The 72,089-nt window shown below is 38.2% G+C and overlaps 1 protein-coding gene across 1 annotated transcript; it reads right to left on the bottom strand.

The window, feature by feature from the left end:
- Positions 1-15,900: 15,900 nt before the first annotated feature.
- HDAC2 (histone deacetylase 2) lies at positions 15,901-39,628 on the bottom strand. Its single transcript, XM_018078131.2, has 14 exons — positions 39,489-39,628; positions 32,208-32,320; positions 31,762-31,879; positions 30,759-30,833; positions 30,312-30,450; positions 28,278-28,419; positions 23,829-23,921; positions 23,621-23,729; positions 22,047-22,187; positions 20,152-20,260; positions 17,920-18,050; positions 17,404-17,559; positions 16,605-16,662; positions 15,901-16,404 (listed from the first exon to the last, which is right to left on the bottom strand). The coding sequence occupies exons 1-14, from the start codon at positions 39,538-39,540 to the stop codon at positions 16,374-16,376; spliced, it is 1,467 nt and encodes a 488-aa protein (XP_017933620.2). The 5' UTR covers positions 39,541-39,628; the 3' UTR covers positions 15,901-16,373.
- Positions 39,629-72,089: the final 32,461 nt, after the last annotated feature.

The following is a 72,089-nucleotide window of genomic DNA, read 5'->3' as shown; positions in this document are numbered from 1 at the left end:
AAACTGTTTTTCTAGATTTTAATCTGTATAAGAAGTGGATGGGGCTTATAAATTTTAGTACTGATTTATCTATCAGTAGCTCCCCATTCAGTGTCATATGTATACTCTTGGTTTATGCTTGAATATCTCTATAGATAATTTGATCACTGCCTTTATGATGTGTGAAAGACTCTTTTTAAATTCAACACATGTAGACATTAAATGACCAGCCTCGTTATTCCATGTGTCTAACATCAGAGTCCCTGTTTAGCAGATGAGACAGTCACATGTGGCCATATGTATAGGTGAACTTCAAGAGCTCAGTGAGGGCCTGGTGGTTTCTGAACTCACCAGAACAATTTAGATTTTAGTCTTATGCAAAAACCCCCCACTACTTGGTACTCTGTGTTTAGTAGACTAGCATCAAAAGGAGAAAATAAACATATTCCAGTTCTAATAAGAGAGTTGACATCAACATCCATCATGCCCAATTGAAAGCTTTGAAACGTATAAATATTGGCAGGACACATGCATGATGCCACTCATTTCTCACTCCTTTATGTGGGAACAGCTTTACTGTGAGCACCCCTAGACTGGAGGACAGATAGGATAATGGCTTTTCTAAAGCATAGGTTTATGGTTATCATTAAGCTACTTAGCAGTGCTGAATGCTGACAATTTTGCCTCAGCAGAAATGGGGCGGCTAGGATTTTTTTTTTTAATAAATTTAAGAATTCAGAGACTTAAACTAATTGTTTTTAAACAAAGAAGCAACCTTTTGCAAATGCTCACCTCAGCCTCCTCTCTTGCAGAAATACGTGCAGCAGTAATAATATATGTGTACTCGGACCTGTTCTCTGCTCAGCCTTAAAAATAAGGCTACTCATGTCTAAGTAATTAGCTGTATTCCTACAGAACATACTGTCATGTGTTCAGAGTCACTGTGCCAGACTCTGTCCTGGAGGAAGGAGACAAAATGTAATGGGAGGGAACTAGAAAAGACCATGCTGCTAAACTTTTAATCTTTTTTTTTATGTCTCATTTTAGAATATTCACCCCGTTATAGGTGTCTGAATTGACCAGGCTGCAACTGTACACATTCAGGGGTTAAATTCTCAGAAAACATTGCTAAAGCATGTTTTCCATTTGGCCTTAGTTATGCAGGAAGGCCACTGTAATCATAGTTATTATTTACACATCTCTTGGCATGTGCTCAAATCCATCTTTCTTGCTACTTCCTCAAAGCAGTTAAAGTATTTTCATTTCTTAGTCTAGTAGTGCTCTGTTGGTAGTTTCAATAAGAGTGGATATTCAGATTGCTGCCTGTACTATTTTGATATTTCTATTAATGAAGCATCCTTTACTCTAAATATCCTTTACCCTCTCATCCCAAAAAGTTAGGATATTTCCAGAAGTACCATTCTACTATTACACTCGTATGAAAAGCAGGACAACGAACAAAATACCTCTTTGGTAGTTGCTGTTTTCCAGCCATATTTTAATGTTCAAGAGGAGGATGAGATTAACATTCAGGTTCTTTCCCTTTCTTTGGCTAGAAAAATGGTATGATCTGTTTCAGCATTACAAAACCTGAAGTCCCATTGCACTTAAAAATATTAAATCCATCCAACAAATTATCATTAGGATAAATGAACATATTTTAGGCAGATCTCAGAAGACTATCCAGCATTCTCCCAGAGACCTAATTTCAAAAGAGTTTTGCCCTTCCACTGAGATTCATATCTATTTCTTCAAGGTAGATAATTCCAAATGTCACTAAAAGTATGTACCTATCCATAAAAACATTCCTTTCCATCTTCAAGGAAAGATATTATTACATATTCTGGCACAGATTTTCAGCTCTCAAATCAAGAGGTTACATAACATCTAGAAATCTTATCATATTTATTCATATGTCTGCCTTCCACTCAAGAGGCAGGCCAGTTCAACATCTGGAGGGCTGGTGTATTTGTATGCAGTTAATAAAGACAGCAACCTGGAAATGCGATGCAGCTGCACAGATATTCCCATACAGTGTCTACCCATATACTCACATCTTGCATATAACATTGCTTTCAATTTACCCTTGTATAGATCCTCATATGCCTAGTGTGTCCAAATTTTGACTAAGAGAACAAAATAAGGAGTGACCCCTGCTCTGTGGGGAAGGGTGAGACAATTGTGCAGTTTCCAGCATCAGAAGTGGCGGCAAAGCTGTGCTGAAGATTGCTGAGTTTGCTTTTTCACTCACTAATCAAAGTGAATATTAGCTGGGGTGAGTTTTGTTTGGCTTTTCACTTTTTCTGGACAATAGAAAGTTATAAAGCTAGTACTCACCACTAATTCAAGTTCACTTCTAGATTCAACATTTACTTAGAGGTAGTTATTTGTTAAAAAGAAGACTAAAAAAAAAAAGAAAATATTTTTTAAGTTAAATATTTTACTATTCTGCACAGTTCTAGCTTTTGTAAGTTCTCAAAATGGTTTCAGTCAATACTAAGTGACATATTTTGGGAATAAGATCTGAAAAACTTAATCTTTTTCTAACTCTGAATGACCTATTTTACAGCTGGAACCAGGATTAAAAAAATAAAAATAAAAATCTGGAAACAGTTGACAAATCTAAGAGCTTAAGTGAGGACTGTGAGAGTGGATAAGTCCAGCATGTTGTGGTATCTGCAATGAGAAAGGGAGAGCAGCTTCCCCGTGTACAGAGGACTGAAATCTGTAACTTGTTGCATGTCTAACCAGTCCACTTGAAATAGCAAGAAGAAGATTTGCTGAGATTGCAGAAAGCCTGAAAAGAATTGGCAGGAAGGGACTGTAAAATATTTTTGATTTTACAAAGAAAAATGAAAGAGAACAGAAAACTTTTCATAACATAGAATTCTGGGCTCAGTTCCTTAAGTGAAGATTATCAACACAGATATTGGAAACCTGCATTTGCTGTGTGTGGTGTGCTCTGCAAATAATCAAATATCAAGCAGAAAACATCACATGAAGAGCACATGCAGGTCACAGGTTTTGATATGTCAAACAGTTTTTCAGCAGTAATGCCTTTCCTCTCAAAAACAAACACTGTAACATCAAAAAGAAGCAAAATTGTGGAGACACTTGGCCCAAAAAGTAAAGTTATCATTTTATTTCATAGAGAGAAACATGCTCCTGCTAATACAGATTAACTGGTAGAGAACTGTGTAGGCTTCTCCACTAACTCCCTTATTCCAAGCTCACTAAATTAACTTGCTCAAGGACGTACTGTTTCAGTAATAGCACAGCATCACTATCAGAACAAACATATATGTGTGTGTATGTACAACCATATGAAGTTCCAGAAAACTTTATGCCTTCCAAAAATGTACAAATCTTCATTTCCCATGCAAGGCTGCAGAAGGTAATATATACCATCTGCTAAGTCATCAGTCTGTAAAAAAAGGATATTGTGGGGTTTTGGCAGAGAATGACAGAGAGCCTTAGATAGATTGGTAAAGCACCAAATGCCAAAGGTTTAAAAAATTACAACAGCCAACAAAAGAAAAGAAAAAAAAAAAGAAGGGAAGTGATGTTTTTCAGGATTGCGCCAGGACCTTAGTATTTACTAAAGTAAACTGTTTTTGAAGAGGGAGAAACATGTTTTCTGAATTGAGACAAAGGCTAGAAGCAGGACTTTGGCATTTGAAAAGCCTTAAGTTATTTGCAAAACTCCTGGAATAAGAAGGGAACCCACCAGCAGCACCAGTGATGGAAAGAATTGTGTTGTCCACAGATACAATGATTTCTATGTGAAGCACTAGTATAAAATCAAACATAGATCATTCTTCCTTAAAACAGAGTATGCTCATTCTCTAGATTGAGGATTATTTCTTCAGTGCCTACCTAGATCAAGCTTGTGTGTAAAACAGAACAAGACAAGTGCGAGGTACTCTTCACAATCAACACGTTAGCACCCTTACAGCCTTGCTTTGGTACAACAAGAAAATGTTATCTGTACATACAAGCTGTTGCAGGTACTGAGTGTTTCTTGGAGAAAACATCAATCCCATGACAGCATCTCAAAAGACATTTGCATCCAAATGCAGTCTTCTATTAAGAAAAATCTTTTTTTCCCCTCAAAACAGTAATGGTCCATATGGTCTTACAAAGGGAAGAAAAAAAAAAAAGACGTCTCAGTGATTCCAGAAAAATAGGCAAGTTATTGTACATTCTGCTAAAACAGACCACTGAGAGTGGATGCTTAAAGCTTTTACCCAGGCCTTTAAAATCCTGACCTACAGTAGCCTTTTAAAGAAACAGTAAGCCCAAACATTCACACTGAATTCAAGATCAAGTGGTCTCAGACACCCACACAATTCTCACATGGAAGAAAAAGTCTTAATAAAATAATACTGAGCTAATACACAGAGACCAGAACTGACACCTAGAATTAAATGCATCTGCTGACTGATGGAGCAGAATTAGTGTATAATGCATGGGTGGAAAAAAACCCCAAAACATTCGACTCACCTTTGAAACACATATGTGGCAGAGTATTCTCTGCACTATTCTGAACAATGCAGCTTCACTGTCTTCTATGGAAAACCATGCACCCACACTCTGCTATCAAAGTAGCAAACACCTGTGTATTTGAAGGTAGTAAACAACCACTTAGCGAGCAAATGTGTTAATACATTTCTTTGTTTTGTGAAGATAACAAGGATTCAACAGGCCTACTAGTGTCAGTATGACTGGACTTATAGACACCAGCTGAGAATTTTCCACAAAGCACTTTTACCACCCTTTCCCAAATGAGGCACTTCCTCATAGTCTGTTTGACCTTTTAAAGGATGTTTTTCTGTAGCTTCTGTATTGCACAGACACTTAATTTTGAATTATTTGTCCCTTTTTATGGATAGTTACTTGGAAACTGTGATCAGTTAATGCAGAACATCCTGTATGCTAAAATAATACAGGGTGAATTCAACCTGAGACTCAGATTGGTGCAGAAAATTCAATTAACTGGTTGCTCTGTCCTGATCCTACATGAGGTTTAGAATTTTTAAATTTTTTTTAAAGGTGTTTTTCTTCAGTGTGGCCATTCCTGGGATGAGAAAAGGGAATTATTGATTTTATCACCAGAACTAATACAATGATTTTCATAAACTGATTTTTAAAAGTGTCTGTTTAAGCCTGTTAAGACCTATTTTTCTGATTTGAAACAGGAACTGAAAGATCCTATCAGCTGTACAGTGGAATGCCAACTGAGATGCACATCTCAGTGCAGCACTGCACAGAGACTGTTTTATCAGCTAAATACAGGTCAACCATGCCCATGTGGTTCTGCACCAAACCAGTTCTGTCCTTCAGCAGAACTTAATTGAGGGGAGCATAAACAAATAGGATTATATTGCATCTAGCTCTAAAGACAAATCAGGAATGTCCCCATCCTCACTCTGGGATGAGATGCTGACATACTCTAAACTTTTTTCTTGAACTAGAAACCCTTCAAGAATTTCCATGTGCTGTCGCTTCTCCATGTCTAGGCAGATTTATTTTCTAAAATGCAGTCATGGCCAGAGTGTTCGCTTTATACACAATGCTGAAGATTAAAGTAAGTAAATTTTTTGCTTTTTTAAAATCTGAGATTAGTGTACCTACTTTCAGGAGGTCCAAAGTGAAGAAATTGGAGGGAAATGGAGCATCTCTCTGTGTCGCCTAAGGGGTGTTTGCGAGGTAGTTTACAAACATACATCAGCTTTTTTTAAGGCCTACTTTAAGAGTTATTTGTTCAGTAGGCTTCCAGCGGTATTGCCTCACTTGCATCATAGAAAATTGAGGTACAACATTTCAGAATCTGCATTCTTGTGGGCAGTCAAAATTTAGGTACAGTCATGCTAAAATTCACAACACTTAAATCCAGTTTACCCATGTAACCCTCAGCTACCCCATGCAGAGCAGACTTTCTTGGCTGCTGAGCAGAAAGGAAAAGTTTACCTGATAGAAATCTACATAATTAAAAAAAGGAAAATATTTCTAAAGATTTTTATAGAATTTTATAGGGAATCGTTTCACTAGAGCATTCTAAAGGATAGATCCAAACTACACAAATCAATCACCATTCTGCTTAAGGTTATTTGGCCTGCTATTTCAATATCAGTTTTCCAGAAAACTTTGGGGCTTGGGGAAAGGGGTTCAGACTGCCAAAACCAGGCCTTTTAAAATCTCCAAAATGCATTCCCACCTATGTGTATAATGTGTTTCCGTTTCAGGACAGTGAGAGTGAGCTACAACTGCCTTATTCATTTTGTGAGGGTAGGGTTAATAAGAATTGATTTATTTATCAATATTCTGCTTTCAAGGACCACAAGCATTTTAGCATTAAAGGGGAAAGGTCAGCATGAATGTTTGAGTTGCTAATATTTTACCCTGTGCTACACATGTTTTTTCAATATCTGGCATTCGTCACGTTTGCAGCTATTTTCACTGGATCTTTGTCTGTTGTCTGCTTCAGATTGTAAAAAGGAGACTCAGTGGTGGGATGAAAACTTAAGAGATGGGATGGAAGGAAAAAAAATCAATAAAAGAATGTCTTCAATTTGCACTGGGTTAATACTTGCTAACTGTTGCCTTCTTGCTCCCATCAATAAGAGGAAGCAATAGAAGTCAATTCATAAGGGCTCATAAGTACACAAAGTGCCAGATCACCCCAGCAAGTTTTATAAAGCAATGTAGGAAGGGACTTTAACAGTCATGGAGACTGTGCAGAATTATTTACTTACTAATATAAAGTGGGATTTTATGATGAATCAGAAAAAACTCAGCAGAAAAAGCGGGAACAGAAAAAAAAACCCCAAACATAAAAGCAGCTACAAGAAGCCTAAGGCAATAAATATTTGAAGGATGCATCCAGGTATTTTTGTCAATCACACACTGAACCCTCACCCCTACAGAACTCACCGAGAGAAACTCCAAAGAAATTTACAAACCCTTCATCCATAACAAAACTTCAGGCAGAAGTGAAACAACAAACAGAACTATGCATAGTAGTAGGACCACAACAGAGCTGTTTGTAACAGCTCTTCAGTGCTCCACCCATAACACGCACCAGCATTTCCCTGCCTTACTACCTGGAGCTGGAGAATGTGGACAGAAGGAAAGAGCTGAAATAGTGAAAAGATCAAACAAGACAATTTATTTTGTGGATAGTTCACTTTTGTTTTTTGATGAAGTTTGTAAGGTTTTTACCCTGATATACTAGTCAAGTTTTTATCACTGACTTAACAAGATGTCCTTGCTAGAGAAGTAGCCTAGGAACTCAATGGGATTTAAGCATCAAACACTCAAGGTTGCCTTAAATTGGAAATGATAAATTGGAAGGAGAAAATCCTTCTAAAAATCAGTTAATATTGTCTAGTTTTCTTGTTAAGCAAGGACTCATTTACTCACCACTTGAACATCAATACTGAAAAGACTGGTCACCTTCTATATAGAATACTTCAGTAATACTGCTTTTAAACTGATGCGATTAGTACTCTGAAAAGTGAGGTCTCTGTGTAACAAGGAGAAGGAACACCAAAGAAAAACTGATAAGTCTTTCTTTCAGTAGTGGTACCACATTAAATGACCTTTGCCTCTTCCCACCTATCTTCAACACTACAGTGGTGCCAGTCTGTAGGTAAATGAGTGGACAGAACCTTTTTGCTTGGTTATTCTGAGCCCCAGAACTATTCCCCAAAGCAGCTTGTTATGTCACCTTTGACTAGGTTACTGGCACAGGCTGAGGAAGTGTGAGGGCAAGTGAAAAAGGAGAAATAAAGAAAACAATGCTTGAACTGACACTATGGAGACGAAAGTTCATCCAGTGCTCTCAGTCTCTGGGATTGGGGTCTTATTGCAGCAGGGTGAGATGGGGATACTCTAAACACATTTTTGGCCTTAAGAATCACACTTCAAATTCCTTAAACAGGGCAACAGTGATTTTAATGACCGTTCAGGAGTTCAGGAAAAAGGCTGCAGGATTTCACTGGGTGTTTTCTGAACTTCTTTTCAAAGAAATCAGAAGCATGTTAGTTAAGTGCTTGGTAATGAGGGTTTTGGCTCTGTTGTTTTTCTGAACAGTTTCTCAAGGCCTTGCACATCTTTTATATTAGTTGTGTTTAGATTAACAAAGAACTATTACATGCAGGCAGCCCTTGTTTACAGCATTTCATTGCAAAGGACAGAGCTGACTGAGGTCATACCTCCTCTGTTTGTCCTGGAGAGCAGTGTCCCCACCAGGGTGACAGCCTAGCAAACTCCCATATAACTTCCTGCACAGGGAAGAGGGAAGAGGTGGAGCCCCTGACTCCTCTTTCGGTGGTTCCCACCCCCTCAGAGGCACAGATTTGTGCTTCCCAGAAATGATTCCAGGTTCTGGAGGGGCACAGAAAACTGGTTGTTCCCAGTTGGTTGCTCAAACAGCACAAGGAATGCATGCAAAACTAAGCTACGTGGTGCCCCATAAACAGAAGTGATCCAACAGAAGAAAGGAAACAGAGGAGTGTGCCCTCGCCAACCTGCAATGACTGAAACTCTGTAAATACCTACACCCAAAGGCCCCTCTCGCAGGGTTCAGTGCTCCTGGTAGCCAGGAAATACCATGGTTGGGCCTGCACAGGCAGGACCTACTTGTTTTTAGACAAGCACAGACGAGGCTGCTGTGGGGGAGACCGAGGCAGCTCTGGTAAAGCAAGGTCTCCAGGACTAAAAGTGAAACTCGCATTGTTGTACCTTCTGATATGACCAGCAACAGCAACAGATTTCCCTTCTATTTGTTTCCTTTTTATCGCATATCTTAGTTTCGGTCTTAACACTAGAGTTCAACACCCTGCTGCTGGAATGCATTCAGCCAGCACCTCAAAAGCATTGTTTCATTTATACACAAGCTCAGCCTACCTGAGACCTAATTTTAAATCAACCTGAGCTGAGCTCTCTCCTGGCAAGACTGTTACTGAAAACTGAGCAAAGTCATTTCAAGCCAGCATGTTAGAAGAGACGCGCCTTTATTTGTGGTCTGTCTCAACACTTTTCCCTGCAGGAGCTACCCCAACTATTCATCAAAGTTTCCATTACTCTGGGCTTCAAAGAGCCAAACCAGTCATGGTATCATGCACTGCTGCTCCTTTGTGGCATGCCTAGGCATGTTCACCACACACTTAACAATGAACCTGATAGGGACAAGCCAAGACCTGCATTACAGTTCTCCTTGCCTGCTTTCAGAAGGCAATTTAGCAATCTGAGAAAAGAAAACAAACAATGAACTCATACCAAAGTGGATTTGTAAAGTACTGGAAATATTTTTAATATTAAAAATAGAAATTTGTAAAGAAATTTTTCATGTCGTTGTGTAGAGGAACCATGAGAGGCATGTATGCAGTAAGTTATCACTGTTGCTGTCACATAAATGCTTAACTCATGTTCCAAAATTTCAGTTCATCAATTCAGAAACTACAAAATGTCAGGCTTTCCACAGTAACTTTCATTTGGAGGTGCTGACTTGCAGAACTGCTGCTTATCTTCCTCTCAACATCAATCCCAAATGGCTCTTTCAGATTAGGCACTCAAAATAGCTCATATCTTAAATTTAATTAATTGTTTTCAGACTTAAGGCATCATCCATCTGGGAACAGCAAATATCTATTAAGGTAAACAGAACAGAAAACACTTATGTCAGACCTTACAGATACCAGGGGTTGAATTTTTTTCTTCCTCCAAGCTTACTTCCCTCTGATACAACAGACATAGCTTTAAGCAGAGGCATGAAGAATGAAGATGGTTTCCAAACTAAATCAGTTTCAGAGCTTACATGAGCCTTAGAACTGTCCCGCAAATGGAGCTCAGGCTAAGCAACACCTGCCTGTAAAGGGTAAACAGGAAAAAGTTTAAATTAGGCTGAATAGAGACCCATATCAGACCCCTTGGACTGAGCTGAGCAAGCACTTTTAAAGGTATCACATACAGGAGAACTTCACTAGGGTTTGCAGAGTAGCACAGCTTTGCAGTGGTGCTTCTTTCTCACCTCGTAAGTCAAACGCATACTGCACAATTCCTTACTTCTGCAAAACAGAAAGCAGTGACTGTTTTTCTTGTGCTCTGTGTACACATGGTGTCATGGGCTCCTCCTGGCTGTGGGTAGAGAGATCAGGTATTTATGTATTATTCCCATGTTGTCAATGGTTTAGGCCATGGTCTGATGAGAATGTACCACCTTAACTGGTTTTAATGTTTCCCTCTAGGTAGAAGAAGAATGTAGGATTCTGCAGGGCAATTCTAGAAATACCCTGCTTTTTTCTTTAGGATAAAAAAAAAAAGAAAAAAAGGAAAGCATCTATGTTTTTGATGTTCAGGTGCATAGCACAATTCTTTAGACTTGTAACAAATGTGTCTGCTGTTACAGAAGCCCTGCCTATTCCCCTAAAGGAAGTGGATTCCTTTAGTGTTGCCACTCACTGACCATGGAATGAAAAAACACTGCCAAAAGTAGGGGAATAAAAAAAAAGGAGGGAAGGGAAACAACCAAAAAATCCTGCACAGTGATGTAAGTAGGGAGGCACGGCCCTTTCATTCACATAATGAAAAGGTTAACATGAAGACTGTTAGCACTGAAAAGGACTCCATTTTAAAATCCATGGTGTTTGAGTATTTTTCTTCCCATCTGAGCTGTCAGAAATCTCCCTCATACTTTCATTCTCCACAGAAAGGTACTAAATAGACACTTTAAAAGTATGTTGCTATTGTGTTTGAAAACCTTCCTGACCAAATGAGGTCTCAGTCAGCCACAAAACACCAGTTTTCTGACTCATAACCCTTCTCACTCACTCTGATCTTCCCTCCACTTTAATCCTAAATGTCGATTTGTCTGTCTTCAATTGCTCACCAGGCTGAAAAAAACTGCTTTTAAAATATTGAGTCCACTTTGTTCTAGGCTTGATACAGCAGCACGATACAATCTGCAATGATACAGACTTTTTTTCCTCCACCAGATAAGTCTCTGGGGCATTATATGGAATGAAGTATTTTTAAAAGAGCATCACATAAAGGAAGTTTTTAAAATAGATTTAAAAAACAAAGAGCAATTCAGCATATGCATTACCCATGTGGAGCTCGTTTGGCAAATGCAACATGGAATTACTTAAAGCTTGCCCACAGCTTTTTTCTTTCCTTTTTTTTTTTGATTCTACTTCTGGCAGCATGACCATGGAAAACATTAGGCTCAGACTGTTATTAATACAAGTTTGTAACCTAGGAAGTTATTCTTTATTTCTGCCTGCTGGTTTCCAGTTTCATTAGATGGTTTTGCATCTGTTTACAAGTAATGCCATTTCAAAGATATGGTATCCTCTAGTGTAAGTTGAAAAGAATTGAGCACTTCATTAAATTTAATGCTGAGTGTGGTATATAACCTTTTTTTAAAATAAACTCATATAATTCCCCATTTCAGTCGAGTGTACTCTTGCAGAGGTGATAAGACTAAACAAATTGACACAAGTGAGCCAGAAAAAGAGAGAAAGATTTTGAAGGACTTTTTTTTCTAGCAAAAAGTAGCAAACCCTTCACTTAAAAGACAATGTTTGCAAATGTCTGCAACCATTCCTAGTTTTAGTGAGCTAAAGACACATTTTCAAAACTGCAAAATTATCTCACTTAAAAAAGAAAATTACTAACAGAGAGGTGGTTAAATTGAGACACAGCCATAGAGGGGGAAGAGGCTGCAGCTACTCTCTTGTCATGGGATGGGGAACAAAGAACATATTTGGTGGTGCTGAGGAAACAAGGGTGATGGCTGTAGTCTACTAAATCTCCTCTCTCTGCAAATACATCATTCATGCCAGTGCTTCAACCGTACCCAAGAACAGATGTTTACACTTGCATTTACAACTACATTTATTGAAGTAAACTTTCAAATATTTGGAGTGAATTATAACATGACCAAAAAAGGTCGCACATTAGTTTCCATGTGTTATGTCTTCTCCTCACAAATAAATAATTATTAGTTGGGGTTTTTTTAAGAACCAAAAAACAAACAAAAAGAATAAAGCACAAATAACAAAAACACCTGTGGTTGGTAACTGTATTGATAATAGGTAATATTTCTGCTGCTGTGTTCTGAATATTATCTTACAGCCTGTAGGTTTGCAACACCTACTAACCATAAATAATAATCCCTTTTAATACGGTTCAATTTACAGATTTCTAAATCACACTGAAAACTTGGCTAAGAGCAGCCACATCATCCATCTTCAACCACTAACATATACATGTACAGAACTAGGCAATACTATGCTCTGGGTAAAAGAAACTCTGGACTCTCAATTCCCTTTTAGATTTTTTTCCTCCCCACACATAAACTCATGTTCCCAAAATTAAACTCATTGAAAGAATGGGAAGCTGTGAGTTCCTGAGATGCATTTTCAGTGGGGCTTGCAAACACATAAATGTAAACCATGTTATAAATTCAAACCATTTTGGCTACAATTCCAAGTTCATTTTGAAGAAGATTTGCTAGAAAGAAAGGGCTTCTCCTCTCTGGTTACTTCTGTACTCCCTGACAGACCAGCCAAACATTGCGCAGTCGCTGAGGGAAAAGAATGGAAGATGGAAACCAAATTAAAAGAAAAAATTCTTGACCCATCTCTCACTCCTCCCCAAGAAATACTCATGACTCAATCACAACTCAATGAGCTGTTGATACTCAATGACACTGCATTTTGGAAACACTCTTGAGTATCTTAAGCTCCTCCCAAAACAAATAATTCACAAACTCCTTATGAAGTGACAACATCAAATGTTTTACAAGATCCTTCATAAAATAATGGAGATGATAGTAGTAAATGAAATACAAGAAGCAATGAATAAAAAATCGTTCAGCATTGATAGCCAGCATAAACATTTTAAAAAAAATGTTATTTCTACCTTTTGGGTTTTTAAAACTTGGATAGTGACTGTCAGTGTTATGAATAAGAAAAAATCTTTTCTTGGATATGCAAAACTAAAAAGAAATTATACAGATCAGGTCTTTAAGAAAAAAAGAAAGAAGCTTCTCTCCAGTCATAAACCCTAAGCATAAAGTAACTTTACACATGGCACAAGAGATCATCGAATCTTGTGCAGTAAGTCTGCACAAGCTGTACAAGTGTGAGCAAGAGCGTTCTTTTAAGGGTGGGAGGTAAAATGTTTGTGTCCTGAGAATCTGCAGAGTTAAGGAAAGTTGTCTAAGTAGCAAGGCTATATAAGGTTATATATTTAAATATTACACCTCCCTTTAATAATAGAGGAAATATTCATCAATCCTCAGCAGGATATGAGTAGCATTGTAGTTTTCAATGGACGATTAATGGATGAAGCAGAAAGGTTTATCTTTATGCTTATCTTGAGTGCACTGAGGGTATCAGTTGCATACATTCTTGGATTTCATTCATATATTAGGGTCTCTACTCTCTCTGCTGCTTTGTGCTGAAGCAGGCCAAAGTCACAAGCTTGAATCTTTTCAACACTTTGATCTGGAAAATGCAGCTAATGAAAAGTATAGTTCTTGATCTACTTGTAATGGTGGCAGAGATTACAACTTACTTGAACAAGAACCTTGTAATAGACATGAAAAAGGTATATAACTTTAAAAAAATACTAACTTGTATGTACACTGCAAATACAGGCATATGTGTTGCCTTGAATTCTGTAAAGTGACAACTTCTTAGAGTGCCAAACTCCTTACAAGTAATAGTGCACTTATGGTGTCACTGACCTCTCCCCAGCCTCTTGGTGCAATCCTACAGCTTTTCTAACACTTCCCCAAATCCAGCCTTCATTCTCTTTGCGCTAGAGAGTAGGCAAATATTAGATTCACATAGGAGATTGCATGCCTGCTCCCAGATGTTGTCTCCAAATCCATGATTCAGTCACGAAAACACAGCAATTCCTCAAGACTGTTAAGGTCACAAAAAGCATCTCTGAAGTTCCAGGTACTGTAAGAGGGCATATATGATTCACTGAAAGATTAAATAAGTCAATTTTCAAAGCAACCTCCCATTCCCCTGACCAAACATTCTTCCCCAGTCTTCATAGAGGTCAGGTGCAGGTGACAACCCTTTAACAGCACACAAAGGTTGCAGAGGGAACATTCGAAACGTTAAGTGAAACAGTTTTGTTCTTGAGGTGGGTTGGGTTTTTTCTTCAAGGGTGGAGGTGGGGTTTTTGTTTGTTTGTTTGTTGGAGGGTTTTTTGTGTGTTTTGTTTGTTCTCTTTTTTCATTTGTGGTTTGCTTTTTTTCAAGGAAAAACTGAGCCGATCCACTACAGGGAGAGATAACATGAGACTAAGGCTAACAGACCATTTGTACTTTAACTGTCTCAGATAAAACAAAAAAGCAACACTTCACTATATGGGTACTATTGGAATGAGGAGGTTCTCAGTCTAAGCAGAAACATGTCAAAGAGTACACTGCCAGTAACAGTTCAATTCCTATAATCCCCTGCACTCTTTTGTCCCCTTAAATACTGTATTTCAGTCCACTAATTCTATTCCTATACTTAGAAATTAAAACTAACAGAACCAGCAATTAACCCATGAAATATTTAAAACTAACAGCATCTTAAACAAGAGAATCGCCATCCTCTTTTTAAACTCCAGTCAAAAAGGTAACTAACACTTGAAGCAGGCAATTAAGAGTTCATAGTACTCTTTGTAAAACTGAATTACTTGTAAGGCTTCTCTGTAGTCATATATAGGAATAAGTCAGCATAATACTTACATCACTGGGCAAATTTACTGCTAAAAGATTACTATGCAAATGCCAGGGAAGCACTTGTCAGCTAAACTAAACTGTGTTAAAAAATCAGACTTAAATTTCTTGCTGCAGAGTTAGACAAACCTTAATGGGAATCTTACAGGTACTTTCCTGTAAAAAAGAACATGGCACAAGTACATGGGTGTTGAAAAACCCCAGTATATCTCTCCCTACATGTTTAAAAATCTAAGCTTTATTAAGTTTATCCAAGAGTCCAAATGAAAATGTTCAGAAATATTAGAGATTAAAAAACCTTCCCAAAACCTATACTAAAAAGGCATTAAGAAACTGTTCCCCTCCTATAATATTCAAGTAGTCCTAGTTTTAGTGGAAGTTATTCTCATTGGAAAAAAAGTCTAATTGGTCAATACATGACATGCCTTCAGAAGTCTTCAGTGAATATTCCTTTTGGACAAAAGAAATGCAGAAATAATTAAAAGTTGTGCATTGGAATTTTAACATGAATGAATCAACTGGGACGTATACCACAGCCACAGAGATAGAATAGTTAAAAAAGTAGCAAGAATAATTTTTATTTGAAAAAGTAGAAAAAAGCTTGAGTAGCACTGCAATTCTGCTAACTTCTGTGCTCACTGCTCTAAACTCTTGATACCAAAGCTTATACATTTCATCAAATATCAAGCTGTAAGACAATTGTTGTAGATTGAGAAAGAAAAAAAGGGAATGGGTGCACTCAGGTCTCTGTTTGAGTTCGGGCACCAGAACTAACTAGTGAATCAATGAAGAGGACAGGCAATAAAATCCGTTCTTTTTAATGGGGACAAAGTTTTATGTTGCTCATAGTTGTAAAAAAATTGGAATGGGCTTCAAGTTAAATCCAAACTTTCAATTCTTATCTTGCAAGCTTTGGAATATGACCACATACTGATTTCACAAACAGCAAATGAATCAGTCTTTTAGATAGAAACTGATGGTGGGAAAGGTTCTTGGAAAGTACAAGGCATGTGACTGCAGTTCTAAATGTTCACAGTAAAACGTGAATTCATGCAACCATGTTATTCCAACATCCCTTCACCCATTTGTTCAGCCCATTCAAATCTCAAATGTGTTTACACCTCCTGCAGAAGACACCAAAATGTGTGGAGCCAATGAAAGCAACACAGTTCAACTTGCATGTTCACCAGCTGTCCATTTATATTCACTAGGTACTCATAGATAAGTACAAGTCTGCTTAATTAAGTAGAGTTTTTCCTTGTAGTTCAATGAGGGACAAAAGACAACCAAGTACAATTTTTTTTTTTTTAATAAAGATAAAATTACAAAAAAGGTAAAATCAGCTCAGGAAAGGCAAATTACTTTAATAGATCAGTTTAGACATTTAACATAATAACTCACATCCATTTTTAAATACTATTACATAAAGCATGGTGAAGAAAGGAATTTCTGCCTCATAATTAGAAAACTCACAATACAACTTGCCAAAAAACAGAACAAAGCCATTTGAAAATAAATACAGTCCATGCCAAATAGTACAAAATGAAATCAGCAGTCTCTCTTCATACAAAAAGTTTTCTCCTTTTAGGTGTTCTCCAACTCTGGTATTATGTTCTGCAACTGATGAGAGGCTATCTTTTGTTCAAGGGTTGCTGAGCTGTTCTGATTTTGCTCTGTACAAAGGCAAAAATAAACTGTTAAGTTGTTTTACTTTTTTAGAAATGCAATTTTGAATTAGTAGTCATGATTCTAAAATATTTAGTATTATGAGGAACTTAAAGTGATCTCTACAGAATTTAAAATATTATAAAGTATGGATTTAATTAATAAACACTCTTCAAAATGATTACATCATTCATTAATTAGTGTTTACCCTTTGGCGTCTGTCTTTTCACCACTGCTGTCCTTGGCTTTATCCTCCTCCTTAACATCTGAAAAATCACGAGATTTTAAATATACCAAAAGATGCAAGAAAGCCTTAAAATACTTAAGAAGTAAACAGCATGACCAAAGTTGGGTTTTTTTGTATATAATTCTAGCCAGAGGGAACTAGCTTTTAAAAGAACTCACTAGTTACATATTAACATACAGTGTTAAATACATCCCTCCAAAGGAGGGATCTGGGCACAATGCCAAGTGACTCAAAATGCCTCGAGGAAAGGTCTCTCTTGACTGGCCGTAATGACAGCATGCAGTAATAAGACCTGGAGTTCCCATGAGCTCTTTGTGGTAGTCTTGTAACTTTAAGATGTATCCTGTTCTTAGAAAAATCAAGAGTCCTTGGAATTAAACTCTCCCTAGAACTCTATCCAGCTTCTGTTTCAGAGAAAATTAGTTGGCTCACCCCACAAACGCAAACAGGAACAAGTACTTTGTCCAACACATTTAAAGTGAGAATCGTTCTTATCTCTATTTTCATTGAGCAGTACAGATCTCTGGTTCTAAGATTTCAAGCTTGTGGAGAAGGAGCAATATCCCTTGCCTGAAAACACTATTCTAGTGTGAATAGTTGTATCTTGAAACTGATTAATTTAAAATAGAGGCCTTAAATATGATGGAAAAAATATATCATCTCAACAGCTAACCAACCGCTAACAGATAAAATATCTGTCTCCTGGCAGGACTGACATCTGCAGTTCTAAATACAGGATGAAATCACATCAGAGTCCTACCTGCTTTTTTGTCCTCAGTCTCTTTTTTGTCTTCCTCTATCCTGGCTTTCTTTGCTCCTTTCTTATGATCTGCAACATTTCGTCGCCCGCCTTCTCCTTCATCTTCAGAATCCGAAAATTCTTCATCACAGGCTATGCGCTTATCAGATGCTCGAACTAGGATTCAGATTTATGATAATAATTAATCATAAAAGTCCAATCACAACAATTTTTTTCATTAAAATTCATTGAGATTTCTGAAGTATCTGTTATAGGTCTGAAACTGCCGGACTGTTTTATAAGATGTAAAAAAACATGCTCTTCCACTGCTTCGTTAGACACTTTAGCAGGTTCAGATTTGCAGACAGATACCACCTTAAAACCACCAAGACTAGCAGACTAGTGGCAAAATGTTTTATGTAGGAAACAAAACTGCCAGTCTTCCAATACTGCACATGGCTATGCCTAAGGTTCTGAACAATTAAATCTAAAATTACTATATTTTGACATGTTCTATCATGAAATGATATTTCTTACTAGAAATGCGTTTATCTGGATCCTCTCCATCCTCATCTCCACTATCTTCATGAACAGCATCTTCAGGAATGGCCTGCATCTGTACACCAGGTGCATGAGGTAACATACGCAAATTCTCAAATAAGCGTTGCCTGCAAGTAACAGACAAGAAAAGTTATTACTTCACAGAAGTAACATTTCCTTGAATTTTGTATTAAGTTCTGGAAACTCTGCATTCAAATTTAACCTGCTTCACTTTAGTCAGTTTCATTTTTCAATTTAAAAAAATGTCATGCCAAGTTCAGAAAGTTTTCCATCCCTATGAGATCATTAGTGTCCTCAGTGCACTTGAATATCATTGTCTTTGTACTTTTCAAATACTTATTTTAATTCAACCTTCAATTCCCCACAGGGTCAGCACAAGCACCACCACTTGTGCTGAACTGGCAACAGTATTTCTCTATAATCAGCTAGAGTATCAACTTGGATAATAAACTACCTTCTAGTTTCTTAGAAAGAAAGTCAGACACTTGAAGCATAATGACTTCCCAGTTGTGTGCAGCAATGACATCAGAATCAAAAGTAACCCATCCAGATAAGATTCCTTACTGTCTGTTTTAGGGAGAACAGAGAGAAGTTCTGTCCTGTCTAAGCAACCTGATGTGATGGACATCACATTCCAAGCACCATGTGCAGGAGCAGGAAAGACACTTAGTTTCTCTTGGGACTCAAAATTATCATTCCAAAGTGCAAGCAAAAAGCAAGGTTTGGCAAGCATCAAATATCAGCATTTGCAATAACTATGTCAGTATCCTTCTGCAGAATTTGAAGAGTTAAGAGGTAACTAGTGCTTTTTTGGAATCTTTACAGTCTTTGCCTCTGTTTAAATCACATGACCTGGCACAGTAGTTCCACCAATCCAGGGAGCTCTGTAAAGCCAGGTCTCTATGAAAGCACACAACAAACTGAAGGAGAGTCCTCTGAAATGAGGGGTCAGTGACCTTGTGGGTGCTAGTATAAGAATGTGAGATTGTGTGTTTTCTACTGACAGAGATACAGTCTGTACCCAGGGATGCAGCAGCAAGTTTTGCAGACTACTCGTACCACAAAAGCTCAACAATGTAAAACATACAGCAAAGAGCCTGGCAGATCACCAGCTGGAGTGCTACATTACCACAGAGAAATTCTGTACAATTATACTAGTGAAAAATAAGTGTGCTTTTTTCCCCTCGTGCACATTATTAAAAACCCTTTTATTTGATTGAGATTTATATATTTGTGCTATGAATACCCATCACAGTCTATTCACCAATCACTTAAAAAATTAGTAGTTTAACTGCTTTGGTGAATTTTGCAATATGAGAGTTTAAAAGTTAAAGTAGTACCGGCAAACTTATACAGGTAATTTCAAATCTTTATTCATCTATTTTTGGTAACCAAAAGAATTCCTGTGCACTGTTAACAGCCTGTTAAAACTTGAGGCAGGGATGGCAGTTTATTTTTTTAAACCCAGAGCAATGACAAACCATGGTAAGCAAAGAGTACTTTAGGTTAACCAATTATCTTCTGTCAGGTCAGTACAGAACCAATTGTACATATTCATTACTCCATCCCTGAAGTAAAATATTTGTTTCCAACCAAAACTTCAAGATGTGAGGAGTATCAAAAGTGGCACTGGTTAAAAACACATACCCGTCATAGCTTGGCAATGAGCACTGCTCAAACCTTGTGGATTTGTCAAACCACAGTCATTTAACTGCCTGCACACATATCATTGTCTTTCCACAGTTTTGGATGTTCAAGCTCACATATGACGTTTTATTTTTATAGCTGCCAGCTACAAAGAGTGACAGTCTCAGTTCACATTTAGATACAGGGCTGAGAATTAGAAATCCTGATCATCATGGCACACCAGCTTCCTTCCTGGCAGGATAAACTTTCTAAAAAATTAGAATGGAAACTCAAGTAAAATAGTCATCTTTTTAGTTGTTGGAAATAGTAAAAATTCAAGCTGGGTCATAAATTTTCATATTTATAGTCACAGGACTTCATAAGCATACATACTGTTGTAGGAAGAGAGTTCCAAAAAACCCCTCTTTTGACAGAAATGAAAAACATGTCAAATCTATTCAGTACTTATTTTTAGTGTGTAACAGAGAAAGGCATTCAGTTTTCGAAACTGCCTAACAATTAGGCTACTGGAGAAGCATGATCCACATGACCTACTTGATAGGTAAGATAATCATTACTTACTTGATCTTCTCCATATATTCTGGTGTATTCTGATTAGTCATATTTGAAGGACTAATATGAAGCTTGAAGTCTGGCCCAAAATATTCAAAGTAGTCGTTATATGGCAACTCTATAAACCAAAAAAACAAGACAATTTTGTGATCCAAAAAAGATTTTAAATACAACAGTAGATTTGACAGAGTTTTACTTAGAGAACTATCACACCTGAAGCATTCAGGTAAGCAATACTTGAGCATTACCTGAACTGTTCAGTGTTTTTCCTCTAAATTATTCAATAAATGAACTTAAATTTGGTGGCAAAACACAAAGTGAAAGATCTCCTGTAATCACACATTAGAACAACATAAGTAATAAATTTGATAAAATAATTAAAAATGCTACTTCTGCAGGAAAGAAGATCAACTGACGATTTCTTGTAGCTGCTTTCAAAATTAGTCCAGTTTGAAGGGTTTGAGTAAACAATTCAAAATATTCTTTCAGTAAAACTTTTAATACCCATTACTAGGTTGAAGATCACAGCTAATTCAATATCCTTGGTAAGGGCTGTACAGTGGTTGAGTGCTACCCATGTCTGTCGGTTTTCTCCCTTAACCCACTTTTCATATTTTCACAGATAATGGTCCCCTGACTGGAACACTGAATCACCAAAATGAAGGTGATGAAGACTTGATAGCCAGGACAAGAGTAGTATTTTATATTGAATATGACTGTATCTTTCCAGACAAATTAAGAGAAATCTAAAAAACCCCATAGAACCCTTAAGAAATATGACACTGAAATCCATTTTTAATTGACACCTTTATCTTTCTTCATCTATGATTATTACAGGATAAAAGATCTTGTTAGGTGGACAGAAAGCAGACAGGAAGATTAAGTTGCTATTGCAACATTTAGAAATGCACTGCTATTTCTCAGAACAGATTAAAGATAACAGGGACACAAAAAGTTGAGAGGAACGTTAAAAAAAAATCCAAAAAACTTCATATGCATATATATAATTCATTGAAAGGGGCATGCTAATGGAAAAATAATCCCAAGATAAGGAAATACTACTTTCTCTTCAAAAGCTTTGACTGACAAAGAATATATGTTGACAAGAAAGATGGAAAATATATATCTTGAAAGGCACAGTCCAAATAGTCTTTTCTCAATGACAGCAGTATTCCACTCAATGGACAGAAACACTGAATCTACCAAGTGATACATGAATAGCAGAAGTTTATCAGCAAAAGCTGAGATCCATCATGGAAAATGCCAGTGACTGATGTGCAACAAACCAGTCCAAATAGCAATTTTATATAAAAGGCATTCCAAAAACATGTCCAAGAGCATATCTGGCCAGAAGCAAAGCAAGCACAGGATCTTTGGGGATCTTCCTCAGAGAAATTACTGGTTTTAAATTTTTTTAGATAGCTTGTATAGCCAAAATTGAGTGAAATGGAAGAGTGAAAGCCCATATACTTTCACAGCTACTTTTAAGTCAGATACAATGAAGAAACAGTAGTTTTTTCCTATGTAAAGCAGACACTTGCATACTCGCTAATTTCTTATGAATACCACGTTCATGTTGCAGCAGTACATATTCTATCATACTGATAATATTTGTACTAGAAATACTTACAAGTAAGGTTTCGTAAGTTTTACATTTCGAATTTTCAAAAAATGATCCACTCACTTAAAGCTCTTGCTGAGGCATAAAAAAGCCCCAAATACTTATGTTTATTTAGTGCATAAGATACTGAAAATTTATTAGCTGAATCCTAACAATAACTTTCTACATAGTTTATTCTACACTGATGCATTAGAGCTGCCTAGAGACATATCTGCTATCTGTTCACTTAAAATCTCCCATGATTATTTCTTAATAAAATATTAATTTGAATATTAATATTTACCATTAGGAATTTCACAATCTAAGGCAACAGCAGTTTCATAAGTCCAGCATCGAGCGACATTACGAATTGTATAGCCTCCTCCTCCTAACATCAGCAGCGGCAAGTTAAAAGTCTTTACAACTTCCACACATTTAGCATGACCTGTCAAGCAAAAAGGGAGTTGACAATATATGCAAAATAGCTACTGAACAGAAAAATATATAATGAACTATTTAATCAGACATATGCAGTCACACTTAATAAGTAAGGACTGAATTGATTCAAACAGAACTGTCTCCCCCTAGAGCTAAGCACAACCTCACAAGAAGTCAAGACCTACAGATGAGAAATGTACAAAACACAACGAACATCATCCACCCCAGTCTTCAGAGATGCATGATGGTCTATTGTTGCTCTGAAACGATCTTAGAATGTTCAGTGTTTTGTCTTTTCATAACTCATGTCATACACAATGACAAATCTAGGGACAATTTCTCAATCAAATGCAATGGGGGAAAAAGGGAAAACAAAATCAGTACTTGGTCCTTTCTACTTCTAAATTTGAACCTGTATTAGAGGTTGCTAAGTCTTGCTTACAGAGTGAACTGGTGCCAAGACAGTACACACTCCAGGGAGATACAGCATACTGAAAGGCATCTGTAGGAGGCAGCAGCTCTCTTGGTTTCCAAGATATGTAAGATGGAAAAAAATCTGAGCTGTATGGGCAACTGAAGTAGCTTTGCCACCTGGTGCAAATCAAGAAAAGAACCCTGAAACACTGCAGACCCAACAGATACTATACTGCATTTTGTTGCCTACAAAACTCTAATTGTCTCATTAAAGAAACCCCATAAAAACAAGAAAATCCAGAAAATGAATGATTCCAATAGGCTGGATTCAAGGCTTAGCAAAAGTTCAACATACATTTAACATTTTGTCACTTAAATAAATAATAATAAAATGATAATAATAACAGTAACATTTATGCTATTTGCTAAATTAACATCTTATCCCAATTTTGAGAATCACAATTTTGGATAGAAATTTAAGTAATCCTAAAATACAGTAATTCTATGAAAATTAATAAAAATTAATGTAAACATTTCGCTCGGTATAACAAACACCACTATAAATTTAACAATGCAGACAGTCTTCTCATTTCAGTAATACTTATTTTACACCCAACATGGTGTTTGATGTTTAACATCTGTAGTCTAAGTGGACTACTAACTAGTTTTGTTATTTGCCCATCACTGTCTGCGTTGCAGATGACTGTTGTCCTGTCATTCCAGGATGCTGCTTTAAAGCTATAGAAAGCCTGTACATAGAAGAAAGGGAATCACTTGAGTGGCTAGGAAGCACATTGGAAAACCAAGCTTCTTAACTTTTTTAGATGGACAGAAAGAAAGAGGCAACTTCTGGGTTTCTTTTGGCCACCCCTGTATAGCAAAGAAAGAGGTGATTAATCACATTAATGAACAAAATCTTTGTGACTCCAGTCCTCATCATGCAAGTGTCTCGAAAAACAGTATGAGGGGTAGAGGTTTCTAGTAAGTAAAAAGTTACAGACGACAAACAGACACTTTTCTGTTTACCTTTAACAGTAAGATTAAAGCATCCCAGCCTGTCACCAGACAGCGAATCTGCTCCACACTGTAATACTACAGCACTGGGCTGGTACATCTCCATTACTTTGGATATAATCTACAATTGATATAAAATAGTAAGTCATTAACTGACATTATGAAAATAAAATCAAACTAGCATCTTTGCAGAGAGATTAAAACCAAAAAAAGTACTCACTGGTTTGAATATTTGCCCATATGATTCATCATCTATACCATCCCTCATTGGAAAGTTGACAGCATAGTATTTGCCTTTTCCGGCACCAATGTCCTATACGCAAAGATGACAATACTTTAATACAAACACAGAATGCTATCATGGAAAAAATCTACACAAATCTGCTGAGTTATCATTATACATATCTGTGAGGAGTAAGAGGCAAAGTTTACTTGGTTCATGTTTTCCCATAAAACCATTTTGGAGTGCAGGAATTATACACTAAGACTAAAATAGCAAAAACACACTCAATTTTTTAATTCAAAGATATAAGACAAAAAGACAAATCATAACTGTTTACTCTGGTAAAAACAGTTAAGCAAAAGCAAGTATGAAAACCAAGAAGAGTAACGTGATAAGTATGTTTTCAGTGTTGTATAGAAGATTTGGACTTAAAGAGGTTTTTAAAACCATATTATTTTGCCACAAACATAAGATGAGGAAGCGGCTGCAGCATAAGGGAGGGAAGAAAAATCAAACTGAGGCCACATACAGGTGCCCTTGAAGAAACTGAGACTTTTTAAACAAACAAACAAAAAAGAACTTGTAGATTATTCTCAGTTCCATCAGGTGTCAAGACAGGAACCTCAGTAGTTTATCCTACCAGCTTTCCTAGATAACATATGCATTAAGAGAAAAAGTTCTTTGCAAAAAAAATAATCAAGTGAATACACCCTGAATCCATCCACACAAAGATCTCTGCTTGACCCACATTTGCATTTCTTCCCTTTATTTCATCACCAAGACAGACAGAAGTCTGTTTTGGTGACAGAAAACTGCTCCAGTCTATAGAGCAGTTTTCTGCCACTAATAAAGGTGTAGTGGAGCAGACAGTGAGAACTGATCTGTTCAGTATGGCTGTAAACAAACAGCAGCTCTGCAGAAAGATCTGCATTTCAGGTCCAATATCCTTGAAAAGCTAAAAGTCATATGTAGGATAACCCAGCAATACTAATACTAAACTTCTCAACACTACCTACTGTAAGAGTCATGGACTTTTTCCCTCTTCCTGAACAACGCCTCCTTAGCAGTAAATGCATCAGTAAAGTGTCACTTCCAGTAAATATTTTTAACTGGAGTGGGTGAGGGGAAACAGATGGACATGGAGAGGGCAACAAATGGCCCAATGAAACATAAACACAGGGCTAACAGTTGACTTTCATTGCCACCAGAACACTATTCATATTTCATACAGTATTGCAAGACTAGTGACACTGAAGACCCCTGCTGAATGCAACTCTGGATGATTTGAAGCATAAATTATCCACAGTCTCCCAAAGTGAATAATCTAGGCTTTAAGATGCTGAATTTTCTGAGGTGATCACAGAATGGTCAGGGTCGGACAAAGGGACCTCTGGAACTCATCTAGTCCAAACCCTTGATAACTCAGGTTTCACAGGATCACACCCAGATGGGTTTTCAGTATATCCGGGAGACCCAACAACTTTCTTGGACTACTAGAGTGCTCTTGTCACCCTCAAAGTGTTTCTGTTTGTGCCCACTGCCTCTTATTCACTCACTGGGCACTACTGAAAAGAGGCAAGTCCCATCCTTTTGACACCTGCCCTTGAGATATTTGTAAGCATTGATGAGGTGATCTCTCAGTTGTCTTTTGTCCAGGATAAAGAGGGTCAACTCTGTTAACCTTTCCTCATAAGAGAGATCCTCCAGTCCCTCCATCATCTTTGTTGACCTCCACTGGACCCACTCCAGGAGTTCCATGTCTCTCTTGTACTGGAGAGCCCAGAACTGGACACAGCACTCCAGATGTGGTCTCAACAGGGCTCAGTAGAAGGGGAAGGATCACTGCCCTTGACCTGCTGGGTCACACTCTTCCTGATGCACTACAGGACACCATTGGCTTTCTTGGCCACAAGGGCACACTGCTGGATCACAGTTAACTTGTCCACCTGGACCCCAGGTCCACAGAGCTGCTTTCCAGCAGGTCAACCCCTAACCTGTTCATGGGGTTATTTCTCCTCTTGCCTTGCTTTACAGATTAAAAAAAAAAAAAGAAATCATTAAATTCATCTTATCCTAAAATACAGCAAAGTCAAATGTTCACACTATTTCCCACTAAACAGAGTAGTTGCTTGAGCTACTCAACAGATGTTTTCTGTAACTGATACTTGCACTGGATATAAAGACTAAAGAAACAATATAGCATTCTGGTAGCTTCCCATTCACCTACAGATCAAGCTGACTCATTCGACCTGGGCCTCTCTGCAAAGCAACTTATCTGTCCATGTATATAAATGACAAAATTAGTGTTATTATCTAAGATGTGTACAAGGTCAAATAACTTACTAAGGACACTGGAAGTTTAGACTGAACAATACCTTCAGTAGAAAATGGATGAATGCTGATGAACTAGAAAATCTCAGTGAGATTCAGCTACGCTGATGGAGCAGCAATTACAAAATCATTATGAGACACGACGTTCCTGAATCAAATAAGTGTAACCTGATCAGCAATCTAGATCAACTAAAGAATGACAGAAACAAGCTGGGAAACATGCTACTGACCAAAAGAAAGATAAGATTTGGCTGTTAAAGTTGATAAAAATAACCACCAATGGCAGATCAAGTTAGGCAGAAGCAAGCAGCACAATACTGGCCTCCAGAAGGAATACTGACTTTTCAGAGAATTAGTTCTCCCTTTAGTTCTATTAGCTTTTCAAGCTCTGGACATAGGGAAAAGCTATTTTTTTCCTATGGGGATGTAATTATTGCAATAAAGCCTGCTAAAGACCGTATGAAGAAAACAATCATTTCAAAATACTAGCTAGCAGTGCAGAATAAAAGTTACCATGCCTGAGGTAATGTTTGTCACTGACACTGTGCCAAAAAATAAAAAAAAACAATAACAGACAATATTCTTCTATTTATTTCAACTGTGTTATCTTTAAATTCTTTGTTCTGGGTGTGGTGAGGTGAAGAGTCCATAAACTTCTCTGTCAACGGGAAGTGCTGCTTCTAAAAAGCCAACATATCTAGCCCTTCAAAAAAAAAAAAAATCTAGCCAAATTCAGCAACAACAGCTTGTCATGATAAACATCCTGGTCTGAGCTGCTTTTTGTTTGAAGCACCACTACCACCTTGTGGCCAGTCAAGTTAAACCACACAGATAAAAACTCTAACCTGATTTCTACTGAAATCAATTTAGAACACAGTTTAACAGAATCTAACAGCCATAATAACATTCAGCTCCAACAACCACATTGAAATGAATGCTTAGCATCCCACTGGGTTAAAGCTCAACTTTCACGTACTCCTGTGTCCTCTGGGTACGATCAGCACACTGGAAAGCACACATTTCAGGAGTGTTAGCCAAAACACAAACATTTGTATCTCATGAATCAATTTAAAGATAGTAGAAAAACAGTGAATTGTTTCCAGTACACCATTTTTGTAGGCCAACTTTTTAAAACTGCTTACAATTTTTAAAAAAAAGTTTCTAACTCTATGTATAAACTGATGTGCAAAGTTCCTAACACCAGAGGTGCAACTTATCCTGAGAATACCTCTGATAAAACAGGTTTAATTTATGAGTTTGAAGTTAGGAATATATTAATCCTAATACTTGAAATACTCTTTCAAGTTGTGAAGTAAAACAATTTACTCTTCTAATAGATAAAAGTCTACCATGAGGAATGACTAAAAATTAATATGAAAGGCCAGGAAAATTGGGTTTCCATTCTCAGCTTTGCCAGAGATTCTACAACAGCTCAAATGATAATTCTTCACAGGCAAACGCTCCCTCCCTCAGGTTGCTACAATGCTCACTACATAACTGCTTGTGGGGCATGCTAAAGTTCTTAGGTAGTGAGCATCATGAGAATTCAAAACAAACTTCATGACGTAAGAAATATTCCAAAAATGAGCAAACTCATATTACTAGGTAAATAGAACACAGTAAATTTAAATTGCAACTGAAGCTTTGTGACTATTAAAGGTGTGAAATGTGTTATTCTAAAATCTGAAATAAGTTTTGAAGGCATGTGATCTCCAAACAGCTACTAAGTTTTGAAGGCATGTGATCTCCAAACAGCTACTTTTCACTGTAGATGCAGAACTGAAATGTACAGATAATTATAAGTATACCAGCCTGTCTTCTTAGAAACATCTCCAAAATCTGAGTGCATTAAACTAATGATATTTGAACAAAAAATTTCAGCCAATTTATCCAGAAATTAAGGTGCTGATTTCACTTAGAAGTCCCCACTATCCTGTATTATTTTTCCTAGGATTCCTTAACAAATCTATCACTCTAGACCGACATATTTTCTGAAAACTTACTGCTGTATACCATTATTCGACATAGTTATTGTAGCCTAGTGCTAAAACAGTATCTACAAGGAAGAGAGTAAGAGAGAATTTATCACCAATGAAATTTCATGTTTAACCTTACCCTAAGGTCTCCTGTGCCTGGAAAATATTCTCCATACTTATGGAATGATACTGTCATGACACGATCTGTGGTATAAAATGCTTCTTCAACACCATCACCATGATGGATATCAATATCAATATACAACACTCTTTGGTGATACCTAGGAAGAAAATAACATGAGAAATCATCATTATCTCTTATATTTATAGTAGACTGATACCGAACAAGAAAAAAACTAGTGAAAAAACCCACAACCAGACATTAAAATCCAAGATTACAATCATGTTGATGATTTTGGTTGAGGCAACCATATGCTCTCAGAATTCTCAGTCCAGTTTGAATAGCAACATTATTAAGTTTATCTTAATCAAAATAAGTAACGTATCTAGTATTTACCCCAACTCATCTCACTCTGTAGAAGCTATACCTTCTGCTTCTGCTCACAGCATTTGTTGTTCACATCTGCTGAATTCACCCCTTTCACATGACACTTCTTTCTGCCTTGTCAATAATTATCAACAGTCTGTGTTCCATAAGCCCCCCAAAAATAAATTAAATACTTGTTTTTCATTGACTTTTCTTCTTCACCTCTCCAGCTTGTAAATATATGGACATTCTTACTTTCGAGTGTATCACACTTTCTATTTGCAAAAATTTATTACACTACTGTTTAGTATTTCCTTAAATACTGCAAATTTCAGGTCATTTGAGATGGATAAACTAACCAGTGGTTCGAAGCCTTAGAGTACTGAAAACAGTATTGGCCCTTAAACTCTATGTTTTCTAATAAAGAACAAAGTCTGTCAACATCAGAAGATGCATTTTCATCATGCTTTGTGCAGTACTATAGAATATGAGTCTGAGCAGCCACAATTTTGGGGACAGTCTCCTACGGTTACATAACATAACTATTTGCAAGATTCCTTCCTTCACATTCACATTAAGCTCAAAAATTGAGGACTGGACCACAGAAAATCATATCACTTTTCATAGACTGCACAGATAGCTCCTGAATATATGCTGCACATTAAAAAGTATGTCTAATTATTTAGTCTCTTTAGAAACCTTTTCCATCTCTAAACTTCCAGATTACAGCTGCTTCCCCCATTCCTCACCAGCAAACTCAGCTGTTCCATTCACAAGAATCAAATACCTAGAATATTTCTTCTAATAAATGATATTTATGTGTTATTAAAAGGGATACAGTCTTCTGAAGTGGTAAAAGCAACATTCAGGATTTGGAATTTTAGTGAAACATTACTGCTTGAAGTTAATTATACGATCACTTTTTCATTACTCCTCATTTTTTATTTTGCAGTCACAGAAGCACAGCTGTTATTTCACTATTTATTCATAACAGCCACATTAATTCATGTAATAATCCAGGAAAGCTCAGTGCATGATCTACCCTGAACATTCCTGTTTGGTTAGAAACAACTCAAGTGATAGGAAACAGGCAGGCATATTGTGAAACCACATGGATGTAAGATTATGAGCACAATGACTGCCCTAAGGGGTCAGGGTAGTGATCGATCTAGCCCACTATTCTGTCCCCCTGAGAAGATTAATATTTCCAGAAAGCAAGTAAGCCTATCCATTTTCTGAATTCTGCTACTCTAGTACTTCCCCACCACCTAGACTTACAGCACATGGTGTTTTACATGGTGCACTGTTGCTTGGATCTTTAACATCCATTTGCAGATCTCTTGTCCATGATTACGTTTAATCCCTTTTGAACCTTGTCGCTGTCTGCTTCCTTAAGCCTCCTGTGGCAACAAGTTCCAGAAGTTCACTATCCTCTGCATAAAGAATTATTTCTAAGTATCTCTTTTTAACCTATCTCCTACTAGTTAACTTTTCAGCTTGCCTGTATTTAAGTTTGAACATCCTGATGAAGCCAAACCAGGCAGAGATTGGAGCCTTCTTAATTGAAACTGCAGAATTTCAACATGGGCTACGAAAACTCACTGAAATAACTACAATCCATATCTTAAAACATTTAAATACTTAAATTTGACACTTTCTATAATTTTATCTTCATCACAAACTTACTTCAGTAACTCAAGGATGGCAAGCACAATATCATTGACATAACAGAAACCAGATGCCTCTGATTTCTTGGCATGGTGAAGTCCTCCAGCCCAATTGACTGCCATGTCTGTTTGTTGTCTGTTTAATTTTACTGCCCCAGCTGTAAAAAGACACAGAGAAGAATGAAAGAAAAGGGAGTCAGAAATTTCTGATGGCCTTTAAATCTGATACATGAAATAATATTTTGTTTTTTTAAATAAACTGATCTTAGAACTGATCTCCTATCAACACTGAGATACTTAATATAACTCATATTTTACAGTCTGTAACTGATATATTATAAATAATAAATAAATATATTAAAAAACCCTTATACTTGCTTGAGTTTTAAATACGCTATCAAAATTTTAAGTTGTTGACATAAACCTACTAAAGCTACAAAAGAGCTGGCAAACAACCCAGACTTACCAACAGAGCCTCCAGTTGACAGCTGACAAAACTCAAACAGGCCATCAAATACAGGACAATCTTCTCCAACATTAACTGTGTAAGAAATGTATTACTTTTTCAAAACACCATTCCAACAGCATTGATATATACATGGATAACACAGATGCATAGTTCATTCAGCATTTTAACTACTTACCCCCCACCCCACTTCATTTGCCAGGCTAAATTTCAAACACTGAAAGCAATGTAGAATCTTTATAGTATAAGATGACTTCAAACTATCTTCTTTTTTCTTTTTTTTCTCTTTTTTTAATTCTTTTTAGTTTCTTTGGGAAGATTTGTCTACTCATTAACAAGAAGTTCGATGATTTTTAGATTTTTGAAGAAGTGCTGATTAACATAGGTCATGTTAAAAAACCAACAATTACTTAGAAAAATAATTTGCTGACAATAAAGCATCATAAAGAAGTTACAATACTGCCTTTAAAATTTATATAATAGCTGTCAAACTGCATTCCTAACAGCACTTTGAGCCTATTCCTTTAATTAGAAAAATAAATTAACAGAAAGTGTGAACAGTGAAAAAGGTACAATTCTTACTATCTCCCTCCAAGAGAAATGAATAACTTCTTTTCTTGACTTAAACACACTTTAACACATTAATTTTTACTTCTCTACTATTCTAAAAGCCATTCTTTTTCAGAAAGATTTTAAGGCACTTTCATAAACAGCTCACACAAAGTTTAATCTATGTATTAAGCCTTATTATTATTAGTAGTATTTCACATCTAGAATACATCCTATGAAAGAAGAGGCAAAAATTCTTACATATGCTTAAAGAACATTTTTTCCAACATGGCTGGTTTTAATGGAAAAGTCCAAAATAGCGTAGCTAAAGGCAAGCATATGTTACTCTTGTTAAGAGTATTTCTCTAACTTCTGTATTGGTGAATATTGAGCTTTAAACAATGCTAACCATCAAAGCACATGCACATAGATTTAGCCTAATGTTGACACTTACATCTCTGCATTTGCTTGCTGTACTCAGACATATTGTCAGGCCTTATTGATCGGAGAAATTTGATATATTCATCACTATGGTACTTGGTCATTTCCTCAGCAGTTGCTTTGTGGGGTCGCTGGTAACAAGAACAAATTAAAGAAATAATCAGAGCGCTCCGCAAAATCAGCTAACAATTGGCTAAAACAGGCAACTTGAAAGAAAACTCACCTACTTTGAAATGAAAACAGTTAAAGTGACAGAGTGCTGTTTTACATAAAGCAAGGGCTACTCTGTTGTGAATATACAACTTCATTAAATACTGCTTCACTTTTAAGTAAAAGAGCTCTGAATACACTAACTATTCTCTGTTTCCACTTTCACCTCTCTCATTTGTGTGACAATACTTCAAGATCTTTAAAAATAACTAAAAACACTTCAATGGATATTCTATTGCTTATACTTACGTAAATTTCCATTTTTCTGTATAAGCCATAGTTTAGCAGCAAGTTATGGGTCATTCGGATCCTGTGAGGTTTCATTGGATGCCCTTGTCCATAGTAATAGTTTCCAATATCACCTGTCAATATTACACAAAAGAATAGCTATTCATATTACAAGTTTTCATTGCCACTTAGAAGAATCATTCTCAGAAGATAAGTAAACAGGTACGATTCCAGAAAACAAACAAACCCCATAAAGGGAGTACAGTCTATTTCAAAAAGGCCACAAGGAAAACAAACAAAGAGCCTGAATCTAACATTTTCACTACAAGCAGACAGTAGTGAGAGAGCAAAGACTATAAGACATGGTTTCAAATCAAGAGTGACGTTCCGGCCCAATAATGGGCCAGAACTGAAGAATAAATAATGGGAAACAGAACTGGAATTAACAAGGAAGTAGAAATTACTGATGACATTGCCACATAATGACACAACAGAGGCTGTAGTAAAACCTACCATTTTGCAGGAGCTGATTTTAAGATCCTCAGCCTGTCCTGAACTACTAATACTAGCAGTTAACATTACAAAAGTCAGCTTCAGATCCATTGTGGCAACCACATGCACAAACATTCCCCAGACACTTGCTGCTAGAGATCCACAGCAGTTTAACAAGAACCTTGTAATCCAGATTACCCAGGCTCTATCAAATTGAAAGGCAACTAGACACACAATTAAAAAAACAAATTTGACACTCATTTCCAAGAAAAGAATGTCTGCTCTCATGGGCTAGTAATAAGTTTTCTTCCAAGCTTGGGTACTGTTAGAACATAGACAACCCAATTTTGAGCACTGATATTCCCGAGACATGAACCATTTTAAACAGAATGGTTTCTGGAAATGTAAATGAGCCTAAAAATTATGTCCAGTTGTCAATGGCTTTCAGCTGGAGAATTCTATAACAACTATTCACAACAGCACCTCTCTTCTTTTTGAGCAAACTTCCCGATAGGATTACTGAACTTTACCTTCTTTAACTTTTTACTTTTCTTTCACATCCTTCAACATGCTCTGCCTTGTCCACTGGGAACAAAAGAAACACTATTTTCACAATGTCATACTATTTTACAAATTTTGTCAGTCAGAGGCAAGAAGCAGCACCACTACAAAAACAGCTTTAGTTTCACCTCTTCAGCATAAGCTTTGTGGAGGAAGGGTAAATGTCAGCTTAAGGTAGCATCATCAACCACCAAGAAAAACAAGTATTACAGTAAGATTATAAGTCTCAAAGCATTTTAAAATCCTTCAAGCTTTCAGTTTTCAAAGTGACAAGGAGAGTAAGAATACTTAAGAAAACAGATACAATCTAATGTAACATAACAAGAAGGTATTTGGAAAAACAACCACTCAACACCTAGCTCTTTGCCATCCCATAACAATAGAAACACCAAGTTTCAGCATTAAGAACTTGGAAGAGCTTGGACCTTCTAATCTGGATACGTAAGTAGAAGGTTAGCACTTTCTGTTAGTTACTAAAACCTGGAGTCTGCAGGTACTTATTGCAAGCCTGCAGGTTTGGTCACATGCAGATCAAGAGCAAAAGGTATTAAGAACATTAACAAACTCCTTCCTTCCGTTAAAAACATTTTCAAGCATTTTATGAAAGAATACCTTTTATATTTAGTGTTTAGGAAAAAATCTCTCTCAGCTCTTTGGAACTAATGCCTAGAAGATGAAAAACAACAATTCACTAGCTCTACTTTGTTTTTTGAAGTTACTGTTAAGTTCCAGATTTAAAAAAAACTTCAAGCTAGTAAGAGCTTAAATTGAAATTTTTAAGACAACAGTGACTATAAGTAATATGATGCTTTTGAGGAAACTTCATTCCAAATGCATTTGGGGCTTAAGGAATGGGTTTTTTTACAGGCCACTTCATTTTTAAACTACTTCAGCTTATATAGTCCTCACTGACATTTTACTCAGAATGCTGATGGATAGGGAAGCAGACAAGAATTATTTTGTATCTTACGTATAATGTAGAATCCATTACTTTTCCCATATGTAATAGAGAAAAAATAAAATTAACAAGTTTCCCAAATAAAATTGCAACATATCCTTCAATATACTGCAATTATTTAACTAAAAAGATTCAAATTTATGCATAGTCTATATACCATACACTGCAGCAGACACTTAAATAAACAAATCAATAAATTAAGCATACTTTTTAGCTATCACTTTATTTTTTACCAGAAAAGAGAATTTTAAAACAATTGGCACACTGGTAAATTTAATGGGAGTTTATTTAATAAAACAGAAGATCTGTGGGTGAGTATCTGGCAGAAGCTTATTGATCCTTCCAGATTAGAGGCCAGCAGTAGTGACTAGCAATAGATATCAATATAATATACTTCAGTAACAAACAATAGAATACCACTTATATCTTTCAGGTCTCAGCATCACCAACAAAAAAGGGTTTTGGTATTAGCCTCATTAAAAAAAAAAATCAAACATATGGACAAGAAGTCCATCAAGTTTCAAGGGACGGTAGTAATGTCTATGTAGGCAAGGGTGGGGAAGGAAAAGATACACAAGAAGTTCCTTTTTCTTCATTAGCACCTTGATTTTCAACTAACATCACACAACAAAGTGGACCCATTTTGGACTCATCATCCTGTGATGGAGCCAAAGGTGTCAAAAGTCTCTCCTCCTTTGCCCATTGAAAAAGAAGGTGGCTTCCTGGTACAAACACTTCATCCACTGATCCTGAAATTTATGTCTCTCTTCTTCATATGTGACAGCCTTATTGGGGCACTTAGGGGAGAAAAGCGATGTGTACCAAGTGCTAGTGTGTGTGAGGATGGGACACTGCCCTCACTAATGGAGCTAAAAAGCTCTGCACATCGTGCCAGCCCAACTCTGACTGAGGTATGCTTATATAAGAGAAATGGTACGGAGAGGCCAAGCACACAAGACTATTACTGCAGATAATACGAGTACTTGACCTTAAACTTATTAATACAAAGGTAAAAATCATACAGAAGTGTTATGAGCATATTTATATATCTTACCAGTGTGGGCACATACAGTAGGTGCAAAAGAAAAATTGAATGAGGAAGTGGAGGGAAAAAATGCAAAGTAGTATATGTAGAAAGTTTACAAATCTATTAGTCTTTCACAACAAGGCTTTGAAAACTGAAATTTACTGTTTTATATCAGTAAAAAATGTCAGCTAAATGGTTCCCACTGAGAAGTAGCAACACATAATCTCTGAAAAGTTGAGTCCTTAAGTAAAGACACAAACCAAGTGCCCATTTAATGCTAGTATGAGTTTACTGCCCTGTACTGTTCAGCACCTGATGCAAAATATTACACCAACAGGTGACCAGAAGACCCATCTGAAGACTGTTACATACACTGTCACATCCTAAGTTCAAATATATATATATAAAAAAATTGTTTCTAAATTCGTACAAGTTACACACCAAAATGAAGAGCGCTAACAAATAAACTGATTCCTTCGATGAACATAAGTTTTAGACACCCACTTCTCTATCTGAGACTTTAGCAAGGCCTACAGATAATATTCTAACACACAGAAAAATACAAGAGGCTACATGTCCTAAAGGAACCTCAATTGTGTCCAAAAACATACAACTGAGCAACTACATGCTGCAATGTGCCCAAAAGAGTCTCTCCAGTTACCATGATATACCGAAAATTAACACCACTAAATTTACCCATTACAAAGCAGTCTTAAGTGCCTGAATAGAGGCAAGATATGACATTTATGCTTGTTTTTTTACTTTGCAACTTGCAAGTTACATTACTTCATAACTTTGAACAGATAAACTGTTATGTACACAACCACATTGCTGTTTATTTTTAGTTGCCATGAATGATGAGGTATTTCAGAACTGCACTATGAGCAGAAACCTAATTGAAAAAATGGAAACCACGTGGAAAAAATATCTTAATAGCAGTAGTTACATTGAATTGACTTCAGCGATAGTAAGAGGTAAACTCACGTAAAGATGAATGTAAAAAAGACCATCAAACAAACAGCTATTCAAACAGGCCTAAAATTACTGCACTAGTATCTGAAAGGCTGGGCATTTTATTCTATTTTTAAAATTAAGCCAACAGCAGAAGACTAGCAAAGCTCTGACTTTTGAGCCCTGAGCAGAGGCTGGACATCATCACCTGGTTTGGAAGCCACTGCACAAACTATTGATGAATTTCCAGAAAACACTTCAGTTTAAGTTAATTTTATCTGCAGATGTAAGCTTTAACTAGAAATGCTACTTAAACAATGTCCAACTACAGCAGCATACTGCCCTACTAAAACAGGTTTAGTCTTGTCTTTATGGGTGGAACCAACCACACTCTGATGCAGATCTCTCAAATTTTTCATGAAGGTAGAGCCTTTTGAACACCCACACTAACTTCTGCACAAGCAGAGATCTAAACAATACTGCTAGTGCACTGGCATGGAATAAACACATTCACTCACTGTAACCATGTGAGTTGCTGCGTGATTCTCTAGAACTGTGCTTTGCTGTACAGGAGCACAGAGTTGGAAAGACCATCTGGGTCCCTTGCTATGGTCAACTGTACAATACATATACCTATCTAGGAAGGAGCTGAGCTACCTGAGCCACAATGTTGCAAGACCATGACAACAACCTGAAGGTACTTGGTAAGAGACTAAAATAAAAGCTATGATATCCTCCCTTATCTAGCATGGTTCTAGGCAGTGTGAGGAACACACTTCGCTAAGCTAAGGCCATACACATACTAAGACTAGAAGCACGTATTAAAAATATTTCAAATAAGATCACCAGAGTATTTTAATTTGTAGATTTTTAGTTCTTCCTGCAGTACACTGGCTCAAATTTAAATGAAATTCCTGACTTGAACACAATTACAAGCAAGGAAGATTCCAGAAACTGGATGTGGTTGGCTGTCTATTACAAGCAAACTGTGGGTAATAAAATCAAGCTTTGTCTACTTAAAGTTCATTCGTTCTGAGTACAGTATGAAGGCTATTAAAAGTATTAATTATCAAAAAAACTGTTAACAGCAACACACTCTGAGAAAACTTGGCACTTTTTAAACTTAGTACACACAGGCTAATTTAAAAAAGCAGTCTTAGATGACAACCACACTGAGTTTCACAAAAAGCATGGAGAAATTTATTGCATCTCAGAAGATAAGGGTATATGCTTCTAGAACTTTTCAACACTTTTTAGTGTATACTTTGCAAGAAAGAGAGTAAAAGTATGTATGGATGGCTAATTATGACAAAAAATGGTATTTTACTTCAGTTATGACATGCCTTTAGAGATACACCACTATCTCAGCTGTGTGCTTGAGATACATTTGCATTTTTTTTGTTTTGGGTTATTTAGGGCTTCAAATACTCCCTTTGCTGTGATTCAATGACTTTGCTGGTACAATACAGTTACAAAACACTCAGAATTGCGAGATGAACCCCACACTAGCATCAGGAATATTTACTGCATGTATTAACTCTAAAATTTCTTCTAATAACTCTATTTCCAAAAGACATGTAAAATAACTGTTGATTTCGCAATTAAATGAGACATAAAAAGTATTCTAAAGCTCTTTCTGTCATATATAAAGCATTTATTTTAAGTCACTTTCACCACAGATCCTATTTTCTCTACATTATTAACTGCTTTTATCCTAGTCTACATATTCAAGCAACATATGAGCTTCAACTGCCTTAAGTTGCCATTATCCTGCCACCTCCAAACTTCTTCCTCTTCCAGTTTCTCCCCTCTCTTTACTAGCACAGCTTTTTGGCTGTTAATGTGAATCTAATCCTAGCATCGAGTATCAAAATTCAGGGATCACAGGAAAACTGAGTATATCAATATCTAGTAAACTATAGCCACTTGACTTAATTAAAAAAAGAGCAAACTCATAAAAAAAAAGAAAGCAAACATTTGCAGAGAGAAAGCCTCTAAACTATCACTGCTGTCTTTCTTTCAACAAGGTGAAAAGTGATTCCTCTTCCCAAGGAAAAGTAAGATCCCAGCTTCACCAAAATTATCCCTAACAGGGGCCTCCTTTCCCCTTTAGGCGGAACAAAGAACCAGAGCTAGCAACAAAGAGAAGGGGGCGGCAACCACCACTCTGCCTCCTTTAGTGTGGTTAAAAAAAAAAAAAAAAAAGCCAAGACAGGCCCCACAGGATCTGCCATTTTTAAAGAATAGCAGATTTGCTACAGCAACAGACATCTTTGATATCTTAGTGGGTTTAGCCACTCATCTTCATTTCCAAAATGGTGAAAACACCAAAGCCCTATGGCCAAACATCCTCAACCTCCGTTTCCTGGCTACTATCAAGATCAGTCTCAGATGCCACTGCACAGAATTGTTACAATAGGAGGCAATTAAAAAAAAAAAAAATAAAATCTCTTAACTAATCTAACCAACGAGCTTACAAAAAGGAATAAACCAACTGAAGCTCAAGAAGAAAACAAAAAGTTCTTGCCCCTTTGGCCAGAGAAAACCTCAAATAAGTTGCTGCAAAAATCTGAAACCAAGCACAAGCTTCACGTACTTCTTCGCCGTTTCTGGCAACACAGATCACAATCCCCTGTGTCCCCACCAGACAAGCGTGCAAATTCAGAAGGCCTGCAAGCAACTAAAATTTCACTACTATTAAACACCTACGCACACAACTTTTTGCGTTTTTCAGGAAGGCAAGCTCGTGGGAGCCAGATCTCTGCTCCGATGCGACCACAGTTTGGGGAACTGGTGGGGGCAGAGTCCCCCTGCCCCTCGGCACCCCACCCTTCGGTCTGAAAGCCAGAGAAAGGGAAAGGCCTCAGCCCAACAATCACCAGGTGCCGGAGCTACACATGGCCTGGACTTTCTTTGCAGAGGAGGAGCCAGACAAGGCAGCTACTCCAACGCCTCCGTGCTCAGAGGATAGAGGGGAGTGTCTCAACTTTTCCTTTTTTTTTTTCTGGGGGGGTGGGGGTGTGTTTAACAATACACACAGCACTCACCACCGGGCCGGCAGGCCCCGCAGCTCCCGACCCGCACCAAACACCCGCAGCCCCCCTCCGCCGCCCCCAGCCCGGCGGCCCCGGGGCTCGGAGAGCGGGGTACGGCGGGGAACCCCAGCTGCCACGGTGCCGGGGACGGGGGGATCTCCTCCGATGGGGAAGGGACGCCCGTGCCGGGCGGGGCCCGGGGGCAGAGCCCGCCCCGGGCGGCCATTAGAGGGGCACCCCCCGCTCCTACACACGCGCTCCGCGCCGGCCCTGCTCACCGTCGTAATAGTAGCAGACTTTCTTCTTGCCACCGCCTGACTGTAACGCCATAGGGCTGCCGCGCCGGGGCCGAGGGCAGGGAGCGGGAGGCGAGGGAGAGCGCGGGAGCCGGCTCGGAGGGTGGGGAGGGGCGGAGAGCGGGAACTCGCGGCGGCGGACCGCCAGCAAGCGGGAGCGGGCCGGGCCGGCGGGAGGGGCGCTGGTGGAGCGCGCCCGCAATCCGCCGCCGACGGGGGTAGGCGAGGGACAGAAGGTTGCGAAGAGGACGCACGAGAGCGAGCACGGACTCCCGCCGCCTTCTCCGTGCTGCTCTAATGTAGACATACACGCACAGCTGAGGAAAGAAGCTAGCGGGGATTCCTCATAAGCGAACTCCTGGAGGCGGCTCTTTCCTCGTCCACCCCCACGGTGCTCAGTGGTACGGTCCCCCGCGGGCATTTGGGGTGTATCCCCGCCTCCCAGCGGGGCCATCTGGCGCGTGCGCGCATCGGGCACTCTGTCCCACATGGCGGCGGCGGGAGCGGGAACTGGGAGCTCCCTGCGCTGGGGGAACGGCGGGCACGGCCCTGCTCGCCCCAGAGCCGCAGCGGATCCCTTCAGCCGCCGGGCTACCTTGTCGGTAACCGGGCAGCGCTTTCCGCCGCGCTGGGGCCGGTACCTCCGGCGGGGCGGGGGCAGATGTTTGACATGTCGGTGCGTCGCGTCGTGTCCCCTCTCCAAGTGAGAACTCACCCAGACTGCTGTTTTCCACAGCAAAACCTGTTTCTGGTTTTCTTTGTTGTTGTTGGATGGTGGTTGGGATTTATTTTGGGGGCTTTTTCAGTGTTCTTTACAGTCAGTACTCAGGCCCTATTGACAACTGTCGCTCCTCAGTATCCTTATTCTAGAAGGAGTTTAAAGCACACTCCATAGTAACACATAGCAATTTCTCCAAAAATCAACTCTGCAAGAAAGGTTTAACGTCTTGGCCATTTCAGTTTGAGATCTACCAGCAGTCTTCTCTCCTTCCCTCAGCTCAGGTACAGTCACAGGAGGAAGAAATATAGAAAGTTAACACAATCACATTTATACTTAACCTTGTGTACTTGTGTATTTTTATTTATACAGGACTTCACACTTCATAAAACTTGAGGTCTCCTATGTCTCGGGATGCGCATCAGTTACACTAAAGGTTACTGTTTCTTCAGCTGACAGGAAAGTCCTACATTTAGGGACTTACACTCATAGAAGTCTTGAGCAAACCTTTATTGATTCATGGGAGTCTCTAAAAGTACCTAAAACCCCTCATTATTGCCACATGTGTCTTTTTACTTGATAACAAGTAGATATTTGTATAATTTATGTCACATGTCAAAACCAGTACACGCCCTAACACAGGTTAGATCTTTGTTCCCAGAATTAGACAACTTTTAGTCCTAGAGATACCTAACAGCAATCTGTGTCCTTGTAGATGAAAAAAAAATCATTTCATATTGTTAGAGAAAGCCAGCTGTAAAATAAGTTTGTTAACCACATGTTTGTACACAACAGCCTGAGGATAAATCTAGGACACACTAAGAAAAACGTTCTGGATTTCACCCCCTACACACACACACACCCCCTTATAACAAAAGGATACTATATTATTGTGTAGCTAGGTAGTGTAGTATTTTTAAAAAGCTTTTGTCATATTCCATTTGGAAATTTTCTCTTAGAAATAACATACAAAATTGATTTCTACAGCTTAACATACTGCTGATGGGTGCTTCTTGGTGCAAACTGCAGCAAGATGCCTACTTGACATAAGCTATATCAGGCATGATATTATTCACTTACCACTAAATTCCTTTTAATCTCAGCCTGCTTAATGCTGTCACCACATGACCACACTTAGACTGGACTTCAGAAGCTTCATACATTATTTTATATTAGGTAACCAATTTATTTTATCTTTGGCCGTTGAAATTCAATGTGTTTATGAAGTTATTCAATATTTTGTAGTTGCCTGATAAACATTTCTATTCAAACAGTATAATAACACATCAGCTGGCTCAATATCAGGAATACCTTCATTGCACCACATAGGGAATTCAAGGAAAGCAGTGATATGTTGTCCAAGTTCTTATTAGGGACTTCATATGAAGAAAAAAAAATCGTAATTTCATTAGTAAGTTAAACCATTGGTTTCAGATGGGTACTCAGCTTCATATAAGAATAGCTTACTTTGGTTTAAATGGGCTAAATCAAGAGAAACTGTGTTGCTTTGGGGTAAAAGTGACTAGACATTTTCTTCTAACGCCTGAATTTAAGGAAGTGTAGTTCTCATTTAGGGAAACTCCTTGAATACTAACTCATTCCTGAATTGAGCAAGCATCAACAAGCATACAAAGTTATCCTTTAGCCAAAGGGATAAGAGTTCATTCACTGAATTTACAGTTAATTCAGAATGACAGTAAGGACACTATTAGATTTTAAGGTTAGCAATGCTTAAATATCAAGTTTCACAGGTATCTGTGCAAGGGTGACTTCCTAGCCTAGTTTCACTTCCAGAAATGCAAGTTTTTCAAATACATTCAAACCTACTTGTTAAGGAAACGGCATAGCAGCCATGCTACACAAGAGGTAATGACATGGAAGAAACTCTGGAGCATCAGTTCCCATTGTAAACAGGCATGTACATCATCTACTTGAATCCCCGACCAGTTCAAAACCAGAAAAGACCATATAACAAAGTATCCCATTTTACTATGTTGCAACATACAGGCACTTTATAAGATAATGAAGATTTTTTTATACCTTCCTGTAATTGCTTGTTGCTGTTACTGAATGAATTTATTTAACATTGTCTCTGCATCATTATACTAACATTAGCTCATTCTTTCACACAGAATTTATGTTGAGCTTTAGGCAGTATTTACTTAGGGAAACAAAAAGCAGCAATAAGGATCTTTTAAACAGAAGAGTAACTTTCGGCTTCGACATTTGCAGCCAGCATGGTGACAGAAAGCATTACTATTTCTTACATATTTCTCCTAAATCACATCTATTGTGACAACTCAGGAAATGCAAATAGTGAATGAAAAATGCTCTACAAGTGAAGGTTTATCCCTTTATTTTTCTTATCAAAAAGCAATCCAGAAGATCTACCCCACTCCCACAAAACAAATGGAGGATCTACAGCACCTATTTTTTCTCTTAGCAGTTGTTATAGAAAAGTGACATTACACACCACAGAAATATGCAGATCACCTTCCTTGTCTCTCCTTGCATTATCTAGAAGCAGAAAGATACAGCTTGAAAGCTTGCCATCACCTAGCTCATTACTTCCCAAACTGTACAATGCCATGCACACTTATACAGGTATAGCTACCTCGGTTCACTTTAGCACAACTTAATAACCAGTCAAGTTAACAAACCACCCCCCCCCAAAGAAAACCCAAAACAGACCCAACCTCAGATGAAATTCATAACAAAACCAAACCAACCTACAACAAAAATCAACCAAAAAAAGTCTTATAAAGCAAAGGAAATTGATCACCTAAAAACTGATGAGTCTCCTCACCAGCAAAAGTCAGAAACTACCTCATTGCAGACCATACACTCCAAACTAACCTAACCTAAAAATACATACAAAATATACTGATTCGTTCACCTCCTCGTAGAAGAGTCATCCCTTATACTATTAAGTACAACCCAATTCCTTCCTCTATCTCTAACCCTACTCCTCTCCTTACACCCCTGCCAGCTCTTTTTATCTGTGAAAGTAAGCGTTTTCAGGCAATACCCATTAGCAGCATTCACAGCTGCAAGCTTGTAATCGCACATACCCAAATGTAAGGAGAAAGTCAGAGACAATATTATTGACTTGTTCTATTGTCTGTTGATGGACCTTGCAAGAATTCTAGAAAGGCTAAGTGTAAACAGGGATTTAGGGTCACTTTCCTGAGAAGAAAACATGCTTCTTCATGCAGGTGTCCTGCTAATGAAATCACTTTATGCAGATGTCAAAGTCATTAAAGAACAAATAAAGGGAACTAAACAGAAAATTACCTGAGGTTCAAAGTTTCTCCCTTGCTTATTTATGCAATAAGCACTGGCAATATTGCTATCTACCAACTGCTTTTGAATTTCAAGGGGGTAGGCTGCTGAATATTCTTACTCATTACTGGAAAGTGCTAACACTAATAGTGGTTTTGTTTTAATACTGTACAGTAGTCTGGGAGCTGAGGGAACTTGCCCTGCTCCTGCAGTTGTGTGCCTGGCAGTCCAATAGCCAGGAGAAGTCTGTCTTCAGTGCGCAGCATGTAAATGCAGATGCAGTTTTTATTCAAAGTGGCATAATATAATGCAATAGGTCCAATCTTGTCTTTAAAAAAATGGCTGTAAGCATCAATATTCAAATATTTTCTTTTAAAAACTTACTTTTTAAAGATTTGTTAGAAGTAGGAAGATGGATTAGAAGCAAACTGCAACTATAGGTATAGTATAATGAGAGTAATATAAATAACCTTTCCTATTTGTACTGAAAATTTTGACAGATCTAAAGAAAATGGTATACATTCAGCTTCACAAGAACTTTGATGTCTGTCACTAGCTTTTTCAGTTTAAATACTGTTTCTTGGTGACTGCTAGAGTGCCTGGTCTTCCAGTGCTCATTCTTTGCAAAGACAGTTTAACTTACAGTAGCTTTCAGTGAGTTGACTGAATGATATTCTCTGCATCTGGTAATGCCTGAAGAAATATAGACTTTTCTTTTTTTAAGAGAAACTCTGAAAGATATTTTTAACATTCAAAAAATATAGATTAAAAAAGTAACTATCTATCACAATTTTCCAGAGCCACATACCTCCATATCAAACACAGTACTTGTGGCTTGCTGGTGTGTGCTTTACTTTGTTTTATCCTATCAACTTCTGAGCTAAACACTGAAGTTGGGTGGAAAGTAAACTTGTGTTCTCACTAATAAGTCATGTTTTAATAGCTCTGTGTGCTTACAAACTGTTAGGGGTTTTTTTGTTTGTTTTTAGAACAGTATAACTTATAGAAATTGGTATGGACATAGGCAGGTATTACTTTGCTTTCAGTAAGTAATGGGAAACTTGTGCCATGCTAGTGGGAAACAGTCTGCTGTTAGAAAATCCCCAGAGGACATGGATGAGCACTGTGCAGAGTATCACAGTTCTCCAGCAAATCCCGAAGAGTGAGCCTTGAACTGCTATAACCTATAAATCACTTCCTTATTTCTCCTCTATCTCAGGAGCTGAGCAGGTCACAGCTGATAAGACATTCTGGTCTGTGCATGATGCACTCTTCCTCTTGATTCTTTGATTAACCATTGAAATCTCAAGCAAGCAAAAATGAGTGAGCACTGGCTATCTCTGCAAACATCCTGTCATATTAGGTGTACCTAATATTTTTTGCATATTAGGTGTACCACATGAAATGTTATTAAATAAAGATATATCTGCATAAGAAAATTGTACCAATTTATTTTAAATCCAATTTAAAATCAATTTATACTGCTGTGAAGCATGTATAAACACTATTTCAATTTGACAGTGGTGGGTTAGCTTCAATATAAACTGACTCTAATCTTTGGAGACTAATCTGATATAAAGCAGCATCCACCTAGTTATTTGTATCAATTAGAAAACAATTAAAGGTAAACAGGGGCAAACTTCTCACAGAAATGGTATCTATCAGTTTGAATTTCCTGTCTGACTGAGTCTTGGCAATGAAAAAAAATTGCTGATGAACAAAACCAGACAAAATAAATGGAATTCTGGAGTCCATAGGCAGTTCACTGCTCAGAGGATAAGACTGCTTATCACTCCTTTAGCCATACCAATACAAGGTTTAAAACCAGAAAGAGTGATCTGAGGATTGATATGTCTGAGGAGATGTGCAGTTGTCAGCATGCAGATGAGATCCTTGGCAATTCTATTGGACTTTATTTCTACTGTGAGGGAATTACCAGCAGGTTGTGGATCATCAATCTCACTATTGCAAAGTCATGAATGTTCCTTCTCTCCTCATCCGTTGTCAGAGTGAATATATCACAGGTGCAATGTACCACAACATTTCTTTGCAGCACAGCAAAACTGGGTGTCAAAGAACAGAAACAAAGGTGAGCAAAGGTTTCTTGTTACTTCTCTTAATCTAATCAAAAAAGGTCATCATTTAGAAGTTTTTAAGCATCTATTATTTTTTTTTCAGGAAGCCCAGTGGAAAAAAAATCATTATCTCTCCCAAATACCAAAATATCCATTCTATCCCACTGACTCAATATTACATTCTAGAAACCACATAAATTTTCCATTTTAGGACCTGTGCTTTTTTGGTAGCCATCTCTAACATTGTGTCACATTGTATCCAGATGAAAATACTGCATCATATATACTGTGCATATTGTGTCCTTTTACATGCAGTACTGCCTTTAGTAAAGGAAGCAAATTCTTTACACCTTTCTGCTATCATTTTTCCTGGAGCCATCAGAGTTGATGTGCTGGCTGTACTCTCACATCTCTGTTAATATTTCTGTTTCCTCACCTCACTCCACTTGATAAGCAGATTTCTTCAGGAATATCATATTCATGTGGTGGGTATCTGGGAGAGCAAAGCATCTGAAGGGCAGGATGAAGGATGTTTCTTGGCTTTGAAGTGATCAAGGAGCAAACTAAAAAAAAGGAAGAAGGAGAAAGTTCCTGTTACATTTTATTGCCCATCAAATTTCCCATACAATTTTATTTGCTTTTTAATAATTTTTAGCCCATATATATTTAATATCAGGGTTAAATAAACAGACATCTTGGAAGGCTGTCTGACAGCTGGCATGGCCATAATCTATCTTACTAAACCCTACAGCACTTTCTGTTTTCCAGATTTGGCTGTACACCTCAAAATCAGACACCTGGACCAAGAAAAGTGTCTACTTTATGCACCATCCTCATCTCTTCAGTCCCTTCCTTGGTTTCTATGCAGGTCTGTGCATATTGACACACCCACCAGAATGCCACTGAGGACAAAGATCAGATAGCCAGGTGTGTGGGAAGGGCCTCAGATTGCTTCACCAGTGAGAAGACTGTTGGGACCAGTGTTCTCCAAGGAGAACAACAATATGGTGTCACATCTGCGGAGTACTTGTATGATATTACAATAATAGTCAGTGTCCATCAAGCTGAAAGCTAAGAAAAAGAGTAAATGTAATGATGTAAGACTAATAGAAGTGTTACATCTAAAATGATCAGGAGTGACAAGGAAGGAGTGTGCATTAGCAAAATTATAGCTGAGAGGCTGTGACTAGTTGCATTTTACATATAGCCAGACCCTAAATCTAGCCTGATTCTTTCATATCTCCAAGCCCAAGTGTGGTCTTTCACTCTTCCCAGCATCACAAATTCCAGTCTCCTGGTAGGCAGTCATGTGTGTATTTTAGGTTTTCCATGATACTTCTGCCTGAAGAGATGCGGCAAGTCAAAAAAATGCATTGAGGGCATGAGAGATGCAGAGGGAGAAAGCTGGTTCAGGGTCTGAATTCTTAAATTCTAATCTTTAGCTAGCTTCTATCAAGCATCTTTTTTTACCTTGTCTCAGTTTGATGAGACTGGAATGTTTGCTAAAGAGGATGAGTTATGAGGTAGACCAAACTCCTCTCTCAGCAATTATAAATCCAAAATTAAGGGGACTCTAGTCAAGGAAGTATGGAAAAAGAAGAAGAAATAACAACCCATTATTAAAAGATATATATATGTTGGGAAGGACAGTAACAGAACACAAAAAAACAACTAGACAATAGTCCTGTACCCAAAAAGTCCCCTTCAAACAAAAGGAAGAAACAGTCTGAACACTTCTCTGTCCTTCAGTGCGGTTCTAATCACAGTTGGCAGAGGCGCTGTTGGATCACTGGAGGTGCAGAGCCTGCAGTGCTCTGTCGTGGCCTGCAGGGGGTGCTGTTGGGCTCTGGCAGTCACCATGCAGGGGGCTGGGGGGGGGGTCGGAGGTATCGGATCACAGGAGAAGACAAAAAAATGGGGACCCTTCCCCCAATGGAAGAAGAGGAAAAGAAAAGCAGTCCACCCCACGGAACTCACTGTTGTTCTCGGATGACGGTGTTTCAAGGCTCCTCCCTTTTCTCCCAGTGAGCACAAAACTCTCTGATGAAAACACAGCAGGTTCAGGCTGGAGGCAAAAGCAGCTTGCAAGCAAGCCGACGCCAGTGGTCAGGGCTGACCAGGTCGGGAGCCAGAAAAACCGGCCTCAAGGCTTTTTCTCCAAAATGCCCGCACACAGACCCTGTCTCCGTTCCAGGGAGAGAGACCCAAAAAACTCTTTTTTCTCCTTTGTGAGGAGGGCCAGCTACCAAATCAAAACTCCTCCCCCCTCACTCCAGTCTTCGATGGGCCATTAGCTAGGAATGTGGCTCTGCTGGCTAGATCTTTTGTAAAGCTAATCGCCCCCCCCTTTCCCCTTCCCATTCGAACTCCATCTTTCTCCCAGTGGAGCAGGGGAAGAAAAAATTCCCCCCTTGGATTTATAACCTATAACATACCTTCTCTTCAAACTTGGTTTACTTAAGCCTATGCAAACAGCTCATTTAGCACCTAAGCTAATTATACTGGATGAAGGTCTGGACAAGTTACATTCCAAGTGATCCCCAAACTGCCTACTTTCACTGCAGTTTACTTAAATAGCCAAACCTATTTTGAGAGCACTGAGTAGTTATTTCTGCTAGTGTATTTGTGTCAAAAGTTTTTAACAGTTCCAAATATATATTTAGACTCCCAAGAAATTAATACTTTAAAAGCAATATATAGTAAAAACCAAAGACTAATTCTAACATGAAAAACAAATAACAGAACTAAATCTCATATCTTTTTTTCAACTCAGATATTCGATACTCAATCCTGGACAAGATGAAAACTTGAGCTTACTCTGTCATACATAACCTGATGGCCTAATTTTCCACTACTTACTTCTTCATGGAATCCTGAATTAAAGTGGGACTTAAGACTGCCTGTGAAGTGTCCATGGGTTCAGATTTTTAGGTGGCAATGATTAAACATACTGAGATGTTGGCATGCAGCATGCACAATGTTGTGAACTGTATTTTTGAACTATAAGATAAACATATGAAGCTGCATCTGCCTACTTTCTATGGCAGATGTGGAAAGAAGTAGCTACAGATTTCTTTAGCAAAAAACTAAGGAAACAGATGTTTTCACAGTCAGCACTTGAAAAGAAGAGAAAATAAATTTGCCAGTTAGAAGAGTCCACCCAATGAAGTTGCTGCATTTTGGGCAACTGACAAATTCTCCACATTGTCCAAACTTCAAGGAGTTTCCAAAGACTGAGAAAGACTTACGCCAAAACCTGATGTTTTTCAAGAGACAAGAAACAAATCAAGTCACATTTCTTGGTGCTTTTTAGAAGAAAAATATTGAGTTCTATTGCATCTGAAGACAAGTCCAGTATTATTTTAAAGTGTTACTCTAAGCTTTGAACTGACTTTCTCAGGGGACTATATTTCACAGGAATTGGCTATATATAACTGAAAATTTATCAGTGGGAAGTGTTGGGGTTTTAATTTTTGTGTGTTTTTAGCCATTTAGAGGTCTATTTCAGTGTTCAGTGTGCATATAGGAAGAACTCACTGTACTTCTGTCCCTGATGATTCTTGAAGCAGTACAGACAACAAACTGAGTCATCTTCCAAAAAAGCAGAACATTGGAGCGGGCTGCCCAGGGAGCTGGTGAAGTCACTATCTCTAGAAGTGTTGAAGAAATTATTTGATGTGACACTTAGTGCTGTGGTTTAGTTGACATGGTGGTGTTTGGTCCAAAGTTGTACTCAATGATCTTAGAGGTCCTTTTCAACCGTAATGATTCTATGAGTTCCAGGAATGATGATTCCAGAACTTCCCTGGGCAACCTGTTCCCATGCCTGATCACTCTTTCAGTGAAGAATTTTTTTCTGATATCCAGTCCCAGTGTCCCCTAGAGTAACTTGAAGCCAGTTCCTCTAGTTCTGTTACTTGTTACCTGGGAGAAGAGCCTGTTCCCGGCCTTGCTACAACCTCCTTTCAGGCAGCTGTAGAGAGTGATAAGGGCTCCCCTGAGATTCCTTTTCTTCAGGCCAAACAACCCCAGTTGCCTCAGCCACTCCTCATAAGTCTTGTGCTTCAGACTATTCACCAGCTCCATTGTCCTTCTCTGGACGTCCTCCAGTCTTTCCTGTTGTGAGAGGCCCAAAACAGAATGCAGGATTGTGGTGGGGGGAACCATGACAAGGATTCAAGGTGTAACCTTACCAGGGCCGATTACAGGGGGATGATTGGTGCCCTGGTTTCCTTTTACTTAATACCGTAGCATCATGACAGATAAAATTTGGATTGCTTTGCTTGATTGCTCCTGAGATGTGTTCAAATCCATGCTATAACCCCAAGGGATGACACAAAACACTTCATTTAGGAGTAGGTAACTTAGCAGACAGAGCATCCTGAAAGAGGAACTCTATCAGCGTGTCTGTAAAGACTTTCCTCAGTTCTCTTTTCTTGTACCATGCATGTTCAGTGACCCCTCTATTCAATGCCACCCTACCAAGGCATAGTGCCATCACCCAATCTCAATGCTATAATATCTTCTAGCAAGCACACTGATATGATATGATATCTGATGTTCCCATATATTTTTCTAAAAGTTAGGCATTTAGTCTTGAAGCCATTATAAGGGAACTTTCACAGAGCTTTATTCATCATTAGGTTAGCCACCACAACTCTCCTGTCTAACACAGTTTCTGGATTTAGATAATGTCCTTGGACTAGGAAGGAAAAGCTCTGAAAGAAGCTATTGTGAGAGCCTTTGAAGTACAATTCTGGCAGTATGTTTCCCGTTAACAGATGTGTGGAATAGAAACAAAGGACTTTTGTTTGTGCTTCTTACAAATCCCAAGGTTGTAAATTTAACAGATTCCCACTTCTTCTAAGACAGAGAATAAGGAAGAATAAAGGATGATAAGTAGAAAATACCTCCAAATTAAAAAAAAAAAATAAAAGCAACTTTGGTATTTCTTGTTCCATCCATAACAATAGTTACTAAATGTTTGCCTCCACAAATCTACTCGAGAGAATTTGTCCTTGTGTGAGAAGTAGCTATATTAGTAATTGATAGTATTTTTTATTTATAACATAAAAAAACCCCTTTAATAAAAAATATTTCCCGAGATCCAGTGGTGTCATATGATCAGATGACCAATGCCATATGCATGATCTCGTGAATATGTATCACACCCTCCAAATTAATGTTGGGATTCCTGAGCCCAGTCCTGCTTCAGCCCTTAGGTGTCCTTCGCTCAACCTCATCTTGCAAAGGCAGAATATCATTGGTAAGTATTTTAAGGTTTTTTTCAGTCTGAGGGTTGGGGAAATTTGATGATATGTTGCAGTCATTCCTTTTCTGTCTCTGATAAGCAGTGATAGAAGGATATTGACATTTAAAACATTATCAATGGGTAGCTAAGTTGATGCTCACTGAGAAGGATGCAGGAAATTGTTCCTCAAAACATTTTTAGTTAAGGTTCCAAAAGTGCAAGCAGATGCCACTACATCTGTTACACCCTCTTCCTGTGTTTGAGTGCATGTCTCCCACCACGTTAGCTGGAGATTTCATTCTGAGGCAAACAGCAACAAACACACATATTTCCCCTCACCTCCCAAGTCTTTATGACCTGGAGAACAAAGAAATAACATTTAAAAGATGCCAATATATTTTACAACTTACTTGCCAAATCTAAACTGTGCATATGCTAACTGCTAATATTTACACATGTGATGCAGAAGATATTTTTATACACTTTGGGTAAATAGCTAAAAATGTGTGTGCTAAAAACAATGTGAGACCTAGAATCTAAGGAAATATTTTTCTCCTGTATGAGAAACATACGGGACAAAATGCGTTACATGGTCTATTTGGCCAGTTTCACAAAGAGAATAGCAAAAGAAATAAGCAGTAAGTGGCCAAGTAGGAAGAAGCATTTCTTAATGATACTGCTTGCAATTATGGGATAGTTATAGGTCATCCATAACAAGAAATGTTATGTGTGCTTTGTTATTCATTTTGTTGAAGTAATTCGACCTTTTATATATATATTTTTGTTTAGCATGTTCAATTAGTTTTCCCAGCTTTGAAATATTTCTGCATATCTATTAGTAGCATTGTTCTCATCATCACATGCTTAGGACATACAGAATTAGGGTCTAAGGACTGTGAATCATAATTTAAAACAATTTTTAAGTTATGATTCAAGATTTTGATTTATCAAGGCAATAATTTTCAGTAGCTGCACAAGTTCTCTCTTTTTACTTTTGTAGTATTGATACCACAGTAAACCCCAATAGAATTAATTCTGTGTTGCAGCCAATGGAATAAAAACAGCACATTGTTTACATACAGTTATTTAAGTGCATATATCAGGGAATCTGATATAAAAGACCCCAAGAAGCTCTGTTAGGAGTCAGGAGGATAGACATATATTAAAGGAGAGCCTGTGGAAGGGAACACTTACTTCAGTTACACACTGTTTAATTCCTTTAAGGCAAGGTATGCAGACCAAGAAAACAAGAAATTAAATCTATAAAAAGGAGATTGGTCTACAGAGACAAGAATAGGCACAGTATAGGGCTCCTCCTTATACTTGCTCTTTCAGCTTCAAGAAATCCTGAGTTCTTTCTGCAAAGCCTCAATAAAAAACTTGAACAATATTGCTTTTCACTCCTCCAGACCTGTGTCTATAATTTAGCTGGCTTCTGATGTCTGGGAAGACGTGTGATAGTGTCTGAGGAAGAGGAGGGAAGCCTCTGCTTCCTACAGGTGCAGTTCCAAAGAGAGATCATCCCTACCAAAGGCTGCAGCTTCCACCTCCTCCTGGGGGCCTCACGACATGCTGATTGTCTTGAAGCCACTGGGTTTCTCCACACACTAATTCAAACCACTAAGCAAAAAAGTAAGCTTGCGAAGGCAGCAGGTGATTTTGTGTTGGATATGTCAATTGAATTAGCTCATAGGAGAATCCTATGTGCAGGAGAAAGGACGCAAAAGACATGGTTGGGAATGAGGAGAGGAGCATGGTCAGCTAGTGTGGGGAGAACAGAGTAACTGAGAGGATCAGGAGATAGAGGAGGAAGAAAGAGGAAGGGAGAGGAGGAGAGGTCTTGAGACCTGGTGACAACAGGTGTGCTAACTATTAAGTGTGCTAACTATTAAGCAGGTCACCATGGGTGAGACCATCTGGGTCACCAGAAATGTGACTTTACTGTCTTCATTTATCAGTGTCTCCAGTGATCCCTCATCTTTACTAATTTCAGTACTGGTCACACACCTGTATAACTGTCTTGCTTAGGAAAAGTTTTATGTCTAAGGATTTAAGCCATAAGTGACTGGGTTGGTGGTGTTAGAGCCTTCTCTGCCTGTCCACACGTAGTGAATTACAGCTTTCGCTGTGGAACAACTCGCCACCAATTGTGATTGGCTGTGCAGAATCTGTTTTTAATTTCACCATTTCTAGGGTGAAAGAAGAAATCACAAAGCTTAACTCTGACAGGGTGCATGTAAGGCAGGGACAAGAGCTGCTTACATTTCCATCGCTGTCAGAAATGTGCTGTGCTGTAAGCGTTCTATCTGGTAAGCTATTATACAGAGGAAGAAAGACAGCTCCAGAGATGCCTTAGAGGAAAGGTTCAGGAGAAACTGCAGTCAGCACCAGCTATCCAGAGCAGGCTGTGGGTTCCAAACAGACAGAGCACCTACCTTGGAGAAGCTTCTGAGGTTTTTATTAGCTGGCTGTGGGTGGCTTTCCATCAACCTGGAGACCTATGCAGTCTCCATTTACCATACAGCCTGATATATATTCTTATTCCTCTCACACACAGTGGGGGAAGACTTACTGAAAGTTCTGGTTTTCAGAAGCTTTTCTGAGTTTCTGAACTGTGCTGTAAACTTAACAAGACAGCATGTAAGCATTTTGTATTTGCTGTAGGAATTAATGTCTGCAAATTCTGCATCTATTGCAGCAAACTGAACAGTTGCAGTGTGTTTTCTTAGACATTGCACCTCAAGTGTTTGTGCTGTACAAGTGCCTGTCATTGCTGGTTTTGACCCAGACTGATCATCAATCTTCCAAGCATAGGCCTTGGACATGGCTCAGAATTGAGTATGATTATGGATAATTTCCAATAGGCAGTTTGGATGAGGCCATCCAGTTTTGAAGAGTATGGTAATTTTATGTTATGAACATGTGCTGTACTCTTCCAGTTGACTTCAGTGCCACAGAATTGCCCTGACCTTGATTAACTGATCCTGAGATTAGCTCGGTTGGCTAGAGCATGATATTAATAACACTAAGGTTGTGTGTTTGATTCCTGTATGGGCCATTCACTTAAGAATTAGACTTGGTGATCCCTGTAGGTCCCTTCCAACTCAGAATATTCTGTGAAATCTGTGAAAACTCACTAGCAGAGAAATAGGAAAATAATTTATTGTATTTAGGGCTTACTGTGTTAATGCACAATGTTTAGTATTAGTGCTTAATTTGGCCAGAATCAAGCCTAAATAAAGATCCTTGTGCATGAAGTCTATCTTTGCAAGTTTTGTTTCAGAAAAAAACACTTGGGAGTTTATTATTTTGCTGCCCCATCCATTACAAAGGACATTTTTTAATTGACTTGATAACACAATTAAGCAAAAAGTTTCATGTCATTGGGGCATACAGTGGTATATTTTGTTTGGTTGTTTTTTTAAAAGCCATTCAAGAGAGATAATGCTAAGTGTCTTCTCCTTTCTTTCTCATTAGGAAGAAGGAACATTATTTCTTTTTTATTATTATTTTTTTATTCTCTTTGTTGTCCTTAGTGTCAATTCTGACTTTAAAGTGAATGTCTTCCATAAGATTCTGCTAATGATTTTTTCCCCTATACCATGCAACCACTTCTTTAGACTGTACATTTTTTTTTTAATTGACTTGCTAAGCTTTCTTCCAAAAGCCTCTTTTCTTCTCCCTTTCTTTTGAAATTCAGAGAAGGCAATTTGGACTGATTTCAGTCTGCTATAGATTTTGGAAAGATTCCAGAGGCAAAGATAGGACTAAAACAAACTGGCAAAATCGATTTTTTTAAAGTTTTAGCTTTTAGTTTAGACAATTTTGACACTAATGCTGAAAGAATGTTGGAAAATGTCACAGTCTGGTCAGGAAACTGCAGTATAATGTGTGGTGAATAAATAACACACCAAGTGACACTGATAAAAGAGTTCTGAGGAAAATGACACCCTCAAAATGTTTTCAAATTATTATACCTCAATTTCTGGTCCACTTACATTGAAGTAGGTCTGTAGCAATTTCACTGACAACATCAAGATTGGATTCTTTATTCCCATAAACATTTTTACATGAAAGGTGAGCCTCATCCAAGTTATTTCAGTAAGAAATAGATATAGCTCAAGCTTTTATTGAAGGAAGGTACACCAGAAGCAGAGGGATCATTATGTCTGCATTTCACCTAAGCAGTGGGTGAATGGCACAGACTGCTGGAACATTTTCCCTTACAGCAGCAAGAAGCATTCCCAGGTATTGGAGGTCTGAATGTCCAGGCTTCTTCCCTGTGAAAACTATAAGGAGAGGAATGGGGCAAAGGAATTGGGCTGAGACATTTTGACATTTTCTGATACTGATACATGTAATATATACATGTAATTATATTTACTAGTGCTTTAGAATATGTAAAAGTAATTCATCAGCTCAGACTAAGCACTTTTCATACATCATGAAAAGGACTGGTTGATGAGAAGCTCAACGTGACCTGGCAATGTGCGTTTGCAGCTCAGAAAACCAACTGTATCTGAGACTGCATCAAAAGAAAAATGGCCAGTAGGTCTAGGGAGGGGATTCTCCCCCTCTGCTCTCCTGAGACCCCACCTGGAGTACTGTATCCATCTCTGGGGCCCCCTACACAAGAAGGATGTGGACCTCTGGAGCGAATTCAGAGGAGGGCCATGCAGATGATCAGAGGGCTGGAGCACCTCTCCTATGAAGACAGGATAGGAGAGCTGGGGTTGTTCAGCCTGGGGAAGAGAAAACTCCGAGGAGACCTTATAGCAGCCTTCCAGTACCTAAAGATGGCCTGCAAGAGAACTGTAGAGATGCTTTCTACAAGGGCATGTAGTGATAAGAAAAGGAGGAATGGATTCAAACTGAAAGAGATTAGATTAGACATTAAAAATAGATATTTTACTGTGAGGACAATGAGGCACCAAAACAGGTTGCCCAGAGAAACTGTGGATGTCCCATGCCTGAAAGTGTTCAGGACCAGGCTGAATGGGGCTTTTAGCAACCTGGTCTAGTGGAAGACGTCCCTGCCCATGGCAGGGAGCTTGGAACTAGATGATCTTTAAGTCCCTTACAATCCAAATTTTTATATGATTCTATGATTCAAGCATGATCCTTAATTCTGAGGGTTTTGATGTAGTCCTGATTACTACATTTTCTGCAAACTACATCATTGCAGTTATCTGCCAGTGTAATACCTTTCAGCTTCATGAGCTGATGTTGCGCAGTGGTAAAGCAGGTGTAATGTTCTCTGTCACCCAGCTATTTACTGGGACAACAGGTGTGTACAGGCAGGCCCATGTCAGTCCTCCTAGGAGGGAGACCACCTACTCTTTGAGAGGCAATGATGTTCAAAGAATGTCCTATTCAGCAGTATTTGGGATAATTACATAAAATGGTATTTTAACAGATTTTCTACGAAGGAAGCTGGGGTAACATTCCAATTTACTTACATGTTTCCCCAGAGATGTGTTTTTCTTCTTACCTCTGACCTTGCTATGAATTTCTTCAAGCACCACCTCCCAATCAAACAAAAAGAAAACCTCAGGCCTCTTAAGAATTGTCTGTTCCTTAATGCATGGATATGCTTGAATATATAGCTGAATATATGGCCAGGAAAATAGAAATAAAATGGCTTGTATTAATTCCATGTGGAATGATGTTGTCTTTCATGAGAACTGAGTTTTGTCAAAGGTAAACCTTGAACCAATGGGATAAATTACTGAAAATCCATAACCAGCCAATTCCACAGCAGAAACATGTCACTACTTTGTATTAAACCTAATTTGATCATACTTTAATCCTTTTCTTTCTATGTAAGGTATACATAATGTGCTCAGTCTGAGCTGATGACTTGCTTATATGTCTTTTGTAACAATAATAATAAATGCTGCTGCTTTTCTTTCTATGTTTGCCTCCTAAAAGCTTCCCGATCACTACACACTTTCCTTTATTCTCAGAAGATGAAACAAGTATTTGATTCACACTGGCTGAGGCAGCAATACTAAACCTAACATTTTTCCCCATACAGGCTAAACCTGCCTTTATATTACTAAGGAACAAAAAACTCCCACAGCATAAAGTGTAGACAGCAAGAAATGGTAAAGGCAACACATCCTCTCTGGCTTTGAGGAGGGCAGCAGGTGCCATTTTCTTGCCTTGTCTCCTTGTTGTTTCCAAGCTCCAAGTTTGTCGCCCGTCGTCTTTCATAGGGCATGAGCTTGGCTGAGTCCAAATGCCACACATTGCTATTTTTGCCAGCAGGAGAACTCTTGGGTCTCTGAATGGATGTTTAGAAAAATTGCTTTTTATGATATTTTGGTTCAGCTGGCTCTGGGGCGGAGTTCTGCTGCAATTGTTTGAACAGTTTGCAATGAAGAGGGCATAAGAAATAAATGTTCACTGACTCCCCTGGGAACAAAAGGAATGCATCTGGCGGTTAAATGTCTCAGAGTTTAATTCAAAGAGTAAAGTGATCCGCCCAGCAGGGTGCATCTTATCCTCAGAATTTAAAATACATAGTCCCTTAGGTTGTTTGGGTTGTGCATTTATTTTTGCTTGTTGTTTACTCTTGACTCTCTGTCATCCAAATGAATTCCTGAAGTAGGTACAATAGAATATCTCGTTTTCTCTTCCTGCTAAGTGGTTTTGTTTGCTAAGCTTATGCATAGATTAACCTTCCAGCACCATTGGGATTTTGCTTGAGATGGCTGAGTTCACCCACACAGGGTTAAGAGAGCCTGTTGGATTATTTTGCATTACTTCAGCCTTCACATGGCCATTTGATTACCTCAAGCAGCACCAATACTTTCCTACTTGATTTGTGGCTTGACATTCTAATAGAGCAATGAGGCAAGTCCTTGACTCATCCTTAACTGGCACAGCCCCTTTGATTTTAGTAAAATAATGCTAAAGTGACAAATTGTCCCGTACTTACCCTACCTTGAAACTGCCTGTGTAGCTCCAAACTGCATGTTCTCAGCCTAACAATATTTCAATCTATAGGATTTGAAAGAATTAAGGACTATTCTAGTGCTAAGCATGAAACTGGTATTTCAAGTTGGGTTTTTGTTTGTTTGTTTGTTTGGGTTGCTTGTTTTGTTTTGTTTTTTTATTTTTGTGGGGTTTTTTGTTTGTTTGGTTTGTTTGTTTTGTTTGTTTGGTTGGGTTTTTTTAATGAATGACTATTTAGATGTTAAATGTTATAACTACATCTCTTCAACTTCTTGCTGGAATGGGCACAATAAATAGGCTTGCCAGACATTTAGACCTAGAAAAAAAATACCATTCTGTAACCAAAATAAAACACTGTTACCAGGGGCAACCTCATTGGCTGAAAATTTTAGCAGACAGACTGGGTGCTGATGGAGTATTGGGAGCAATTCACTCAACATGAGCAAGGAATCTTTCTCAGGACAGTGTAGGAAGGATGCTCATGCTATACTTGCTTTGTGTAAGATTGCAGAGCCAAAGCTTCTAACACAGGTTATCCTATAGTAAATTACTTTTAGAGTAAGCCAGAAATAATCAGAACAAAGCAGGCTATAGCTGCTGTCATCTGCTTTCATGTCTCCAATGGGAACTAAATTCACTAAAACGAACTATGAAAAATAGCGGGGGCGGCTCTGTTCCTTTTCACCGTTGCCTGAATAGCTGGCTTCATCCTTAAGCTGGGTTCAGGCTAATTAGTTCATTGAGGGCAACAGCCACCTTCCCTTCAGACTACTGGCAAAAGTTTAAATCCTTTAGTTTAGTGAAAATTGCAGAGGCCATTCACTGCCAAAACAGTTCTGTGGGGGGCTAAAGGACTGGGATATAGGTTAAGAAATAATTAGAGGGAGGCAGTGTCCAGTGGAGATCTTTTTGTCCCCAGAATGTCTCTGGCCTCAATTCAGAATAAAGAGATGCAGGATATCCTGAAGGCAGCCCTCTAGGTTCACCCAGATGTTAGCACAGAAGACAAAACACACTAGAAGCAGATGCCTGTATTCACCCCATGTGCATTAGTGAGACCAATCCACATTCACAACAGCTAGACTGTGAGCTAAGACATGCAAAAGGATGGGACAGCAACACTAGGCTGGAGGTCCACAACACTGGCAACACCCTCTGAACTGGCCAAACACTCAAGCAGGAGGCCTTAGGTGTCATGTACTGAGCATCACCTGAAGCCAAAGAAAAGCCAGGTGCTGCAGCTACAGCAGGTCTGTGGGGGCAGGAGCAGGAACACCACAGCAAAGAGCCTTGAGAAGTCAGTCACCACAGCCATCACACATCTGCCCAGCCCCATCCATAGTGGACTTGGACACTGCACAGGCTGCAGTGGGGAGTTGACCAATGGCCCTTGGAGACCTGCAATTGCTGCAGCTGCTCCTCCCTCAACTCCCCCATTTCACCCACCACAGACACAGTAATACTGAGTAGCCCCTGGTGTTCAGCACCTGCTCATGCTACATGCACCCACACAGAATTTCTTGGCCATTACTACCATTACTCTCTTTCCATCTTTGTCCACTTCTGATCTGACATGTTAGCCAAAATTTAGGCACACTTCCTACAGCACATCATTCCATATATATATTTACTTTTTTAATTTGTCCTGGAAAGAATGGCAAGTTTCTCTTCAATAGAATTTTACATTATTGTTGCACTCTACTTAAAACTGTCGGTATTTATTGTTTGTTTTTAATCTTTCCCCTGCTGTGTCCTAGAAACCTCTCCATGTCAGAGAGGTCATCATTTACTCAAGACAATGATAAAATATTTTATTGTGTTTTATTTTAGAATTATAATGAAGAAATGGTGCCTCGGTCCACAGGGGCTGGAAGCTCATAAACTAAGGATTATTTAGCACAGTAATTGACGTGGTAAGTTATTTACCTCTGAAGATTCCAGAATGGGTGAGGGATTGTTTTATGGGTTTGTACCAGGATGGCATCAGTGGGAAAAAATCACTTCATTGATGAGCAAATACTTGGGAGATCTTTGACTAAAAGACAAAAAGTTACAGGGTGAGTGAGAAAAAATAATAGGAAATTTATTCCCAGGAGGAAGCTTATTTATGTGTAAACACTTCAAGCAAAATAAAGCAGATGTGATTAGCATAGGTAGAATGCTGATCTAGACTCAGCTGTCATGGGCATAGCTACCCTTTTCTGAGACAGCTGACCAGCAAGTACTGTACCCCATACTGACCAGACCCAAAGTCGCTTTGAAGTATTCTGTAGTTGCTACAACCACAGATTGTTCAGGATTTGTACAAAAGGACAGTCATACAAAGTGTTTGCTAATGTTACATATTCCCATGCCTGCACTCACTGCTCAATGTGCAAACTTGATTTTGAATAAATTATTTTGCAGTAATCAGTCACATTCAACCAAGAATAAACCACTGGTTACATATTTAATTTTACTGTCATAGTTCATCTTTGATTATAGATAATCCAAAGGCTGAGATGCAGTCAAAATTTCCACCTCAACAGAAGCAAAGACCACTTCACTGCATTCAATATTCATACATTCATATCAAAATCCTCTTAATTTTGTGGAAATTTCACTCTTAGTGTAAAAAAAACTCATGACAGTTCTCACCACATGACAATATTGTAGGGGGCGATCTCTGAAATCAGGAGGTGATTGTTTTAAAACAACTAAAAGAAGTAGTTTTTACACAGTGGATAAAAAATGTAAGAGAAAGGTTGACAAACTGGACTGAGGAAAGGGAAGCAGGAGAAATTCCAATTAGGAAAATGTTTTTCACCAGAAGCATGGTTAAATACAGGAACATTTTGCCCAGAGAGGCTGCAGAATCTCCATCCTTAGAGATTTCCAAAGCTCGGGTGGGCAAGGGCCTAAGCACTGAAGTTAATTCTAAAATGCATAAGATGTTGTACTAGGTAGTTTCTAGAGATTTGACCAATCTGCAATAATCTATGATCCTGCATACTACTGGATTTTTTTCCTGAGGGTGATGGAGGGATACAGACCATACCAGGAAATTCATTCAGGGATTAGACAAATCCATTGACAATATTTCCACAAACAGATAGGAAAGAATCAGGCACAGATGTACCCTCCGACATCCCTGCTGATTGTGAATGCTGAGGATGAACTAAAAGAGTACTTGGTAGCACTATGCTCACTCTAAGTCACTCTAAGTAGCACCACCTGTTGACTTAACCAAGAGGAAAATACTTGGGAAATGTATAGTTGTTCTGATCCACGGGACATATCTTTTTATCATTAATTCTTCTTATTTAACTATTTGCTTGGACACATCACTAATGCTGTTGTGTCTCTTACATTTCCTGGATCCAGGATTTGAATTACAAATGATGTTCAGTGCAGGGGATGTGAGCTCTGGCAGAGTGGAATTTACTGTGGGAAAACTGAGCTTTTTATTTTGAATTAAGTCAGTTTTTATCTTACTAAGACAATAGTTTTCAGCCTTACTTATGAAAAAAATCTGGGCTACACCTCAGAAAATAGAATCAAAGTCAGTGTACGTTTAAAAGATTTTTCATACTTTGATGGGTTGAGCAAAACATCAAATGAAAATCTTAGATGGCAAATAAATACCTATAAGGATTTTTCAGCATACATTTGCTAAGAAAAACCTGTAATCAAGTGCTTATATTTAAACTTGTGTGGTAGTCAAGCTGACTTAACTATTCAGCAGGCCTGAAGTGCCCTCTCTAAAAGGCATTCTTTCTAGAGTTGGGATCTAAAGCTTTCACTCTGTAACAGTCTGGTCATACCCAGATTCTTCCTGCCCTGCAGGAGACATTGTGATTATCCAAGCTATGAATGCCTCCTGAAACTTCTTCTAGCTAACATGCAATCTTAGCCTTTCTGGAGTAGTCCCATCTATCTGTAGCATAATAATTCACACATTATTCCTTAGTAAAGGGTAGAGAAGGTCATCACTCTGGGAATTTACAATCCCCTTTGGTCATCCACTATGCCAGAACCATAAAAACAGCTTTCATTATTGTGCTCTAGTTTAAATGGATGATCCTCTTTATTGCTGGCTGCAGTTGCAGTTTGAAGAAATAAACCAAAAATTATTCATTATATTAAAAAATTCTCCAATCTTCATTAATGTTGCTCTCTTTAGTGTTATTTATTGAATGATTAAATTACCATTAGCAGATGGTAACTGAAGTATATAAAATGCAAATGCCTACGGTATCAAGCAAGCATATTTTACTGACAAAATTTAATATAAGTGCACATCATGATTGCTCCATTTTTGTGCAGGGAATGGAAGATAATGGGGATGCGTACCACACCTCTCTTAGATTAATTAATCTATTTATTCAACAGATCAAGCTGATGCCAGTAGTTTGGTTAACAGTATGGAAAGATAGGTGATATTTGAGCATATGGTCTGCAGTTAAAATGAACTTTTTTGCTCTATAATAGAACTTTTTCTTTGTAATTCTAAATTTTAATGGTACACCACCAGAGGCTTAAGGCATATTAGAGAACAAGATTGTAAATTGTTTCACAGTCTTATTCTGAAGCCTCAATAATCCTATTTTATAGATGAGACTCAAAGCACTGAGATGCAGACTCTAAATACCTGAGTAGCACAGAAAATGTTCTTTTTATGGTCACCAGGGTCCTCCACATTCCCAATGCAGTTTATTTGAACTTGTAGACTGAATTCCCACTGATTTCAGTGGAAATTAGACAAGTAACATATATGTAGAGCTGTAGCCTTTGCAGGCTGTAATATAATGTTACTGGAAATCATACAAAGTATCCCTATTGTCTCATTTCCTGATTCAGCAGGATTAGTTCTCCCCTTATGCACCTGATTCAGCAGAAGCCTTATGAAAAGTCCTGAAAACATTAGGGTAACTGCACAGTGGGGACTCCCCCATGCACACATTCTTTCTTAATGTACCTGGGACTGGGAAGGCTCCCTCTGTTACAGAGACAAATGAAAACTGCTTGCTTTGGTGGGGGTAGCAGTAGCAAAACAAACTGCGTTTGCTGCATTCTTCCTTCCATCTCTAATCACCCTGTGATACTACAGCCTTTTCAAATCACAAAGCCAGCTGACACAGGGCACAGAATTATTTCTTCTTGCATGAATAGAAATTTGTGATGCAGCCTGGACGTTACAAGCTTGCATTTGCTTAGTTGCACATTGTTTGTGATGAATGAGAGGCCAGCAGTAATGAGAAGATGCTGTATAAATGTAATGAAAGAGTAAATTAACTGTTTGCAACATCTATATGTTGCATGTCCATGGAAATAAAGCTGTAGGTGAGGAAGGAAAGGGTTTAGTCAGTTAACAGGCAGACAGTAAGAAGAATCAAAACAAATGTTCTCTAAGAAAAAAGGAGGTATATATAGTGTTGTTGGGTACAGGGTATATCTACAGTTTTAAGGTCAGACAGTTTGAAGGTCAGATCCCTTTACTTGAGGGATTCAATTTGCATTTAAAAATAAAAAATCCTACTGCAATTGCACTGCTTTCGAAGTATAAACTATGGCTTCCACAGTATAAACTGTGGCAGTGAGTAGAGACATGCCCGGCTGCTTACCATTTCCCTCCAGCTCTCCATAGGTAGATTGAAACATTTGGACTTCTCAGATCATATCCCAGAGGCCATAGCATAGAGAAAACATAGGCAACACCGATGTTTTTTTTTTTCTCAGTAAATGTGGATGGGCAGGGAAGGTCTATCAGCTGTGGAGAGGTATAACTTCGGCATTCCCCTCAACGTCATATATCTGCAACTTGAAATTTAGCCAAGAACCTGAAGGTCCATACTGCTACAAGAAAAAAGAGCTGTTGGGAAGAGCTTTTTGTTCTAGGTGACTATAGAAGAGGTGTACCATTACAGATGAAAAGTAAACTCAGGCTTGACTTTGATAAAGAGTCATATTAACATTAAGGTAATTCTTGGGAGAGTAGCTAATCATTAGTATTTAAGTTCTACAGAGTGCGTTGTATAGCATAGAACAGTAGCTTTGTTTGCACCAGCTGAACAATAATTAACTAAATTTGATACAATTAAGTCAATTAAATCCCTTCTGTTCATTTAACTGTAGCTTATTTCACTTTCAAAGAGTTGTTACTCTTGTATTTTTTCTTTTACATTGAGTGCAAGCAATTCTTCTGTCTCAGCAGATTCTACAGCTGTACCATACTTACAGGTAGGTAGGTACAGCAGGTTCCAGGAAACCTTCCAGTTTCACTGGCTTTGTCTGCCCTGCAATTTCTGTTGGATAAATAAGCATATTGTATTAGCTATTCGATCTCTGTCAACCTGGCTCCTGAATGACTGAGAATTTACTTCAGCTGCTCAGGAGGAATAAGAGGCAGTATCCTATTGCAAAGTTCCAGGATTGAGCAACCAGTGCAGAGAAGATGATTACCTCTCTCACAGAAAGACTGTATGTGTAGAGCCTACTGCAAAATTATGGGGGTCTGCAAAATACAAAACTTCAATACTATGCAACAAAAATAGCAGGAAACTGTACCTTTTACGGGGGCTGCTGGACTGACATTACTGGGGCCAATAGTTTGTGTCATTTTGCTCTCTATCTACTGTACAACATTAAAAAAAAACAAAACAAGTGACAGATGCTGTGTCAGATTAAGCTTTTTGAGTTCATTCACTTTCTGGAAGAAGTGAAATTAAAACCAAATTCTAGCAGCTAATCGTACCATGCTGAACTGTTCCACAGAGTGCTAGAAGTGGGACTAGGTCCCTGGAGAACATTAAAAATAATATTCTAAAATAATATTCTAAAGTGATCTAGGAACTTAAGTGCATAATAATGCATTGGTCAAACATAAGCTTTAACCAAGATTTTAGTGAGCAAACATCCAGTCAGCATCTCCTCCTCTGCTCCCCAGTTCTCTGCCAAGTGATTGCAGGGACCCAGCCTATGTGCTAAGAAAAAAAAAAAAAAGAAAAAAGAAAGAGGCAAGAAAACCCAATAATTTTAATGCTGACAAAACCGGGTACCCATCCCCAGGAGGACTGGACTCCTTATCTTGCTAACTGCCACAATTCGAAGTAGAAATCAAAGAATAAACAAAGTGAGAATATGGAGAAACAGCTATAGGTGGATCCTACAGCCAGAGTGGCACAGCCAGTATTCTCTTGACTTGATGTGAGGAGGTGGAAATAGTCACTGCTAATATTTACTCAACAGGAATGTTCTTTTAGCCAGATCTTTCAAAATTTTATATAATAATAATTTTACCACCCTGGTATGACTGAATATGGACAGGCAGAGAAAGCTCTAATGCCACAGGAATTATTGTAGAGAATGTCTCAGTCAAATCCTAAGAGTCATGGACATCTTTTCCTATGTAAGATAATTTTATAGTTGTGTAAGTTGTCCTATGTCAGGTCAAGGTGAAGGGACACCGGGGGTACTAGAGGCACTGAGAAGAGAACAAAGTAAAGTCCCATTCCTGATGATGATGGTCTCATTAAGGCTCACATGCTTAGTGATAGTTGTTTGGCACTGGGTACTTATTCACTCCTTTCACTCAGCCCTCCCTGTCTGGGTATCATCACACTATCAATGATGCTGCAGCACAAATACAACCAAGTGACTAACATTTGTCATACGTGACTTGTTCCTCTCCTTCACCCAAAAATAATGATGTACTGTGTTTTGTTTGATATATACTGTTGTTTTGATAGGATTTGGGTTTTTTATCTACACTGAAAAATGTCCGTATCAGAGAACTAAGACTGAAGAAATGCAAAACTTAAAGCATTAAACTTAAAAGTCTTCATGTCTTGGAAGGGTTCCTTCCACAGTTTTGACCAAACCTAGAGAATACTTCTGGACACCATGACCTGGACCTCCATGACAGAGTGTGGGCATCTTGTCCTTCTGTGTCCTCCCTCTTTGACACTGGATATTTTCCGGCCCATCGTATCTTTTGAGTGTACTGTGTTGGCCAACAGTGAGCAGTGGGGCTGCTGGAGAGGTGCTCTGCTAGGAGTTCCTTACAGCGACCCAACTGGCAGGTCTATTTAAGTTTTACTGAAGTGTGAGGGACAGGGCTGAGCACAAACATACACTTTTTCTACTACAGCAGACTGTGGGTATCAGACATTTTATGGTACAAGAATTGTACTTGAATAAAATCATATTTAAATCCCCAAAGTCACTCAGATCAATGTTCTAATCTTTTCTGGCCTATGTTTCTTTATTTAAGAACAGCCTCACTTCTACATGAAATTGCTTTGCAAACTATATATCAGAAGTAAACGAGGGAATACGCTGAAGAAAATCTCTAAAATTTTGTTGGTTGGGTTATAGGTATTCTTATACTCAAAATGAGTAATCTGTCTTATATTACAAAACTAGTTTCCCATTGTATTCCTTGAGGGGGAGCTCCAGTTAATGAAAATGACTCAAGGTGAAATCCACTGAAAAAAACCCACCCTACAAAGTAAAGAAATGTTTTCTAGAGACACTAATAAGCCAATTGATGGAGAGTTTCTCACTCATATGTAACAGGTTTACTTTTCTAGCTGATACACTGCTTTTTCAACTGTCCCAACTTCAATTAGTATACAATAAAGTGTTGTAATCAGGATTTCTGTGCCATCTTCAGGGGAGCACAACATTCTCCTGTGCTCATAGCTCATGCTCCTCACGTGCACAGAATTTCTCAGTCTCTCCCAGTTCAGAGTGAATGTATTACTTTTAAGGGAATTCCAAGCTATTCTCTGGGGAATAAAAATTTCCATTAAGGTAAATTTAAAAAAAAATATTTTATGACAGACAAAGAGAAATCAGTAAAATCTTTTATATTTTAAGATGTTGTTTGTCTCAACCTTGGAGAAAAAAAGGTGCAAAAGCACTACAAATTCTGTATAGAGTGCTAACCCCAGTCTTTTTGAATGTAGAATGAACTGCATTTTAAATTACAGGTTCAGAGGTTCTCATAGTAAGGTAGAATCTTTCAGCTGTAATTTTCCTTCCTGGAATTTATTTCTCTTTTATTGAAACAGTAAATTCCCCCCCTATCCCCACCTTATTTTTTTCCTTTGTTTTTACTCTGCTTTGTTTTTTTCCTTTGGTTTTTTTGTTTGGTTGGTTGATTTTTTCTACTTTAGTTTTAACATGGAATTATAATTGCACTATGTAAGCGATCTGCTACAAGATTAAAACCTTACTGCATTTGAAACTCAGGTAGATTAACCCTCACAAGTGTGCCTGGGGATCAATTTTGCCTATTATGCTTAGGAACAGGCTAATTTGCCAAATATTGAGACCTCAAGGATTCCCATCCTTGTTATCCTGTATTTCAAAATACAAAAAACTCCTAGTATTTGGATACAAAAGCCATGAACCATCATACCAATCACTTGCATCTACATCCTCTGCAATACAACAAAACTAGCAAATTTAAGTAGTTTTATGGCCTTTGTGAGTGACATGGTTTCTGTAATACTGTTTTAGGCAGGCTTTAGGCCTCAATGAGCCTCAGTGCAGCTGGAAAGAAAAGAATGTTTGTCTCTGTGAGATATAACTATTTTTACATGAATAAAAGCAACAAGATTCAGACTTATAGAATCTAGATAAAATTCAGTATAAATATGTAATTTTAAATATGTAAATAATGTTTATTATTTCCTTAAACTGTATTTAAATGCTACTTAGTCTGTATTGGTTGTTTTTCACTTTTTCTGATATGACTTTTTCTGTTTTCTGCCCTTTATGTCCTACAAGAATAGGATTTTGCTTGTAAAGAATGTATCTTGCTGAACCTGCTGCTCTTCCACATTTGTCAGTATTCCCTGGCATCAGTTATTTTCTTGACAAAAAACTCTGAAGTTATGAATTGATTGTCTAGCTTGCTCTATAACTAACATCTTGAGTAGCTGCATGATCCATTTCTTGAAGACTTCATTATCAGTAACCTAAACCATTTTGTGTTCCTTACCTATGGACCAATGAGACTTTTCATTTAAGTACTAGGCTGTAAAAAATGGCAAGTTACTCTTCTCCAGCCTCAAAATCCCGAATGTATTTTGTGCAGGTTATTGGAAAAGCAACATGAACTCCACTGGAAGTATCCAGTTTTAATGAAATATCTTCACAACCATGCCCTTGAGAGCAGTTATACTGGGCCTACCTAGGACATTTCTTTCAACAACAGAAACAGAACGGAAAAGTTTTCTGACAACTCTCTGAGTAAAAACATGAAATGATTCTGTGATTACAGCATTACAGTTCTTGCAACACAAAGCCAGATCCAATTTGGTCCTGGCCGTCTGCAGTGAAGACTGGAGGATAGAATAATATGTTAATGGTGACTAGCTGTTCCAACTAGTAGGGCTGGCTACAGCATTCAGAAATCTGTGAGTTTTTGTCCTACAGTATATATGTAGCATGGTCAAGACTTTGGCTTCATTTCCTTGGTTCTGTATAAATTTCACCTTTATAGCCTTACCTGTGAGATCTTTGAGCACCTTCAGTCCCAGTTGCAAGCTGTACTTAGGATCTGGCTCTGCTTCCTTGCTGGTTCACTGACTGATGAAAAAGGTCCCTGTGTACAGTTCACACTGCACAGTTAGTAAAAATCTCTAGACCATGAATTTCTGTATTTATGTATAACCCAATAATAGTAAAAATCGATAAACAGTAAACCTAGAAATTGGGAATCTAGCATCATTTGCAAACAAACATAAATCAAACAGAAACAAAAGGCAGCACACAGATGAATTGTTCCTTATCTCTGCAGAGCTATGTTTGGTCCACAGAATATTTTCCAGAAATTTTTCTTCCTTCCTTTCAATAAGAAAGAAAATGTAAGGATAAATTCCACAACTGCAACCAGTGATATGTTACTGTTGTATCAGACAAACACTTAGCATTCTGTATGTTATTTTGCTAATAATCATATTCTTTTCTCCAAATTTCCTTAATTCATGATTTGTTGGGTTTTTGTTTGTTATCTATATCTATATTTGTCTATCTATATCTCACCTTGGTCACTGCTTTTGTTCAAATTATCTGCTTTAAATGACACAATAACTTCATTGCAGTCTACAACTTCCTTGTGAGGGGAAGGGGAGGGGCAGGCACTGATCTCTTCTCTGTGGTGACCAGCGACAGGACCCAAAGGAGTGTCCTGAAGCTGTGTCTGGGAGAGGTTTGGGTTGGATACTAGAAAAAGGTTTTTCACCCAGAAGGTGGTTGGGCGCTGGAACAGGATCCCCTGGGAAGTAGTCACAGCACCAAGCCTGACAGAGTTCAAGAAGTGTTTGGATAATACTCTCAGGCACATGGGTGTGACTGTTGGGGATGGTCCTGTGCAGGGCCAGGAGTTGGACTTGATCCTTGTGAGTCCCTTACAACTCAGCATAGTCTGTGATTCTGTGAAACCATCTTATCTTGGGAGAAGCCATAACGTCTTTGGTATCCAAAGAATGTTCAGGTTCTTAGTTGCAAATATGAAAACTTCATATTCTTTACTGTCCCTAACTACTGATGTGGAGGTAGAGTTAATAGAGAAATAAACTCTATTGCATTTGCAATTACACATGTAGGGAAGGAGATCCTATAGCACCAATGGAGTCTGTCTTGACCCCAATACCCTTCAAATCTGATTCTTCTAATGGACTGAGAATACAAGAATACATTTCTAAATTTTTAAAGTAGAACCTCCTGCAGAGGGGATCATGTCAGTTGTGTAGTTTATGGCACCCTGCCTTGGGAAAGCCAGATGTTTTTGATAGACAAGTGACTGAAAAGCTGACATTGGTAAAATAAGCTGTAGAGAAGAAAGTTAGCAGGAGTGTAAATCCTTAGCTAAAATATAAAAGTGTTATCATCTCCATTCTGAGGTATGAGCTGTTCCAATCAGTTGCACCCATTAGCTAAATCAATGTTATTGACTAGAGCCAATTGTATTTTGGAGCTTGTAAGAACAGAAAGCAGGAGATATCAGTGACAGATCATTATCTCTTTCCTATTTCGCTTTTCCAAAGTATCAGAAATATTTCTGTGTATTTTTTTCCATGGTGACACTTTCTGAACTAATGTGACATTTTGTCATTTCAACCATAAGGTCTGTTTGACCTTATGAACTTTCAGTTTATAATATTTCACCAGCTGTCTCCAATTCATTTACACAAACTTGAGCTTTCTGTTACTGCTGTATCAACCAGCCTCTTGAGAAAAAGAACTTGTATCTATATATCTATAGGTTCACACAGAAAGGGATGCACTCAGACTTGTAGACACACACACATGCAAACAAATTTAAGTGAGGAGTTATACTTCACTGTAAATTCATTCAGCACACTCTCACTGCCTCTACGAGTAGCTCAAGATTTTGATTGAGGCAACAGTTTGACTTTCAGGGATTGCACATCTAAGTTGTTTTGCACATAATTAGCTAATGCAGCAAGGGTGCAGAACAGGTGCCTTCTCTCATGTGGCATCTGCTACCTTATCAGGCTGCAGCTCAGCTACTGAAGCTGGAAGATGTTTTGTAGTTTGGTAAAAGTCCAGCAACTCCAAATGTCAAGGAAAAAAACCAAACCAAAACCAACATATTTATGAATTGTTTTTCTTTCACAGTAACACAGACTTTTGTAGCCATCAACTTCTGTGATATATGTCTAATTTATTTGCTCCTTATTTCTGTGCATTGCCAGGCTCAGATGTTAATGAATTTGCCTGGTATAACCTCCACACAGCACAGAAACATGATTCCCATTTTGTTGTGAAGAAACTGAGACATAAGTGACCTGCCAAAGGTTATACAGGGAGACTGAAGCAGAGCCAGAAATTCAACCCATAGTGCTTGAGTTTTCAGGCAGAGCTTTAATAGTAAGATGAGCCTTTCCTTTTTTCTGATCATATATGTTTTTTAGAAGTCAATAATTTCTCACTAGAATGCCTAAGGTTAGAAACATAAATCTGTATTTGTGTGTGCTTGCATAAACATTTGCTTTTCAGCTGCTTCTTCAGCTGCTGACTTGCTGCTTGTTTTGAGATTTTTGTTGATGTTTTCTCTGAGTTGTAAAATATATTCTTTAAAGTGGTGATACCACTTGTAAAAATAGTCTTCCCATATTTTACTTTGAAGTTTATAAACAGGCACTTATATCAGTCTTGTTTTCTGACTTTAAATGGGCAAACTAGTATGGATATTCATAGACATACCATTGTTGTCAAAAGCTTATACTGCATTAATACTAGAAAAATTTCTTCCATTTTCCTCACAGCTCGTAACCCTTTACAAGCACCACAAAACTTTGTTATGCAGTCACTGAAGTTTTAATTATGCTATCTGTACCCTTTTGATGTACTGAAGATTAATGGAAGTCAACTGCCTTATTACCTTTCTAAGTGAGACATAATTATGCTTCTTTCAGGAAGGTGACTACCCTTAAATCAAAATATTTTCTCTTTTTTAAAATGTTCCTGTCCGATCTCTAAAAACTGGTACTTAAAGCTTAACTAAAAAAAAAGTAAGACTAACTGTTCTATAATCTCTGTATTCATAGGATTTTGTCTTGATTAGGACATTAAACTGGTCCATTTTCAGTCTTCCAGGGTCTCTGTTGAACACTGATTCAGTGATCTTTTTTAAAAAACTTCTACTAAAATTTTCACCAGTTGGTAACTACTGTTACCTTTAGAAACCTTGGCTGTGACAACATATGCCCTTATTCCTGACTCAGTTTACTGTAATGAAATGTTTGGGTTCTAAAGTCTTATTGTCTACAAATAGGAGACCCTGTCACATGAATCAGCTGAAAAGTAAAGGATTTGAAAGGGATATGAAGAGTAGATCAGTCACTCTCCTCTTGTCCTGCTTTTTCCAGCACTTACTGTAACTGTAGAAAAATTCGTGCTGCTATTTGGTGCTATTCACAGCAGCTTTCAGTCAAGACGGTTGTCAAACAAACCACTTCCTTGTACTCTGTGGAATGAGTTCTGAGGCTTCTTCATGAACTAAATGAAATTGCTCTCCTGGAGCATGTGTGCTTTTTTTTCCCCCTAGAAATTTCAACCGAGTACAAACAACTTTGACTCGGAAATGATTTAAGGATCTGGGCCACTGATTTGGGGTTTCCAGATATTCAGCATCTCAAGTGAAACTGTTGTGCCTAAGCCAGTGGAGTCACCAGATGTTTGGAAATCCTACCCTTGTCAGCACAACTGCTGTGCATAACGGAGATAGATCATGTGCTGAAGACACTTGCAAAAGAACAGAAATATCGTAATCCCCAGAT

This window comes from Manacus vitellinus, unplaced genomic scaffold, assembly GCF_001715985.3.
Source record: "Manacus vitellinus isolate BGI_N305 unplaced genomic scaffold, ASM171598v3 scaffold_4_pilon, whole genome shotgun sequence".
NCBI lineage: Eukaryota > Metazoa > Chordata > Aves > Passeriformes > Pipridae > Manacus > Manacus vitellinus.
Note: the sequence above shows the minus strand (reverse complement) of the source record. Positions and strands in the feature narration are given on the sequence as shown.

Excerpts from the sequence above, each read along its gene's own strand:
- HDAC2 (XM_018078131.2), bottom strand. The coding sequence starts at position 39,540 with ATGGCGTTACAGTCAGGCGGTGGCAAGAAGAAAGTCTGCTACTATTAC. Across the intron at positions 31,880-32,207 it reads ACAGAAAAATGGAAATTTAC|CGACCCCACAAAGCAACTGC; the intron begins GTAAGTATAAGC and ends TCTTGTTACCAG. Across the intron at positions 30,451-30,758 it reads GTCAACTGGAGGCTCTGTTG|CTGGGGCAGTAAAATTAAAC; the intron begins GTAAGTCTGGGT and ends GTCTTTTTACAG.